The sequence below is a fragment of the Cryptomeria japonica genome, chromosome 7, assembly GCF_030272615.1.
Source record: "Cryptomeria japonica chromosome 7, Sugi_1.0, whole genome shotgun sequence".
NCBI lineage: Eukaryota > Viridiplantae > Streptophyta > Pinopsida > Cupressales > Cupressaceae > Cryptomeria > Cryptomeria japonica.
In genome coordinates this window covers 276,659,275-276,731,363 of record NC_081411.1, presented here as the reverse complement: position 1 = coordinate 276,731,363, position 72,089 = coordinate 276,659,275, and positions in this window count along the sequence as shown.

The window sequence follows — 72,089 nt, the reverse complement described above, 5'->3', positions numbered from 1 at the left end:
GGTAGTGGTAACTGACTAGTGTATATAGAATGACTTTGTATAAAAAACTATTGGCAATTTGATAAGTAGTAACAATCTCCCCTTTTGACATTAGTTGAGATGTTTGACAAAACTACCTTTAAAGTCATTACTCAAAAATCTGTATACTTTACAAAATTTGACTAAACATGAAGTATATACATTAGTCAATGAAATAGTATAAACAAATATACTCCCCTTATCAATATGCTGTACAAACTTTGTACTCATTTTTCTTTCCTCTCTTTATTCCTCAATTCACTGCTCTTGGATACTCTGCATATTCTACTCATTCTCTGCTCGATATACTCCCCCTGTGTACTTTGATGCTATATATACTCTGATGATATATGATGATATATGATATACTCCCCCTTTTTGACAAACATCAAAATTTAGTTACCATTGGGAGGTGGCAACTGATCAAAAATGGATTTGTACTTTGTCTTGGCTTCGGTGAGAGCGATAGAGAGTGCATCCTTTACACTGTCCATTAAATAATTTTGTGCATTAATATCAGCCAATAATGAAATTAAGCCATCTAAAGTGCTTCCCTCTTGTGTAGTAGAGAGATAAGTGGCTCGGTTTAGCTGTTCTTGAACGGATGAAAGATGAGGAAGGAATAATGTTTGAAGTGTCATTATGTCCATCCTGATCTTGTGTTCTTCATTCCTCAGTTCCAATTATTGAGCCATGAGCTATTGTAGCTTAGTATAAAAATTCTAAACTGAATTGGGCTCGGGGGTCAACTTATTTGAGAGATTGGTGATCTCTTTCTCAATTGCTTCTGTTTTATTCTTAATGTCCTTAAAAAATAAGGAAAATGTGCAAAGTTTCTAAAATAATGAAAGAATGTGCTTGAGTTGAGGGGACAACTCAACAATAAATTTGACAAGTTTTACCTTGCCAACAGCAATGGATTTCTATACTTCCTCTATCATTTTAGTAATTAGCTCCTTGTCTTTTAGGTTGCTCAAGTATTCAGATGCATCTACTCCAGATGTCTCAATCTGATTTAGGAGTTCATCCAATTGAATATGGATGGCTGCATTGGTTGATACTATAGCTGAAGGTAGCATATCTGATAGTAAGGTCTTTACCTTCTGAAGTACTTTATTCTTCTTTTGTATGGCCAGTAGCTTCTCCTGTTCAACCTTTGCTTTGCACAGTTCACTGAATTCAGTGAGTGCTTGCCCTTTCAATTTGGAGATGTCTACATTGGGCAACACTATCGGTTTTGATAAATCAATTTTGAAACTATGCTTTTTCAACTTCTTTTATTTACCTTTCACCGGGTGAACCACTACAATAGCTTGAGAGGCTTGAGGACCCTTGGTAGGTTGCTCAGTAGAGACAACACTTTGGTCGGTTACTTTAGCCTCAGTAGTGTCCTTTGGTGTCTTGGTACTTGGTGTCTCAGCTGTAACATTTTCTGTGCTAGAAGGTGCTTGAGAGGTTTGTTCTTGTGAAGTACCTTCTACTGTACAATTTTGACCTTTGGTGCCTTCACCTGTATCCTGAGGAGCTTCTGTTGTAGCAGGTTGATTGATCGGTGGGTAAGGCTGAACTTGTTCCAAAATAGATTCACTGGAGACAAGTTTTGCATATGCATTGCCTTCTATCATTTCTTGTTCAGGTGCCTTTGCATCCATGATATCTTCATCTATTTGAATGGTGTTAGCAGGGTCTTGCTCGGTGACATCAGGCTCTTGGTCGGTGACATCAACTATTTCCACTGTAGATTGTTCACCATCATTCTTTCTTCGAAAGATGGTCTTCCATTGCTCTTTTGTTTCCTTCTCCACTTCTATATACAGGCCATTCATCAATTTCAAGGCCTTTTGTTTTACTATAAATTGTGTTTGGTTGTTTGTCAGATGTTCTTTTATTTCATCAACCGACATATCAGGAAAGAGATGCACCAAACTTCTTTCTCTGATTTGTTTCTCCAAGTCTAGGGCATATTGCCATCTGGTTTCAATATGTGCATATAATTCCTTAGGAATAGAATTACATACTTCTAATGGGACCACTCGGAATTTGAGAAGTGTGCAAATGACAACTTCTTCAATTTGCCTCTTTTCATCAGTAGATTTGGATTCATATTTGACAAATCTGAATCCACCAAATCCACCATATTCCTTTAGATTATTACAAAAAAATTCCACACTATGTACATCTACCTTCTTGCTTTTCACAATCTAAAATTTATTTGCATCTTCAGATTCAGTATCACTCGACTCTTTTGGCAAAATGAGTCTCTAAGTAGATTTCTTGTAAGTTCTAGTTACCTTAGGAACGACAACAGTCTTTTGTTTCTTATTCGATGATGCAGCAGATGCCCTTGTGTTAGGTCTCTTTGTTGGAGGAGTCGGTAGGGCCATTGAAATGTCCTGTTTCTTTCTCTTCAACACTTTTCCCTTAGGCAATTCGGTGCTAAGTGTTATGGCTGCTTCTTGGGCTTCTCTCTCCTCTTCGATGATGGCTAGAACTCCTTTGACAACTGTGGAGGAAGACTCTTCTCCAAATTTCTCAGTTAATGCCTTAATCATCTTTGTAGCTTTTCTTGTAGCCTTAGGTACTACAATTCTCATTTTTACTTGTTCCTTCACCTCTTCATAGGCTCCATACCTCAGCTTGGTAGTATGCCTTGGTAATGATAGATAGGCATCAATTTGCTATTGTGTGATATCAAAATCAATCTCGTAACCCATAGGTGACAAAGATTGAGTCATCGGTTCCACATCATTCACATAACATTAATCGGTGTCAACCTCAAAACATATTTCATCTTTGTATTTTTCTACTAGCTATGGTGGAATCCAGTACCTATTATGCATTTTATCTTGGAACTTGTTGAAGTAATCATCCATTATATCATTAAAGTTATCACCTAACTTCTTGATGAAGTCATTGATCTAATGGGTGATTGGTCGGTGTAGTTCCCAAACAACTTTACCGACTATTGGAAAAAACTTCTCAAAGTAGAAAAACATACATACAAGTAGTGATCCAAATTTTAGAGTATTTGCCGAGTTGTTCTTCTTCGGCTTCCTGATTGTGTTCAGATTTTCAAACAAGTTCTTTAGCAATACTTCACACAAGTCAATTTTCATGCCTTTCTTAACAATTTTGTATGCTAAGTCCACTGCTACACAGGGTACACTATTTTCTCTTGCTGATTGGAAGAAACTTTAACCAATTACTCTAATGGAAAATTTGAGTTCAGGATCAGTGACATTGTTCAACTTCAGACCTCTGCAATCCGATTCAACTCCAGTTAGACTGATTAGCTCCTTTTGTGATATCATTTTCTATGCTCAGGCATGATCATAGATAGGATACCTGGTGATCACATTAATGATTTCCTTAGTGATCTTGAATGGTTTCTCTTGTAGCCACATGAAATCATCATGCACTGGGCTTAGTACAAACTTGACCCACTGGGGTTTGAACACACAGGGATAGGTTAGGGATTCAGTCAATCCCTTGATTTTGATATGCTCATACTTGCTATCCATTTTACCATTTGTGCACAATTCATCATATGCATCTTTGATCTCAACATGACCGAGTTCTTCAACACGAGATTTTGTGAAGAACCTCACATCCTCGACTAACAAGACTCGATTCAAGATGAGTGAAAAGGCAGTTTTGTCATCTGGTTCAGATGCAATTTTGGGAGTCAAAGATTATTTTAGTGAGGGCTTTTCTACATTTGTGAGAACAATGGGGTCTTGGATCTTGGGTGCCATTTTGATTTTAGATAAAAATTGACACAAGAACCTTAGGGTTTGAGAACTTAACAAATGGCAGACACTTCACACTCAGCAGATAATAACAACTTAATGAGTTCGGTAAACCAGCTTAACAATGCGATGAGATTTGATGTAAATACCTTAGATTTTTCTTTGAAGATAGTTTGATCACCTTGATTCACTCTGCTCTGCTTCTTGAAAACTTGGTGAATGAAAAATGACCATGAAAAACCTTTAAGTACTCAAAAATACCTTATCGGGCTCCGTGCAAGTTAGGTCAAAATATTAAATGCACTCGGTTCACCTTTTACCGATTTACTCCTTTTTGTTTTAAACCGAGTAACCAAATTTCCTTCATTAACCAACTTGACAGGTTTCCTGTATACACCGACTTGACAGGTTTCCTGTAAAGTACTTTTAATAGAATTTCAAATTGACTAATTGCATCTTAACTATGCATATTTTGAATTTTGTATATAATAGAATAGGAACTGTTATGATTTTAATCTTTAGAGAATGCAGTCCCTTCATACCTTTTTTTGATTAATTTGAAATAGGTGCACCTAACTCGATAGGTAAGGTGCTTTCTTCATCTAGCATGATTTCCTTCTTTTTCCAAATCATCTTGAATTTTTCTTTTATCTCTTCAGTGTCTTCTCTAGGTTGATCTCTGCAATCTCCAACCAAGTGTCCAACTTTGTGACAATGAAAACATGCCATACCGGGATTTCTCCATGATCTTCGGTTATTCATTCCAAACCTTATAAAGCAGTTGGCACTTATATGTCCATATCTTCCACAACAATCACACCATATCCTTGTATTGTAATCCCATGGTACTGCAGAATATTGTCGGTAAGGATCTGTGTGAGTTTGGTAACCTCTAGTATTTTCTCGGTGTACAAACCACATGTGGTTCTTTTGCTTAAACCAACAATTCTTGGTACTATGTCCATATCTATTGCAGTTTTTACAAAACCCTTTGAATTTTGCCTTCTGATAATTGTTAATAGACTTTGTCCTACATTGATTAGATGTGTGATCATATTTGTTGCAATTGTAACAATAACCATTGATTTTAGTGGTATTTGGTTGTTTACCTTTTCTAATTTGACACATGTTGGCAGTATGACCATGATTTCCATAGTAGTAGCAAATAGGCTTCTTCCTTTTGATGTTATTCCTTTTTCTAGCTTGTTTTGATGATTCTCCTCTCTCGGTAGTCCAGATTCCTTTCTCGGTAGAGTCTTTTCCTTTGTAACCGAGTCCTCCTTCTTTGTAGGGTCATCTTGTGTTCAGTTGCTCATCCAACATCTTTGATGCTTCATAACTCTTCTTCAGTGTTTCCTTGGATTTCTTCTCTGTTTCAAGTTCATTGCTCAATCTTGATACTTCAAGTTTCAATGCTTGATTCTCATCATCTTTCAGATTTGCTTCATGATATGTATAACCTAGTTGATCTGTCAAATTTTGTTGAATCTCAGTCAACCTTATGATTTCATCATCCTTATCAGATACTAAAGCTTCAAGTTGTTGTTTCTCTCTTTCTAGATCTCTTACTTTGTCCTCGATTGTCCTCAATGCATCAAGATTTTCAGTCATCTGTGTGCTAAAATGTTCATGTTCTCTTTTCATTGTTTTTAGTTGATCAACCAGTGCCTTGTTCTTTTCTTTCAATTGTCCAATCATTTCTTCATTCTCTTTAGACATATTTTTCTCAGATGATGTCTCAATTTGTTCCACTAACTCTTGAGAGTCCTATAAATCATCAGATAATCTTCTTCTCACTTTCAGAGATTTTTGCATTTGCCTTTGCATGTCTACAATCACTTGATTAGCATGATCCAATTCTTCTTGTAGATACACAATCCTCTAAGATTGTTTGTAGCCTTCCATTGATAAGATCTTTCTCTTTAGGCAGTTAAACCCTTTTCCAAGATTCAAACTCTGGTACCAATTGTTAGGCCCAATATGGAAAGCTAATGTACTGAGAGGGGAGGGGTGAATCAATACTTCAAAACCTTTCTTCAATAATAACCTTACTATTATGTATGAACAGAATAGTGCAGTTACATAAAATAAAGTTAAAACAAACAGATAACAATCATACATGATTCACTCCATAACACATATATTTTGGTCATGCGGAAACACTTGGTTAGAGAGAAAAATTGCAGTGGGGATGGCACCCACAACTTCACTACTACAATAATAAAGAGTGCTTAGTTAGAGCTACATATTTAGCTATTTCTGATAGCTTACCCTATTAGGAGTAACAAGATCTGTTAGATCTACCTTGCTAAAGTATTTTACAACATTAATCTGAATGTTGCACCTGGTTAAAGGCTTTACAATTTATAGACTTGATTAGAGTCTTTTACCCTGTTAAAGGTTTCTCTTACAACTTCAAAATATTACAATAAGACTTTACAAATATCTACAACTTTACATTTGAAATGTTGTAGCAGATTCTATGTGCTCAAAATAAGATTACCTTGCTTATAGCATACCTCGGTAACTCATAAAGTAACTCGTTAAACCCTTCTATTTACTTTGTTCCTCGACTGTTCTCTGATAACCTTCTCGGTGACCTCTATGTCTCTGTAATAGTCATAATACTCTGTGATTTCTCATATATCACATAAGTCTTGCTTCATACACATATGCACACACATTTCTCACATTCACATATATTTCTAACCCTAAATTCATGCTATATAAATAGACTTCTTATGTCGGTGATCTGATTCATTGCTTCGATCTTACAAACATGATTTCTCGAATAAATAACCATGCAAAATATTTCATTGGTTAGATGACCTCAAAATTATACAAAATCTGTATGTGCAGTTTCCAATGTGATAACGGTTCTGTGTGCCTCAATCCTATAACACATTTTCATATGTGTGCCTAGGTTCAATGAATCTAGTAACACATTTCACTCAGTGTATATCAACTCGGTGTATTATCTTTACTGCTCGGTAGACATAAAATAACACTCGGTAGACAACTCGGTGTATACTGGGCTTTGTGACTATTTTCTTTCTATAACTAACTAGACTGTTCATACTGACTAAATATTTCGATAGTGGTAACTGACTAGAGTATATAGAATGACTTTGTATATAAAACTAATGGCAATTTGATAAGTAGTAACAACATATGCATCACATCATACAACCCAGTTGCTACAATGCAATCAATCTCGACCTCTATCAGCCGATCCTGTAACCCCTGTGTCACTGGATGTCTCTCGTGTAACTGTAACACGCGTAGATCCTCCTGCACATGGGCATCAATCAATCATCATCAGTGGTTTTGTTTTCAAACTTTCTTAAGTTTAAACCTAGACTATCAATAGATACTTTGATCAAGTATCTTTAGGTTTCAACAGGTAAGCAATCATGGCACACCTAGACTTCAAACAGATATTTATCCTAATGACCTAAGTCTCATTAGGGCTGCTATAGTTCAAAATAACTCTCACATCACATCCCTATCCATCCATCATTGACATTGAGAGATTTTTGTTCACACACACTGGGGCATCTATTTTCCTCAACAAAAGTGCTACTTCATAAACAATAGCGCTAAACCCCTAACAGAAGCGCTTAATCAACTCTACAAAAGCGCTCAAATTGCAAAAGTGTTACAAGACCTATGCAATAGTGCTGCTTAAAGACAAAAGCGCTTAATTGACCCCTCAATAGTGCTAAACAAACAATAGCGCTTAAACATGCACACACTAGTGCTAATCTTTTCAATAGCACTCAAACAACATCACAATAGCACCATTGCAGCACAAAAGCGCTAGTTAATTGGACAAAAGCGCCAAAACATAGTTTCAGTGCTATTGTCCTGACTCAACTTGGACTTTGCAAAAAATATGACAAAAATGCGTAAAATTTCAAATTTTAAATTTGCGTACCGCTAGTCCATAGTCATCCGGCTACTAGAATCGACAGACTCGCTCGAAATGGTGCTCTGCAATAGGTACCGGCATCCTGACTGCTGCTCGCTCCTCTAAAAACGTCATTATCAATGCTTTGGTTTCACACTGGTCGCGGTAACAAATGATCCTGTTTTCACCCTTTCTCCCCATTTAAACCCTTCGCCGTCACCGTAACTTTCTCCTGCTCATCGTTGTGGTCCCCGTGAACTTCCCGAGCCTCCCATTTCTCCATTTTACCTCTAATTTGTTCTATTTTTCACCCGCCTTGCTAACTTCTTCTCTTCTATCACCTTACCAATTTTCACTATTTTTCGAGAGATCGCTCAATTTTTCAAAAATTTTCAGCCCATCTCTCGAGGGGGCATACCACCCATTAAATCTACATTTTATGGGGCATTTCTTCACACCTATTTTTCTTTCTTTGGAACGATGCGATAAACTGCACCATCTCAAAGAGGGGCAAATGTAGTCACATAAATCTGTCCAGTTTAATTAAATGAATATTTGCTATTTATTTGATTAAAAATCCACTAAGCCATCAGTTAATTAAATTAACATCTAATTAATTCATCTTCAAACATTCTTCTATTAATTAAATAAATTATTCAATTTATTTTAATTAATTCATTCAACCAAATTCACAATCAATTAAATGAATAAATCATAGTTATTTCATTTAACCCTTTTCCTCTTTTAAATAAATTAAATAAAACATTTATTTAAATCATTTTCCCCCCCCCACTTGCATTTTCCTACAAATGCAACTTGCACTTATTTATTGAAATGAATTAATTTTTTTTAAAATAAAAATCCTATTTTCCCTCACCCACCAAATCCACTTGCAATCCTAACCCCTTCTAGATTCTTCTAAACCCTTCCTAATTAGCCTAATCCATCCTCTAATTATTGTCACATTCCTAAGAAACTTAGAGTCACTTCTCAAAGACTTCAAAGTCTTTGAAAAACATTTAATGCTTTGTGTGTTCAACAATTTAACCTCCAAAGTCTTCCAAAACCACTAATGGCTCTTACATGACCATTAATGGCTCTTACATAACCATTTATGGTTATTTCAACTTGCACTCATGTGTCTCCTCAAGCATTTATTGCTTTGACCATGGTTATTTCTTTTGCCTTTGCACAAGAGTTTATCCATTAGATAAAAGTTTTATTCTTTGAATAAAAAATTTATCCATTCAACCTAACCTTGACCTTAATTTCCAAGTTAACCTTCAGGTCATGTCAAGCATTTAATGCTTATTCCCTCTCCTCTCAACCTATCTCACATTGACACTTGTCAACCAGGGATTGGGTTGAATGCCCTCACATGGATCTCAAATCATTCAATCTTGACCCTTGTTGAGATTGCTCAATCTCAACTATCCATTGCTCCATTTTTCCTATAAATAGAGCCCATTTCTTCATAATCCAGATCCTAAAAACTTGTATGCATTTAATCTATAGTAAATTTTAGAGAGCATTTTAGCATAATAAACTCATATAATTGTCATTTTGGTTTAAAACAAATCATCTTAGTATCTATAGCATCTAGTATTAGCTTTTCATTCATATTTAGAGAAAATACTTTAATCTTGAATCTCCATAAGCATCCATAGTGCAAAAAGCTACTGAGAGCTACACTATTTTGGAACTTGGAGAGGAGAGGAACAAGGAAGGAGAAACTACCAGCACGGTAGAGAGCATTTGGAGGAGCTTAGTTGCTTTTTGTAGATTCCTTAAGCTTTCTTTTTGCTTAGTAGTGTCTTTCTTGATATGCTTGCTTAGGATAGTTTTTAATTTATGATTTTCTAACATCTAACAATCAACTCTTGTTGTTTCTTATTCAAGTGTTTGTTTATCCTAACCTTGTCCTTTTTGCAGAGCATCATCAATTTTAACCTTATTAACAATGCAATTCAGTAACGGATAACCATAAAAGAATACAACAAATAGAAATGAACTAGCCATAAAAGAATACACCATAACACATAGATTTATACATGGAAAACCTCAAAGAGAAAAAACCACGATGGGATGGGTGACACGCAATATCTATCCACTAGCCAAAAGAATAAATATTACAATAGGGGTCTGCACATGCAGGAAGGCCAACAACCTAGAGGACACTGCTCATCACAAAAGGAGTCTCACTAACTACAAACACCAAATATGGAGTTACAAACAAAATTCTGAACTCTGAGAGTGCATCTACTATGCTAGATGAGTTCCGGTTAAAGCACAGTTTATACCGGTTTTCAGTGTGTTCTTCCTTACTAGTAACTTTCTTCGCTTCCCAAACCTCTAAACCAATATCCAAGACCTACTACAGAATATTACACTGGCATTCTGTCGATCAAGATTGCTCGCACAATATCACATCACTATAATTAATTACCTTGTCTATATCTTCAAAATAGCTTAATCGTATTGACTTAAATACCCTTCCCAAACACAAACATAAATGCCTTATGTCGACTTACAGTGATATTACAATTTATTTACATGTTAGCCTAAGCAAAAATAAATTCAATAAACTTCGAGACCAATGCCTTTGATCATTTCCATGTAGACCTATCAGATGAATCTCCTATGTTGACCTCATATACTGGTTCCTAGTTTTCCAGTTTCCTTTTCCCGTGGGTGTCGGTTCCTTGTGTGTCAGATGACTTGAATGTTAGTTGCCAAATAATGAATATTGGTATTTACCGATTAAGTGACCAACCCAAAATGATGTGTGTTTCCATCAATGACAATAACTATTAAACTAGATGAGTGTCAATTGCCAACAATCTCCCCCTTTGGTATTGATGGCAACACTCATGTGAAAAAATGGATCGCTGAAGTGTTGTTCCGGTTCCCTACCAAAACCTCCAAAACTGATCTCAAAAATTGTTGGAAGACTGCTCCCCTTGAGCTATACATTACTTCTTATGTATCAATCATTTTTCACATCAACTTCTCCCCCTTTGACAAAAATGCCAAAGAACAGGGCAAAAAGGAATAAGAAATGAAATTCTGTACAAATAAAAATGTGACTACCGGATCTAGATATACTTGAAACCATCCGGGTAAGCATTCTTCAAAAATCCTAAGTATGCATCCTAACTTGTCTTCAATGTGCTCAAAATGGATACAAAACCATTAAGAATATATGCATGAAGCTCTTCTTCTGATAGGTCTACCGGACTAGGATTATTCATTAACTCTATGCTTTCCCTCTTGTGAAGTAATAGATTGTTCAATCGAGGACTCACCAAACCTCTTAATTCCCTTGCACGCCAGATTAGCCTATCCATGTCTTTCTCTAATGCATAAATCTCAAACTCTGTTATCAAAATATGATCATCAATGGTACTAGTTAGTGTCTGAGTACCATCAAAACTATTAGCCAAATGTTCTAATCGGGCCTTTGTTGCCTTCAATTTTACCTTAAGGTTCGCAGTGAGTTTGTCGGTGTTAGCAAAGGACCTATATATAGTGCTACACTCATTTAGAGACACATCAATCTTTGTTATCTCATTTTTTAGCTTAGGCTTTTCAAATGAAATCATGTTGTAACAATTTGTTAGGATAACTGATGAACAACTGAGAGGAGAGGGGGGTGAATCAATTGTTAATAGATTATATCAATTAAACCACTTAATAACCTTTAACCGGAGCACTTAAACATTGAATACCAGAATAGTAGAAACATATACCGGTAAGCAATAAAACTTAAGAATAAAAAAGAGAATTAACACAATGCAACGATACCACATAACACCATGATCTATATGTGGAAAACTCTGAAAGGGAAAAACCACGGTGGGAAGCCTACCCACAGTCAGATGATACTTCTATAGAAAGTATGTTATATAATAAGGGGCCTGCACATGCAGGAAGGCACACTGCCTAGAGCGTATTGCTCATTATAAAAGAGTCTCACTGACTATAGAAAGGTTATAACCACCTCAAGATAAATGGACAACAATCCAGAACAATGAACTTCCAGAGATAGCATCTACCATGCCTGATTATAGTCTTGGTTAAGCTCAATACAAAAGGCCTTTGACGTCTTTCTTAAACCCAATTCGATCACCTATGATCGACCAAATCTCCTTTGCATATGATATTGCATTCCATGACCACGATACACTTATTCTATTTACATTCCATACTCGTGATCTACAATGAGATCTTACACCATTTATACAAACCCTAAGGCCTAATCCAATTAGGTCGGCCACCTAAAAGATATTACAATAAGATCATTACATACATCCACATTACAATGATATGCCATGCCATCTTAAGACCAAAACAACAATAACCAATCCATAAATCATCCCAGTAACATGTAGAGAACACATTAACATGATACCAGTCCATAAACTAGATAGGTACCCGGACCTAATCTAGGTCCACCATCCCAAATAAATGCCTTCAAATGGTTGAGGAATGATCAGGGATCACCTTCTGCATCCTAAATTCTATCTAGAAGCTGCACCAACACCACTTAGAATTCTGTCAAGATATCACAGTGAAAGCTCTACCGGTTAAACCTTAAACCCATGCCCGTAAGGGTTTACAAGAGTGTATGAGATCATCTGATTACCATGTTAATACCAACTAACCAAAACATGCTCCAGAAGTATGTAACACATAAAACCAAACATACTCCATTGATCCAAACATGTCGGAAGTGTCCAACAGATAGTCCCTTCTATCTATAACACTACATCTTCTACCGGTAACCAAATCCTATCTGTTGGTAACCAACCATAACAACTAGTGTTGACATCAATGACAAAACATCAATGCAACACAATAAATTCATCAATATTTTCAATAATCTCCCCCTTTGGAATTGATGGCAACAGTAGATATGAAAAACAACCAAGTACCAAGAAATGGCAAACAAGTCTCCCCTTGTGGAAGACAACCAACAATCTCCTAAATATCAATAACTCTCCCCCTGTGAATAATATCTCTGAATTTATTTTTCACATCACTATCTCTCCCCCTTTGACATATCAAAGATGACTACTCCCCCTGAACAGTATCACCACTCATCAGTGCCAGAATGAATAATATCTCTAATAATGCATTTCAGACTAATGACAAACTGCATCGATCAAGTTTCTTCTAGAGGGGCAGAAACCCCTAACCTGCTCTCAAATACTCAAAATGATTCCTTAGACAATGGTTTAGTGAATATATTTGCAATATGTTCTTTAGTGTTCACATAAAACAGTTTGACTTCTTTTTCTTCTACCTTGTCCTTTAGAAAGTTATATTTTATTGATATGTGCTTAGTCTTAGAGTGAAATACTGGATTCTTAGACGTGTCAATAGCTACAGAGTTATCACAATAGATAACTACCAGTTCACTACAATTTACCTTGATATCCTTCAATATTTTCTTCATCCACAAGACTTGAGTGCAATTAGTTGTTGATGCAACATATTTAGCTTCCACAGTAGATGAAGAAATGCTTGAATGTTTTTTGCTGATCCATGAAACCAATTTCTTTCCAAGAAGGAAAGCTCCACCAGAAGTGCTCTTCCTTTCATCAGTATCTCATGTCCAATCTGAATCTGTATATGCACATAAAGTGAATTCATCATCTCTAGAATACAATAAACCATTTTTTTTTGTTCCTTGCAAATATAAGAATATCCTCTTTACTGCACATTCATGATTTTCTTCAGGATTACTTTGATATCTTGAAACAATACTTACTGCATTCATCATATCCAGTCTAGTCTGAGTTAGATATAACAAGCCACCAATTATAGACTTATACCTTGTCGGATTTACCGGTGTAGATGTATCTTTGATAGATAATTTCTCACTTGTCACCATAGGAGTACATACAGGTTTGGAATTATCCATACCAAACTTCTTCAAGAATTCCCTCAGATACTTAGTTTGACAGATAAAAATGTCTTTGTCAGTTTGCGTAATCTACAAACCTAAGAAAAATTTCATCTCTCTAATCATAGACATTTCAAATTCATTCTTCATATTGTTAGAGAATTCCATGCACAATTTATCTTCTCTTCAAAAAATGATATCATCAACAAATACTTCAATAATCAGAATATCATCATTAGTGATCTTATTATATAAATTACTATCAATACTGCCTTTAGTAAAATCAAGCTTGAAAAGATATTTATCCAACCTTGCATACCAGGCTCTAGGAGCTTGTTTCAATCCATATAAAGCTTTTCTTAATCTGCAAACCATATCTTTATCATCCGTTAGTGAAAATACATTAGCATGTTCAATGTATACCTCTTCCTCAAGTTCACCATTCAAAAATGCACATGTAACATCCATTGGATAGACTTTATAGTTCTTATAAGGTGCACAGGCAAGAAATAGTCTAACAACTTCAATTCTAGTTACAGGTGCAAATGTCTCACCATAATCAATTCATTCCATTTGAGAATATCCTTTACAAATTAATCTAGCCTTGTTTCTTACAACTTGACCATCCTCATTCAGTTATTCCTAAAAACCCATTTATTTCCAATAACATTCTTATTTTTAGGTCGGGGAACTAAAGTCCAAGTCTCATTCTTTTCTATCTAATCTAATTCATCTTCCATAGAATTTAGCCAGTGTTTGTCTTTACAAGCTTCAATAACAGATGTCGATTCAATTTGAGAAATAAGACATACCTCTTCATTTCCTAGTCTTCTTCTTGTCATAACTCACTTGCTCCTACCTCCAATGATTTGATCTTCAGAATGATTTAACCTTACATACCTTGGTGTCTTTTGAACTTCAGCTTCACTACTCTAATCATCAGTCATAGTTGAATTTTATCATTGTGTCAGTGTAATTCTCTTAGTATCCTATACCGGTTAAGGCATTATCGACACATTTATGATCATTTCCACTGTCAGTTCCCTGTCATATGATATAGATTTATTTCTGTATTGTTCGTCCACTTTCACATTTGCGCTCTCCACAATTTTATGCAATCTTTTGTTATAAAATCTATATGCTTTGCTTTGAATTGAATAACCAAGAGATATCCCTTCATCACATCTAGGATCAAACTTCCCAATTGAATCAACCCTTTTGATATAACATTTACTTCCAAAAATTTGAAATATTTAATAGTAGGTGTATGTCCAAACCATAATTCATAAAGGGTCTTACCGGTTTCACCTTTTATGTGAACTGTGTTGAATGTGTAGACTTATGTACTCACTTCTTCTCTCTAGTAGATACGAGGTAGTTTATCTTCCATCATCATAGTTCTTGTTGCATCCAAAATGGTTTTGTTCTTTCTTTCCACTACTCCATTCTGTTGAGGAGTCCTAGGTGCAGATAATTGTCTCCTAATTCCATTTGTCTCACACTAACTGTTAAATTCATGAGAAGTGAACTCACTGCGTTGATCTGATCTTAGACATTTGATTCTCAATCTAGTTTTTGTTTCTACCTTTGCTTTAAAGATCTTGAATTTCTCAAAGGCTTCATACTTCTCCCTAAGAAAAGTCACCCACATCATCCTAGAATAATCATCAATAATGAGCATGAAATACCTATCACCTTGAAAGCTTCTAGTCCTTGCTAGACCACATAACTCAGTGTGAATCAAATCAAGTACATCATTAGATTTAGCATGTATGCTCTTAAAAGAAGTTCTAACTTGCTTTCCCAATTGTCATTCCTTACATACTAGATTATGAGGCTTCATAATCTTAGGTATATCTCTAACTACCTTTGTTGAACTAATCTTAACAATACAATCAAAATTAACTTGACACAACCTCTTATTCCATAGCCAACTCTCATCAATATGAGCAATCAAACATGTCTTATTACCAGTATTCAATGAAAGATATTACCTCCACTCTGAGTATTGGTTGCAATCTCCAAACAAGTTTTTTTAATGATTTTGCATTTTCTATCTTTAAACTAAGGTTGGAAAGCCTTGTCCACCAATTGACCAACACTTAAAAGATTAATCTTTAAACCTTCTACATAATAGACATTATCAGTATTATGCTTGCCATCCAAAGAAATAAAATCTCTACCTTTGATAATACATGCTTTGACTTGACCACCATTGTATTCTTGTAGGGACAAAAAATTTATTTTATCTCTAGTCATATGATGTGAGCATCCACTATCAATCACCCATTCATCCCTGTCTTCAACTTTTGCTGCCAGGGCCTTTTCTTCATTCATGATAGCTAGTTTGGGTTCATCTTCCTTTAAAGCATAGAACACCCATTCCTTTCCATTAATAGATCCACTAGCAAAGTCTGCTATCAGTTCATCCTTAGAGTCATCACTTACTCCTTCCTCATCCGCTATGTAGCATTGTTTGCTTTTCTTGAATCTATATCTGTTCTAATTTGGCTTAAATTATTTCTTAACTCTCTCTTCAAATCTTGCATTCCTTTCAGGACATCTAGATGCAAAATGACCAATCTTATTACATGCAAAACATTTAAAAGATGGTTTTCCTTCATACTTACTTCATGTTGGTTCTTTAGGTACTCTTCTAGAAAATAAGGCTTCAAGTTACTCAAATTATTCATCCTCTTTCCTCATATCTTCCAATTATTTTGCATATAAGGTGTTCCAATCACTTTTGCTGGTAGATGATGATGCATGAAAAGAAGGTTCAGACTTTGCAGCTCTAGAAGGTCCAAAATCTTCAATCTCAAAAGTAGACAATTTCCCAATCAGAATGGTTCTATTCACTGAAGTGTTTTCCATTGTTCTCAGCTCATTAATTGCAGTTGCCTTCATCTTGTAAGATGGTGGAAGGGCTCTCAAGACTTTGGAAACTATTTCATCTTCACTCAGAGATCATCCACAACATTGAATTCCCATAACAATCTCATTTACTCTTTCCATAAATACAACAATTCTTTGATTATCTTCCATCTTCAAGTTTTCATATCTTACCCAGTAACCATCAAGTTTAGCAATTTTGATAGTAGGATCACCTTCATTCAAAGTTTGCAATTTATCCCACATAACCTTTGTTGATGATTTATCAGTCAAACCCATGATTTGTTAATCAATAAGTGCGCACAAGAGGGCTTCTCTAGCTCTGCAATCATTTTCAATATTCTTGTCCAGGTCTACAGGAGTAGGATTGCTAGATGTTGGATCATAAGGTGTATATCATTTCTCAGTGATCTCCCAAATATCCTTGCTAAGATATCTAAGATGAGTCTTCATTCGGATTTTCCATATCCCATAATTTGTTCCATTAAGTAGGGAATTCTCTTCTGAAAATAGTTGCTGGTGGATTAGTTGCCATAGGATCTACCTCAAGCGGTTAAGCTTCTACAAAAGAGGACCAAAGCTTTGATACCAATTGTTAGGATAACTGGTGAACAACTGAGAGGGTGGGGTGAATAAGTTGTTAGCAGATTCTATCAATTAAACCACTTAATAACCTTTAACCGGAGCACATAAACATTGAATACCGAAATAGAAGAAACAATATCGGTAAGCAATAAAACTTAAGAATGAAACAAAGAATTAACACAATGCAACCATACCACACAACACCATGATTTGTACGTGGAAAACCCAGAAAGGGAAAAACCACGGTGGGAAGCCTACCCACAATCAGATGATACTTCTATAGAAAGTATGTGATACAATAAGGGGCATACACATGCAGGAAGGCACATTGCCTAGAGCATACTACTCATTACAAAAGAGTCTCACTGACTATAGATAGGTTATAACCACCTCAAGATAAATGGACAACAATCCATAATAATGAACTACCAGAGATAGCATCTACCATGCCTGATTACAATCCCAGTTAAGCTCAATACTAGAGGCCTTTGACCTCTTCCTTAAACCCAATTCGATCACATATGATCGACCAAATCTCCTTTGCATATGATATTGCATTCCATGACCACAATACACTTATTCAATTCCCATTCCATACCCATGATCTACAATGAGATCTTACATCATTTATACAAACCCTAAGGCCTAAACCAATTAGGTGGCCACCTAAAAGATATTACAATAAGATCATTACATACATCCATATTACAATGATATGCCATGTCGGCTTAAGACCAAAAAAACAATAACCAATCCATAAATCATCCCAGTAAGGTGTAGAGAACACATTAACATGATATCAATCCATAACCTAGATAGGTACCAGACCTCATCTGGGTCCACCACACCAAAGCATTGTCTTCAAACAATTGAGGCATGATCATGGATCACCTTCTGCATCCTGAATTCCATCTAGAAGCCGCACCAAGACCACTTAGCATTCTGTCAATATTTCTTAGTGAAAGCTATGTCGGTTAAACCTTAAACCCATGTCGGTAAGGGTTTACAAGAGTGTATGATAGCATCCGATTACAAAGTCAATACCAATTGACCAAAACATGCTCGAGAAATGCATGTAACACATAAAACCAAACATACTCCATTGATCCAAACATGTTGGAAGTTTCCAACAGATAGTCCCTTCTACCGGTAAAACTAGATCTTCTACCAGTAACACTAGATCTTCTACCGGTAACCAAATCCTATCTGTCGGTAACCAACCATAATAGCTAGTGTTGACATCAATGACAAAACATCAATGCAACACATAATCAATTCATCCATATTGCCAACACAAGTCACCTTCCGAGCTACATTATACCGCTCAATCAACTGTCGATTTGATACCTATTGAAGAGTTTTAAACTCTTTGGAAATATGCTTTGTCAAACCTTTCAGTTTGCCAGATGGGCTTCCAATATGATCTACCTTATATTCTAATGCAAGATACTACAAAACCGAAATGGCCTACTCAATAACATGCTTTTCTTCACTCCCTTCCTTCCTTAACTTCAAAGCTACAACATACATCAATGAGTATGTGCAGGATCATGGTGTGCCAAAATAGGCCCTTAAGTGGCAATAAAATTTCACAAAATCAGAGTTATGTAGCTTGAAATGAAAATTTGAATAAGTTATGAACATGATTTTTAAAATATGTAAGAAGAGAATCTATAGAAAATTGAATGTAGTTTCTAAGCTACTAGTTGTTTTTTGGAAAAAAAATCCTATTTGATGAAAATTTCAAATTTCAATGCAGTGATACTAAATTTTCAGGAAAAAGATAAGAAGTAGGCGTATGTCTGACCACCCTAATCATAATAAAATCATAATATTTATTAATAAGATTTATAATATAAGTATTAGACTCATGTCTCGATGTGACACATATTTTAAATAATTTTTTATAAAGTAAATAATTATTTATAAATTTTTTACTACAACTTTTCTGAAATTCAGAAACTTCTATGTCTGACCATCTTAACTTGGTCAAAACCTTATGAAATTCAATTTTTTTAATTTTCCCCTATAGTAGACAAATCATAGGATGTGACACATGTTTTGGATTCAAAAAATGTTATACCATTTGAAAGTTATGAGTGTTTTTCAATCAGTCTATCAATCAAGACTTTTGTCACAATTCAATTAGAAAATAAATAATAATTATTTATTAAATTTGAAATAAGACAAGCCTTATATTGTTGGAAAGCTGAGAACGTCCTTAAAAAATCATTTTCATTTTATAAAATTTGGCTATAAAAAAATTCGTCTGCCACCAGTTTAAAGTCTGGAAAATCAAGGAATATTGAAAAAGATGTTTTTTAAGTTGACTTTCTAGGCTTGTCACTTCCAAGCCAAATCCCAAAGAAAACCCAAGCCAATATTTCAAATTTGTAATTTGTACATCAAAAATTGGATATCCGATACAATTGGATATACGATTTTAATAAGTAAATTCAATAACTAAATTTGCACATAATTAATCTATTATTTATTAATATATTAATATACAATATATTAATTTATAAATATATTAGTATATGATATTAGGGAGAGAGAGGGAGAGAGAGAGAGAGAGATTAGGGGAGAGGGAGGGAGAGGGGGGAGAGAGAGAGAGAGAGAGAGAGAGAGAGAGAGAGGAAGGGAGAGAGAGAGATTAGGGGAGAGGGGGAGAGGGGGGAGGGGGAGAGAGGGAGGGAGAGAGAGAGATAGGGAGAGGGAGGGGGAAGGGGTCATATTTGTCCTAAGGGGTAATATTGTGTCCTATGACCCCTTAGGACACCATATGACCCTTAGGTGTCAAATTATTTTAAGTAGTATTGGCACTATTTTTTATATTCTAATAATGGTTCATCTTGCCATCTTATGACACACTATGACCCATTAGGATACCATATGGTGTCGTTATGTGTCATATGGTGTCCTAAGGGGTCATGGGAAACCATATGACTGCTAAGGACAACATATGACCCATTATGACACCATATTGGATTGTTGTGGGTCCTATGGTGTCCTATGGGGTCATATTGTGTCCTATGACCCCTTAGGACACCATATGACCCCTTACAACACCAAATTGTGTCGTTGCGGGTCATATTGTATCGTAACACCATATGACCCCTTAGGACACAATATGACCCTTTATGACACTATATGGTGTTGTTATGGGTCTTATGACCCCTTATGACCCCTTATGAAACCATATGGTGTCGTTAGGGGTCATATAGTGTCCTAAGGGGTCATGGGATACCATATGATTCCTAAGGACAACATATGACCCTTTATGATACCATACTGGGTCTCTATGGGTCCTATGGTGTCCTAAGGGGTCATATTGTGTCCTATGACCCCTTAGGACACCATATGACCCCTTATGACACCAAATTGTGTCATTATGGGTCATATTGTGTCCTAAGGGGTCATATTATGTCATATGACCCCTTAAGACACCATATGACCCCTTAGGACACAATATGACCCTTTATGATACTATACAGTGTCTTTATGGGTTATATGACCCCTTATGACACCATATGGTGTCGTTAGGGGTTATATGGTGTTCTAAGGGGTCATGGGATACCACATGACCCATAGGGACAACATATGACCCCTCATGACACCATATTGGGTTGTTATGGGTCCTATGGTGTCCTAAGGGGTCATATTGTGTCCTATAACCCCTTAGGACACCATATGACCCCTTACAACACCATATTGGGTCGTTATGGGTTGTAAGGGGTCATATGACCCCTCTCCCTCTCCCTCTCCCCTAGTCTCTCTCTCTCTCTCTCTCTCTCTCTCTCTCTCTCTCTCTCTCTCTCTCTCTCTCCCTCTCCCCTAATCTCTCTCTCACTCCTCCTCTCCCCTAATATTTCTCTCTCTCTCTCTCCCTTTCTCCTAATCTCTCTCTCTCTCTCTCCCTCTCCCCCCTCCCCCATCTCTCCCCTAATATCTCTCTCTCCCCCTCTCCCAATCTCTCTCTCCCCCCCTCTCCCAATCTCTCTCTCCCTCTCCCCTAGTCTTTCTCTCTCTCCCCCCTCTCCCCTAATCTCTCTCTCTCTCTCTCTCCCCCCTAATCTTTCTCTCTCCCTCTCCCCTAATCTCTCTCCCCCTTCCCCTCCCCCTCTCTCCCCTAATCTCTCCCTCTCTCTCCCTTTCCCATAATCTTGTTCTCTCTACCCCCCCTCTCTCTCTCTCTCTCCCCTAATCTCTCTCTCTATACCCTAATCTCTCTCTCCCCCTACCCCCTCCCCTCTCTCTCCCCTAATCTATCTCTCTCCCCCTCCCCTAATCTCTCTCTCTCTAAAATATGAGTACTCAAATTGGATATCTAATATAATCAGATATCCGAATTCTGCCACTACCATTAATGCGGCAACAGTAAAAAAATAGACGGCAATGGGAATTATTTTTGTGAGACCAAATTTATGTATTAAAATTGGATATCCGATATGATTGGTTATGCGATTTCTATAAATAAAAAAGAGCCTTCTGGGCCATTTTGTGGATTCCAATGACTCACATTCTTCACATTCTAGTTTCTATCGATAATCATGGGTTTTCAAATAGGTTGAGACAAATTTGTGCTTTTGAGAGATTCTTTAAGTCAAATCTTACATTGTCAATCATTTAGGAGCATCTTTGTGGAGGTAAATGGGGAGTAGTAGTCGTTGGAAGTCTAAATGTGAAAGAAAGCTTTAAAATGACCAAATTGAAGTGTATAGAGAAAGAGATAGATAAAGTCATAGGAGGAGAAGATAAGGTATGCTAAATATTTCTAATGTTACTTCAAGTGAAGAGGAAATTGAATTTGAAAATGTTGAACAAGTTATTGAAAATGAAAAATGTATATTTTTAAAGTGAAAATGTTGAACATGCTGAAAATGTTGAAAGTGATAATGAAAATTCTCAACATGATGTGAGAATGGAAAGTGAAATTTTGGGAGTTGACAATGAAGGTGTCCATAATATTGGTGTAAATATGAAATTCTTTGACAATGGAGGTGAAAATATAGACAATTTTGGCATAGGAGGTGAACATGTGGAAAATTTTGACATTGGAGGTGAAAATGTGGAAAACCTTGACATTGAAGGTGGAATTTCTCAACCAGGTGAACAATATGTAACACCTAATTACTTCATAAATGAAGACCCTCTCATGGATGAAAGACAAATTCCAAATCCAAGACCTTCAAGAACCCCAAAATGGTTACTTGAAATTGGTGAGAACATTATTGCGAATCTTGAAGGCAAGAGGTCAACAAGAGCCATTTGATTGTGGGATACACAACTTTTTGACCAAAATTTTAGCAATAAGACATTGACTGAGCAATGCAAACTTTTTGTTGAATTTCTAAAGATGATAAAGATGAGACCATTTCTAAACAAATTGAAGATTCGTATGAACAAGAAGATGGAGAGAAATTCTATTATTGCCAAAAATCTATTTGATGCTCTCAATTATATTGGAAAGAATACCAAGGAAAGAGATAAGAGAGCCACTCGAAGAGTGATTACAACCTCCTTAGTAAGCCATCAATTGAGGAAGGCTCATCAAATGAGACAAACTTGTGTTGATTTGAACATAAACCATAAAATTTTGAATAGTGCACTTGCACGAAGACAAAGACTTGTCGATCCAATTCAACATGATACATGGGATTTTGGTGGGAGCCTTCCACGTGTTGATTGAAAGTTGACTAACAATGTGAAGGAAGAGATTCAGCAATTTTGGCACTCTAATTCTAGAGTATCACCCAATGTAAAGGATGTTTTGAAATTAAGAATCAGCAACCGAGACCGCACACCGCATCCCAAACATTTCTTGGAATCAAGCCAAACAATGTTGTACAATTTTTTTTTGTGAATTACATCCAAATTTGCAAATATCACAAAGGGCCTTTGAATCTTTGAAGCCATTTTATTGTGTATCGCTTAAGATTTGTAATACTTGTTGTTGCAAGTACCATGTGGAGTTTTCAATGTACCATGAACTTTATGCCATATTTGTTCTACGATGCATACTAATGAGATGTTGTAGGAGTGTGGTGCAATGCTATTTACGAGATCATCCAGAGACTTGCAAGATCTATTTTTATGCCCTAGAGATGATGGCTACTATTTATATAGAAATGATTGTTTGAATGAGAAGTTCTCACAATGTGGTGAGTTGTCAAAGTTTGTTTAATGTTTTCATGAGGGCAGTGAACATGAGCTTGGAAAGAATTCTATTGAAAATAAAAGATATGGGACAATGAAATATACTTTGAAGAGTGGAGGTGAAGGTTCTAGATGCGGATTAGTCTCAAGAGAAGTGAGTTGCTGATTTTATTTTGGATTTTAAGGAAAATATTTTCTACAAGTATGCAAGGCACACCCATAGGTCTTAGTGGTTGGATCAATAGTTTAGGACTCTTTCTCGATTGGCACTATTGTATCGGTGGTTGATTTTGCAGAGAACTATACATTGCAACCATAGAATGAGATACAGTCTCAGTACTACAATTCAATCCAGATTGTTATTTTTATTCACATTACATATAGACATGCTACTAATAGTATAGAAGAGGATAAGAAGATAATCAAGGAGTATCATTGTAAAGTAGAAAAATCGAACCCTAGTTGTTCTCCCCTCCCCAACTCCAAGGAGAGAGAAGGGAGAGTCACTAGGGTTGATGGTTTTCACTTAGGAGAGACTTTACATTCAAAAGAGGGGTTGAAACCCACAAGATCCAATCCCACACAATGCAAGATTGGATTCTAAATGAGTTTCAAGGGTTGTGACATCAAGGATACCCTCTTTTGTAAAGAATATAGATAGAACGATTGAACTAGGAATGTATGTAGAAGCAAGAAAGATTCACTTGTAAATAGCGATAGGGATATGGGATGAAGCTGCGGACCTGGAATTAGCAGTAAAATGTTGAGACGGTGCTATTTTGCAAATTTGAGCGAAAGTTGACGGGACGATGGCGCCCGGCGTGCACACGGTCCTCCGAAAAATCCGCGAAACGAAGGTGGATCTGTTCGTCTCTGCACAAGGATTCCAGATCTTCAATTACAGCTGCATAATTGCAACCTACACACAGAAAAGAGAGGACGATTGGGGGGTTAGGGATTAGGGGTTTGCCTTTAGGTCAAACCCCAGTTTTGGAATTAACCAAGAAATGAGAATGCTGTAAATGTAAATGTTTGTAATGCAAACAAGTACTGATACCTTGTTGTAAGAATGTTTGTATTCTTACATGCAAAGGTGTAATGTATGTAGTATGTTGTATGTTGTATGTGATCTCCTCTTCAATGGTTGAATCCTTGTCTTGAATGCAACACTTAGCCTTGAATGGAGACTTAGAATGCTCAATTGCTTGAAGGAATACTTGAATGCTTGAATGTTTGAATGTTTGAATATTGCTTCCGCGTCTTGCTCTTGCTTATTCCCTTCCTCCCTTTCTAGGAGAGGAAAAGTAATTTATATACTTGTCAATTAGGGTTGATAGATTGATTTTTCTGACCTTAGGACGACCAAGAAACATTATTTCCCGAATTGCAAACTTAAAGACCCGATGCCCAAAAGGAGACCGGGCCCAAAATAGGGCCAGGGACCAGGGCGCTGGGCGCCATGGTCCCACCTCCCGGGACAACAGGGTGCCAGGAGGGATCAGGCCAGGGTGCAGAAAAATGCAGTTTTTGGTGTTGTAAACAGGTTTCAGGGTCTCCATTCAGGTTCAACGTTGCGTCGCCATCGTGAAGACCCAAATGCAGTCAAAATTGCAAGTGTCGCAATTTTAGGATGCTACAATCATTTTTATATGAGTTATGATAGATCACAGTCCTCCGAGTATGTGCAACATTCTTTTGAGAATTTTTTTGAGTTCTTGCATGAGAAAGATATTGCAATTGATCAACATCTCATATGGTTAGATAACTGTATGGGTCAATTCAAGAAAGTCTGTATGTTTTATTGGTTGATTAGAATGCATGTAGAGAGGTGTATACCTCATATTTGGTGTTTTTTTAGGCAGGGCGTGGGAAGGGGGAGCATGATGGAGTAGGTGAATGTTTGAAGAGAGTTATAGTTAATGCGAAATTAAGGATTTCAAGTGAAAATTTATTTGATGCACATTCTATTGTTGATTGGTGTAGATCAACATTGCCACATGGAGGTACTCTTGATTTAGCAGTGACTAGATTCTTTTGGTTGGTTGAGGAGGACACAGTGGGAGATAGATTGGATTGTCAAACAATTAAAGATTCTTCAAAGATGCATTAATTTCGTAGCTCAGATGCAAGTACATGGACCATTTGGACACAAGTGTTGCCTTGTCTTTGTTAGAGTTGTGTTCGGTGTGATTGGGATCAGTGTGAGTCAAGTGAGTGGGTTGATACGTGAGTTCCACAATATCTAACTCCTTTATCTCAAACAATATCCTTGTCAAACGATGACATGGAAAGTTCACTTGAGTATGACCGTCTATCAAATCTTGTACAATCGTGACGTGTTTTTGCAGTTGTTGCACCACAAGGGAATGAAGAGAGATCAGAATATTGGTTGGCATCATGTGTATAGGGAAAACAAAAGCTAACACAACCAGTGACAAATGATGATGGGTTCACATATCCTATAGGTTCAGTTGTTGTTGTGGGAACTTGGTTGCAAACATACATGATTAGAAAGAATGGCATACTTGTATTTGAATACTATGAGAGACACAAAACCATTCTCATGTATTCACACCTTATTATAGCTACAAATGTCAAGTTGTTGAAGAATCAAGCAAAACCGAAGACCAAAGAACTATGGACAGTGACTACTATTGATCATGAAGAAATATTGGATACTCTTAAGCAAAGAGATGACCCTTCAGGCACACTTGGGTAGTAGGTATTTAATTGTGTCTTACTTTTTTTAGCATGAATTTAATTTCAAACAATTATCATAAAACCTTAATGTTCAAATTTGTTACGTGTATATTAGGGATGTGTTCAAAATGCAGGTCTATTGATGAATGGTTTTTTTACAACACAGTTTTTGCATGTACATAGTGGGTACACTTGATATAATTCAAAGGGACGTATTTTGCAACATGGCTTATTATCATGCATTTGATGAGCATTACAATTTTTGATGATATAATTATTGCAAAACCTTTATGCTCATGCAGGTCTTTTTGATGATATACAACACTATCGCATTATGATTTTTGCGTCAACATAGTGGTTTCACTTGATATAATTCAAAGGGATGTATTTTTTATGGTATATAATCCCACCTTTTCATTTATTATCATGCATTTCAGTTGAAGTTATTATCATAAAGCCTTTATTTTCATGCATGCATTTTATGTGTAGACTAACAATTCTTAAAAATACAGGTTCATGCTCTGATCATTCATTGTTGACTAGTTTACTCTTGGTGATGGTACATATTCCTTGGGGTTATAAATATTTAGCTACTTTTTAAGTTTTATTTTCAAGAACTGTAAAAATTTATAGCTAAACACAACACCGTATGCTCTGTGTGCATTAATGAGATTAAATTTTGTGTGTAAACACTAAGTCCTTCACTTTGTCAATGTGATTAAATTTTGTAAACTTTCACACACTATGTCAACTTAATGCATTTCCATTTACAAATGACAATATCTACCATCTTCTTCAACCATGCAAAGAAATGTTGTGAGAAGGGCTTTAATCAACATGCGTCTTTCTTCACAGTTATGCTTGTAGACTTTGCAGAGAAACTGGTAAGTTTCATAATTATACAATCTTGTACGTCTTAAAAATGTTTCAAATGATCTATTTATAATTTTACAAAATAATTTGTATTAAGTGCTATAATTTGTTTCTTGTAGCACATTCATTTTGCATAAAAAGGTTGCTTATTTTGGTCTTCATTTATATGCAGGCATTTCTCTACGTAAGCTTTTCTCTTAGGACATGAGGATGTCCAATGCAGATGAAGTGGGATGTTGTATTTGTATATGGATGTGAATTGATGTAATGTTGTTATGATGATATACAATGTCCATGACGAAACTGGTTTAGTTATATTGATGATATACAATGTATCTGTACATGAGTACATTGGTGTAGTTGTATTGATAATGATAAAAAGTCATGTTTGCATATTCGTTCATGGATGTCACATGTAAGTGTAATTGTAATTATGTGTATACAATACATGTAAATATTGATGATCATTATGTGTCTACAATGTAATGCTTGTTTATCTATATTTCTTCATTGAATGAGTTTGACAATATTTTCATCTACTAAAAAAATGTTGCCCTAATAAAACCATAGGGAATCTTGAAAAAATGAGATAGGTTTTTGTAGGGACCCCTCTCATGGCCTTGTAGGTTCAAATGGATTGTTCGTAGGTGCCACGGATTCTGAGTTAGGGCCCGTCAAAGTTTGACAATTTTTAGCACTTAGGACGCTCAAGGGACGATGTCGGTAGGGTATGACCCTGAGCGTTTGACTGAGTGGAGGGTGAATAGGAGCATGCATAGGGTAAGAATGCCTAATTGGACATGTTGGAACCAACAGTTCATGATCACAATGAGAAGAACAAGAAATTGGCCACGCGACAACATTTGATTGAATGAGACTGACAATTTTTTTGCCAACTGAAAAAATGATGCCCTAATAAAATTGTAGGGAATATTGAAAAATTGAGGTAGGGTTTTGTAGAGACCTCTCTCGTGGCCCCATAGGTTCAAATAGATCATTCATAGGTGCCACGGATTCCGAGTTAAGGCTCATCAAAGTTTGATAATTTTTAGCACTTTGGGCACCCAAGGGACGACGCCGGTAGGGTATGACCCCGAGCGTTCAACTAAGTGGGGGGAGAAAATAGGGGCATGAATAGGTTAAGAATTCCTAACTAGACATGTTGGAACTGGTGGTTTGTGCTCACGATGAGAAGAATGAGAAATTGGCCACGCGACAACATTTGATTGAATGAGACTGACGATTTTTTCGCCAACTAAAAAAAATGTTGCCTTAATAAAACCGTAGGGAATCTTGAAAAAACTAAGATAGGATATTGTAGGGACCCCTCTCATGGCCCTATAGGTTTAAATGGATCATTTGTAGGTGCCATGGATTTTGAGTTAGGGACCGTCAAAGTTTGATAATTTTTAGCACTTAGGGCGCTCAAGGGACGATGTTGGTAGGGTATGACCCTAAGTGTTTGACCCAGAGGGGGGGGAGTGGAAATAGGAGCATGCATAGGGTAAGAATGCCTAACTAGACATTTCCTAATCGATGATTCATGATCACGATGAGAAGAACGAGAAATTGGCCACATGACAACATTTGATTGAATGAGACTGACGATTTTTTTGCCAACTGAAAAAATGTTTCCCTTATAAAATCGTAGGGAATCTTGAAAAACCAAGATAGGATTTTGTAGGAACCCCTCTCATGGCCCTCTAGGTTCAAACAAATCATTCGTAGGTGCCACAAATTCTGAGTTAGGGCCCATCAAAGTTTGATAATTTTTAGCAGTTAGGGTGCTCAAGGGACGATGCCGGTAGGGTATGACCCTGAGCATTCGACTGAGTGGGGGGGGGGGGGAATAGGAGCATGCAGAGGGTAATAATTACTAACTGGACATGTCAGAACTGACGGTTCATGATCACGATGAGCATAACAAGAAATTGGCCACGCGACAACATTTGATTGAATGACTGACGATTTTTTTGCCAATTGAAAAAATGTTGCCCTAATAAAACCATAGGGAATCTTGAAAAACTGAGATAGGCTTTTTTAGGGACCCCTCTTGTGGCCCCATAGGTTCAAACAGATCATTCCTAGGTGCCACATACTCTGAGTTAGGTCACGTCAAAGTTTGACAATTTTTAGCACTTAGGGCACTGAAGGGATGACCCTGAGCGTTTGACCGAGTGGGGGGGGGGGGGGGTAAAATAGGAGTATGCATAGTGTAAGAATGCCTAACTGGACATGTCAAAATTGATGGTTCATGATCACGATGAGAAAAATGATAAATTGGCCACATGACAACATTTGATTAAATGAGACTGACGATTTTTTCGCCAACTGAAAAAATGCTTCCCTCATAAAACCATAGGGAATCTTAAGAAACCGAGATGGGCTTTTGTAGGGACCCCTCTTGTGGCCTTGTAGGTTTGAATGGATCATTTGTAAGTGCCATGGATTCCGAGAAAAGTTTGACAATTTTTAGCACTCAGGGCACTCAAGGGACGACGTTGGTAGGGTATGACCCTGAGCATTTGACTGAGTGGGGGGGGAAGTAAAATAGGAGCATGCATAGGGTAAGAATGCCTAACTAGACATGTCAGAACCGACGGTTTGTGATCACGATGAGTAGAACGAGAAATTGGCCGCGTGACAACATTTGATTGAATAAGACTGATGATCTTTTCACCAACTAAAAAGATGTTGCCCTTATAAAACCATAGGGAATCTTGAAAATCGAGATAGGATTTTGTAGGGACCCCTCTTGTGGCCTCGTAGGTTCAAACAGATCATTCACAAGTGTCATGGATTCTAAGTTACAATCTGTCAAAGTTTGATAGTTTTTAGCACTTAGGGTGCTCAAGGGACCACACAGGCAGGGTATGACCTCGAGAGTTTGATCGAGTGGGGGGGGGGGGGGGGGGGGGGTGGGTTAAAATAGGAGCATGCATAGTGTAAGAATGCCTAACTGGACATGTGAGAACTGATGGTTCATGATCATGATGAGAAAATCGAGAAATTGGCCATGCGACAACATTTGATTGAGTGAGACTGACAATTTTTTCGCAACTAAAATAATGTTGCCCTAATAAAACCGTAGGGAATCTTGAAGAACCAAGATAGCATTTGAAGGGACCCCTCTTGTGGCCCTGTAGGTTCAAATTGATCATTTGTAGGTACCACGAATTCCAAGTTAGGGCTCATCAAAGTTTGACAATTTTTAGCACTTAGGGCGCTTAAGGGACAATGCTAGTAGGGTATGACCCCGAGCATTCGACCGAGTGGGGGGGGGGGGGGGGAATAGGAGCATGCATAGGGTAATAATTCCTAAATGGACATGTCGGAACTGACGGTTCACGATCACGATGAACAAAATGAGAAATTGGCCACATGACAACATTTGATTGAATGAGACTGACAATTTTTTTGCCAACTAAAAAAATGCTTCCCTAATAAAACTGTAGGGAATCTTCAAAAATCGAGATGAATCATTTTGACACATGAATCCCTCATTGAGAACTTTTTACAACTTTCGAGCAATCTTGAGCAATTTTGCCAATATGAGTAACCTATGACTATACATAACAAATATTGGTCTAGATGACCTTATTACATTAAAAAGATTATATTTCACCTTATTTACATTGAGAATCCATCAAAACACTTGTCTTCCAAATTTGACCTTGTGGAGGCTTGATGAGCAAGGAGGTCATTAAATTTGGTGAAGTTCCCAAAGGCAACCAAATTTAACACTTACGATTTAGATGAAATGAATTATATATAATTTGAAGATTATACAAACTTATGATGAAATGAATTGTATTGCTCATTAAATAACCATTATTAACCATTGTTAATTATTGGATTGAAGATTAAAGTTTAAAATGATAACACCATACACACATCAGAAACAATTTATATGATCAAATATCAACTTTTGTATATATGAAAATGTCAAATGGTTACAAGTTTATGTCCATACACAAATATGGCATAAACGCCAGCTCAAACAAAATGTATTTCTATATACATGAATGTATGTTCATATACAATATATACATGGCAACTAGACATGTAAGCATCCCAAAACTATCTATAACATCCTAACCTACTTATGGATCATCAAAATCGATCCTCTTCGCCGCACTACTCGGCTCTGAAGGATCCTGCACAAGAAAAAACAAACCACGATTAAGATTAGTTATATTATATAACTCACATTCAAAAAGTTAATATAAAAATGAACTATAATTGAACTATTCTTGTTTACCTCATCTACCTACATATGTTCACAAACATGACATTGATACAAGTTAGCATATAATTGTCACTGATAATAACGAACTATATCTACTAAACACAAAATAAAATAAACACATATACCTAAGGCATCTCTACTTCTTCTTCTTCTTTGAGTATAGTGGGTGTAGTCAACAAGGATGTGAAGCCAAGAATTTTATGTACATATACACAACGAGTATATGAAACTATCACTATATGTCTAGATGTGTATAATCATTATAAGTTATTTAAACTATTCATTGAATCATATTTGCATTCAATTACCTTTCCCTTGTCTCCAGCTGCACTACCAGATCCCAAATTGCTCAACCCCACACTCGCGCTACTTGTGATCTACAAGAGTAAAATAAGATATACATGCAAGTTACTACATAATCTAATTAATTCCAATATAAATGATGAGCATGTATGTACAATAAAATACAAACGGCTAGGTACAATAATATATGTACCATAAAGCTATCAAGGCCAAATGAAATGGCTGTCAAGGTACCCTCCTGGATCTATGTCAACTCCTCCTCTGTCATCAACTATTAAATAGACCATGTAAATAAAAATTAGTAATTAATATTATCTAGATTATAAATATTCATTTAAAATATATAATGAACTATGAAAATACAAATCTTACTACTACTTCATCAACATATGATGAAGGTGCCTCCTTGCCCCTAGCATGCGAGGACTCTCTAGGGTATCTTCCAGTCCCTATCATAATATCTAGTGAATCTCATGCACCTCATAATCTGCAGTGTGCGCAAGAGGATCAACAGGTTGTCCAACTGGACCCAAGCATAGGTGCCCACACATGACACAACTATGGGGCACACAAATGTGTGGAGCCAAGGAGGATGTGTCAACACCACTGGATGCACTACTACCATCAAAAGAAGGTTGAGCTACTGCCCCAACCTGAGAAACCAAATGTCTACTTAAAGAGTGAATATCCGATATGGTCCGTGACACCGCCTCACACATGATATCTAGATGTTGCACTGGAGGTGGAGGATCAACAGGAGGAGGGGGAGATATGGACCTTGGACTACTCTGACTACCCAAGGTCATTTTGGGGCATACCTAAGCTCACACCCTGGAAAGGTTGGATGTCAAAGTAGTTCACATGTTTTCCTAAAACAAACTCAGCATACAATTTTTTGATGAAGTAGAAGGGGACATCAAGATTTTTGTTGGGTGGTTTATCGAAAACCATCCACCAAAAATCCCAAAAAAATTTCACAATATCATCATTTGTGCACCATTTAATAGAATTTTTTTTGGGGGGGTTCTACGGGTTGACTAGTGTGGGGATTCACAAACAATGCAGCAATATCGGCTTTGGATATCTTGAGATCCTTGATCTCCTTATAGGAAAAGCCATCCACATATTGTTCCCTCATAGAATCTTGCCACAAAAGAATGGCATTGTGCTCCTTAGTGACGGTTTCTATACTCTTTATGATGGACGTTAGGAGATCAAACATTGGGTTTAGGTGAGGGATCCTACGATAGACATCTACAATCCCCCTCAATTCGTTTAGATTTTGTGCAATTAAATCCTAAATTAAGGGGGGGTTTGGCAAAGGAGGGTTTTGTGTAGGAGGGTTTGGTTGTTGCAGTTGTGGTTGATCAATGTTTTCACTCTTATCCCCCATTTTTAACCTAATTGAATGTAAACAATTGAATTTAGTTAACAAATTTGATCAATTTTGTATTTGATTTTTAAAAACCTAGTTTTCATGAAAAAAACATATTTTGAATGAAAAATCAAATAAACTTTAAAAAAAATACAAAAATGTGAATGAAAATGATGAAAAACAATAAAAATCCTACCTTTTATTGGATTTTTTTGCAAATTTGGGTCACAAAATTAGATATCGGGTCCAACCGGATATCGGATTTGCTTGAATTTGCACAACCCATGGGTAAAAAATAACCCACGGGCTGTCACAGTCCTCTTTTATTGTCTCAAAGAAATCGGATATCCGATTTTTATAGTTAAATTATTTTAAAATAACAATATATTATATAATATATTATTATATTATATAATATGATTATATATTATATATTATATTATATAATATGATTATATATTATATGTTATATATTATGTATTATATAATATATCATATAATATAATAATATATTATATATTATATATTATATAATTGTTACCAGATTTTCACTTTCAGGCTCAATCAGGTAGACCCATCATGTTCTCAAGCAAAAGGTGCATTTTAAAACTTATTACATTGTATTCATCTATAAAATACAAATAGCTTTAAAGATTATAGAGTTCAATAAAATCATTTCATTTCATGAAAATGAACATAACATTGAAAGGTTTGTGCAATCTTTTATGAAAAATAATGTAATCTTTATTCATTGAATATAAAAATGTACATGTAGTCTCACACAAGTCATGAGACTGGTCTTTACTTATTTGAAACAAAAGAAGAAGAACAAATACATGAAATAAGTAAATTAAATGCATAAACATGTAGAGAGGGTAACTAGTCATTGCCTGTATGACTGGTTAGGCGTCCTGAATGGTTGTCTGAAGCTGATTGTCCCTATATGTCCTGAGTCCTTCCAAGTTCTTGGTTTCCTACATTAGTCATAACAATGATGTTATATCTTGAAGGATCTAAGCAATGATTGGTTATGCACTACATGATCATGTGCTTATACATATATCTATTGATCTCAATGTACATAAAAAAAGTAAAGACATATCAGCAATATAAGAAGGAATCTTTTGCTAACTAGTTTGTTCCATGTGTAGTAACAAGTCTAATTTTTTTTAGTTTCAGCATGTGGGGTAAAATGTGGCTTCCACAAGGGTTGAACCCAACATGCAAATGAAAGGTACAATAACTACATTTTTTCCTAAGACTATTTAAGTCCAGAGTCTTGCCAAAGGAATAGCCAGATTTGAAAGGAAACTTTATGTTTGTCATCCAAGGATTCTTTTGGCAGAAACTCTGCATTTAAATGGTCTCAGAGTATTCATGCCTTTCATACCTTTCATGGAATAACATACACAATGATTATCATCTAAGATAATGCAAATAATAGATGAGCAAAGTGTTGATTTATGTGAACTATAATAGTGATATAAATAAAATACAGTCACAATCCGATCATGGTACAGTTCATATAAGAAAAAAAAAGGAAAAAGGGTCTTATGCAACATCAAAGGCAACACTTAGTAGACAACTTTTCAACCCCAAGAAGAAATCACATATATGTAGCCTAAAATTAAACTGACAACCATATGGAATGAGCCTACAATATTAATATTAATGCAGTCATGAGCATTGAATACAATATAGCCAAGGATCATAAACATCGAACAATATCTCTACAATCTAAGTTGCAGTCAGAGTTACAAGAGCTGATCTACTTCATCAAAGCACAAATATCAAAAGACACATAGTTATCTATTTCATCAAAACTCAAACAACCAAAGCATTCATTTGGATATTCGGGATAATGTCAAATGAGCAAGAGAATCCATGAAGAGATTGGTGGAACATAACAAGCATTCATGCCAATAAAAGTGAAAAAGAGTGGTCTGAGTATAGCACAGAGCAATAATGATAGAGTGGGTAAAAGATGTGAGTCAAGAGGATTGCAGTCATGAACAGAGAAAAGGAATCACATGATTTCAGATTGGAAACTTAGTTATATGGGCAGTTGATTGTGTCCAATGATGAAGCAAAAAATAAAATGTCAAAGTACTATAAAGCATCCATCTAGACAATTAATGACATTGTATTGTTTTAGGGTACACAAACAATCACAGATTCCACAGAAGAAATAAAAGAATTCTAGTGATAATAATTGAAGCAAGTCTTATTACTATTTCAATGTACAAGGTTTCATGCTAACAAAGTGTTCAAGAAGATGAAATCATTTATATCATTACATAGAGGATCACATAGAGTACATAATAAGCCTATATCAGTCATGGGTTTGTTTACACAACTCAATGGAGACAAAGTATAAGGAGTTAACTCTATGTCAAAGGTTGAAAAGATACATAGACATTATTAACAAAAGCTAAGTTACAGGCATGTATGTGTGACAATGTGGCTAATTTTTTTTAGCTAGGAGACTCGTGTACCCATCTTAGAGAAAGGAGGACATGAAAACTATTAGTATATAAGTGTACCCAGAAACCCTAAAATATTTCATTATATGAACCCCAGTAAAAGGTTCTAAGGGATTTGAGCATGACCATGGCCTGTGGATATAGTACAAGGGTTTTTTCATTATGTAGAAAATACTATATCAAAAGCCACAACATGTGCTCATAAAAGATATTTTAAGAGTAGCCATATAATTTTAAAAATTCTTTTTCTACAAAAGCTATGGGTTCTATGATAAACCTATGTGTTTCTGCAAAAATACATTAAAAAAACATGGCTCTGTTATCACCTTCAACCAAAGCATTTTGGTTCCAACAAAGAATGCAGCTAAATAATTCAAAAGCTCAACGATGTGGTGACTTCCCACCATGTTTTGTATAGAGCAACGACGTCCATGGAGTAAAAACAAAAAAGATTTGCAGGTTAGGATCTTGTTGTAGACCCTCACACAGTCACCAAATAGTATCATGCCCTAGCTAATTCGAAGAACCCATCAAGAGCTACAGTAAGTCGAATTTAAAAAATAGATATGCAAATATATCGAGTGTCATAGAAACCTTTGTGGGGGATTTACATGGCGATGCTATAGGAGGAAGGTGTTGGTATTTTGGTATGGTTTTGTCATTGATGTCAACACCCACTGAAAACAAGCACTTTGGAGATCCAGCAACATTCACCGGCAAGCAAGTAACTATTGCACAGTTACTGGTATAGGGTTCACCGATAGGATATAATGTTCACCGGTACCTGGAATGATATGGAAGACACTTGGTAATGTCGAAGACATCATGTGGACACTTTGATTTGAAGAATTGATCATTGGTATATTCATATTTGCATATTTGCTTTTACCAGCAAATAGGTCCAGGGTTATCTAGGGTTACACCGACAGGTTTATCTTTTCCAGATCAACATGGCATGCTATGGAGATGATTTATTATTGATGTAAATGCATTAGGCCAACATGTTTAATCAATTAATTGCATCGGATATTATATTGTATGTAAAATGATTTTATTGTAATATCTTGTAGAGCCGACCTACTAAAATTGGTCTTAGGGTATGGTATAAATGTAAGATCTTATTTGTAAGATCAATTGTGGAATGCGAAAAGAATTGAGTGAAGGTACATGTGAGATTAAGCAAAGGAATACACGAAGACATCATTTGAAGGTGAAGCTAGGTTTTTGTATAAGCATATCAGCATTACACCGGTACTAAATCCAACATATGAAGATGCTATTTTGTGCAGTACATTCTTATTGGATTTAACCATCCAACTGTAGTCAGTGTGACTCCCATTTTGTGATTGAGTAGTGAGCTCTAGGCTATTGGCCTTTCTGCATGCACAGAACCCATTTATGTACACTTACTATCTGCAGTAGTATCATCTGATTGTGGGTAAGGTTTCCCACCGTGGTTTTTCCCCTTACAGTGTTTCCACATACAAATATTGGTGTTATGTGTTGTGGATGACTTTATGTTTATGTTTCATGCATTAATCTTTATTGGTATAGCAATTTACTGTTAACACTGTCTACCGACATACTTAACTGGTTTACCGGTATTAAGAATCAAGTTGGTTATTTGGTTTTTGGTTTGAATTTATTTGACAACTGATTCACCCCCCCTCTCAGTTGTCTCTAGGACCTAACAATTGGTATCAGAACCTAGTCCTCTTTTTGCAAAAGTTTAACAACTTGATAAGATCCAATGTCTACTAATTACTTCAGGAAGGACAGTCCTAAACTTGATGGAACCAACTATGGGATATGGAAGATCAGGATGGAGACACATCTTAATTGCATTGGTAAAGACATCTAGGAAGTTACTAAGAATGGTTATACTACTGTTGTAGCTGGTCAGACTACTCCAACTACTTTAGCTAAAGATGAAGAGAATGATTGCAAAGCAAGAGAAGCACTTTTGAGCGCATTATCAGATCAACAAATCATGGGATTATCAGATAGGTCTACTGCTAAAGCTATTTGGGATCATTTGGAAACACTGAATGAAGGAGATTCCACAGTCAAGATTGCAAAACTTGAAAGCTTCCGAGTCAGGTATGAACATCTGAAAATGGAAGAAGATAAAAGGATTTCTGCTTTTATGGAAAGTGTAAATGAAATTGTTTTGGGTATTAAATGTTATGGAGGAACCTTGAGTGAGGATGAAATTGTTTCAAAAATCTTAAGAGGATTGCCACCAACATACAAAATGAAGCTTACTACTATAAATGAGTTAAGAACAATGCCTAATACATCAATAACTAGGGATACATTGATTGGTAAACTTTCAGCCTTTGAAATTGAGGAATTTGGTCATGTTGCTACTATAAAAACTGATTTGGCCTTTAAAGCATCAACATCATCTGCTCCATCATTTGACAAATCAGTCTGGAGAACCTTTTATGCAAGAAAACTTGAAGAAACCAAGAAAGAGAATGAAGAGCTTGAAGAACTTGAAGCACTATTTGCAAGAAAAATGCCAAAAGGTCCAATTGGAAGTAAGTATGAAGGTAAAGCATCGTTTAAATGTTTTAATTGCAATAAGATTGGTCATATGGCTTCAAGATGCCCTGATAGACATGATAGACTAAGAGAAGAAGCTAGAAGAACATACAAGCCTAATCCTGAATATCAGAGATATAGATTTAAGAAGAACAAAGACAAATCTTGTTACATTGCTGATGAAGGTGTGACTGATGATTCTGATGAGGATCCAATAGACAATGAATGGGTTTTTGTTGCTATAACAAAGGATCAACCGACACCTACTACTCAACTGATAGAACAAGCCCTAGCAGCTAAAGTTGAAACAAAGGATGAATGGATCATTGATTCAGGATGCTCACATCACATAATTGGAGACAAAGGTAAATTCTTGAACTTTCAAGAATACAATGGAGGTTTAGTAAGATTTGAAGATGACAAAGCCTGTTCAATCAAAGGTAAAGGTTCAATATCTCTTGATGGTAAGCATAACACTAACAATGTCTACTATGTTGAAGGATTAAAGAATAATCTTTTAAGTGTTGGTCAATTAGTTGAGAAAGGATTTCAGTTACAATTTAAAAATGGAAAATGCAAAATCATGAATAGAACTAGTTTGGAAATTGCAACCGATAATCAAACTAGAGGTAATATCTTTCATTTGAATAACAGTGAAAAGGCATGCTTAATTGCACATATAGGTGAAAGTTGGTTATGGCATAAGAGACTGTGTCATGTAAACTTTGATGCATGGTAAAATCAGTACTTCTAAGGCAGTTAGAGATCTACCTAAAATTGTGAAACCTCAGAATACAATTTGTAAGGAATGTCAATTTGGAAAACAAGCTAGAGCTGGTTTCAAAAGTATTCCAGAAAAATCCAATAATGCTCTTGATTTAATTCACAATGATTTATGTGGTCCAACTAGAACTAAAAGCTTACAAGGTGATAGATATTTCATGCTAATTATTGATGATTATTCTAGAATGTGTTGGGTTACTTTTCTCAGAGAAAAATTAGAAGCACTTGGGAAGTTCAAACTGTTCAAAGCAATGGTTGAGAATGAAACCGGTAAGAAAATCAAATGTTTAAGATCAGATCAAGGAGGAGAATTCACATCTAAGGACTTTAATACATTCTATGAAGTGAATGGAATCAGAAGACAGTTATTAGCACCCAGACACCACAGCAGAACATAGTTGTTGAAAGGAAAAACAGAACTATCTTGGATGTAGCAAGAAGTATGTTATCAGAAGAAAATATACCACGTGTATTGGAGAGAGGTAGTTAGCACTGTTGTCTATAAATTCAACAAAGTTCACATCAAAGGTGAAACCGGTAAGACCCCTCATGAACTATGGTTTGGTAATACTCCTACTCTTAAGTATTTTAGAATTTTAGAATTTTTGGAAGTAAATGTTATATTAGAAAAGATGAGTATATTGGCAAATTTGATCCTAGAAGTGATGAAGGAATATTTCTTGGTTATTCATCTAAGAGTAAGGCATATAGATGTTTTAATAAGAGATTGCAAAAAATTGTTGAGAGTACAAATGTAAAGATTGATGAACAATTCAGAGGAACTTCAAGGTATATAGACTTTGAACCGGAAATAGAAATTATAACAAATGAATCTACACTGAATCCACTGGTATAGAATGAAGATCCAGTTACCCCGGTATCATCAGAGGATTTCATAGTAATTGAAGAACAACAGCAAACTAAGACACCCTAGTATGTAAGATTGAATCATTCTGAAGATCAGATAATTGGAAACAAATTTAAAGGAGTTATGACAAGAGGAAGATTGGAAAATGAAGAGGTATGTCTTATTTCTCAAATTGAACCATCATCTATCAATGAGGCATGTGAAGATAAATTTTGGATTAAAGCTATGGAAGAAGAATTAGGACAAATTGAGAAAAATAATACTTGGACATTAGTTCCCCGGCCTAAAGATAAAAATGTAATTGGAACCAAATGGGTATTTAGAAACAAACTTAATGAAGATGGTAAGGTTGTCAGAAATTAAGCAAGACTAGTGTGTAAGGGATATTCTCATAAAGAAGGAGTTGATTACAATGAAACCTTTGCATCGGTAGCCAGAATTGAGGCAATTAGATTATTCTTGGCTTTTGCAGCTCACAAGGACTACAAAGTTTATCAAATGGATATTAAATGTGCATTTTTTAATGGAGATCTTGAAGAGGAAGTATATATTGAACAACCTGATGGATTTTCTTTGACAGATGACAATGATATGGTTTGCAGGTTAAGAAAAGCTTTGTATGGATTAAAACAAGCCCCAAGAGCTTGGTATGCAAGGTTGGATAAATATCTTTTAAAGATTGGTTTTACTGAAGGAAATGCAGATAGCAATTTATATTACAAAATAACTAATGATGACATCTTGATTATTGAAGTATTTGTCGATGATATAATCTTTGGAGGAGAAGATGGATTATGTAAGGAATTTTCTATTAAAATGCAGCAAGAATTTGAAATGTCTATGATTGGAGTGATAAAATTCTTTTTAGGATTGCAGATTTCACAGACTGATAAAGGTATATTTTTTAGTCAATCTAAGTACTTGAAAGAATTACTAAAGAAATTTGGGATGGATAACTCTAAACTGGTAAGCACACCTATGACTACAAATGAGAAATTATTTCAAAGGGATGAATCTACACCTGTTAATCCAACTAGATACAAATCTATGATAGGAGGTTTACTATATTTGACACAAACGAGACCTGATATTATGAATGTAGTATGTATTGTTTCTAGATTTCAGAGTAATCCTAAGGAAAATCATGAATCAGCAGTAAAAAGGATTTTCCGGTACTTACAAGGCACATCAAATCTTGGATTATGGTATCCAAGAGATGAAAATTTTGATCTATGTGCATACACAGATGCAAATTGGACAGGAGATGTGGATGATAGAAAAAACACCACTGGAGGAGCATTCTTTCTTGGAAAGAGATTAGTTTCTTGGTTGAGTAAGAAACAGAGTTGTACATCTTTATCAACAGTAGAATCAAAATATGTTGCAGCAGCAACTAACTGTACATAGGTACTATGGCTTAAACAAATATTGAAAGACATAAAGGTAAAATGCAAGGAACCTATTACTATATATTGTGATAACACTGCAGCAATAGATATATCTAAGAATCCAATATTACATTCTAAAACAAAACATGTTTCTATCAAACTGAATTTTCTAAGCGAAAAAGTTGAAGAAAAAGAGATAAAACTGGTTTATGTGAATACTAAAGAACAACTTGCAGATATTTTCACAAAACCTTTGCCTAAGGAGACTTTTGAATATCTCAGAGATCAGCTTGGAGTCTTACCACCACTGGTAGAGACTTAGACAATTGATGATTATCATCAACTGACAGAATTGAAAGAACAAATCTTTATTCCAGTCTTTGATGAGGAAGCTACTTCTCAGGGGGAGTAGTTGGTATTTTGCATGAACTTGATTTTTGTAACTTTCGCATTTGATGTCAAAGGGGGAGAGATATCTATGGAAAAACACATTATCTTTTTGAGGAGAGATTGGTATTGAGGATAAACTCATGTTCCTCCCAGGGGGAGAAATTGAGATTGTTGGTTTTTGGTATTTGGCATTTCTGTTTTGGCACTTTGATGGTTTTTCCATCTTGTGTTGCCATCAATGCCAAAGGGGGAGATTGTGGGTATTTTGGTATGGTTTTTTCATTGATGTCAACACCCACTGAAAACAAGCACTTTGGAGATCCAGCAACATTCACCGGCAAGCAAGTAACTATTGCATAGTTACTGGTATATGGTTCACCAGCAGGATATAATGTTCACCGGTACCTGGAATGATATGGAAGACACTTGGTAATGTCGAAGACATCATGTGGACACTTTGATTTGAAGAATTGATCATTGGTATATTCATATTTGCATATTTGCTTTTACTAGCAAATAGGTCCAGGGTTATCTAGGGTTACACCGACAGGTTTATCTTTTCCAGATCAGCATGGCATGCTATGGAGATGATTTATTATTGATGTAAATGCATTAAGCCGACATGTTTAATCGGTTAATTGCATCAGATATTATATTGTATGTAAAATGATTTTATTGTAATATCTTGTAGAGCCGACCTACTAAAATTGGTCTTAGGGTATGGTATAAATGTAAGATCTTATTTGTAAGATCAATTGTGGAATGCAAAAAGAATTGATTGAAGGTATATGTGAGATTAAGCAAAGGAATACACAAAGACATCATTTGAAGGTGAAGCTAGGTTTTTGTATAAGCATATCAGCATTACACCGGTACTAAATCCAGCATATGAAGATGCTATTTTGTGTAGTACATTCTTATTGGATTTAACCATCCAACTGTAGTCAGTGTGACTCCCATTTTGTGATTGAGCAGTGAGCTCTAGGCTGTTGGCCTTTCTGCATATACAGACCCCATTTATGTACACTTACTATCTACAGTAGTATCGTCTAATTGTGAGTGAGGTTTCCCACCGTGGTTTTTCCCCTTACAGGGTTTCCATGTACAAATATTGGTGTTATGTGTTGTGGATGACTTTATGTTTATGTTTCATGCATTAATCTTTACCGGTATAGCAATTTACTGTTAACACTGTCTACCGACATACTTAACTGGTTTTCCAGTATTAAGCATCAAGTTGGTTATTTGGTTTTTGGTTTGAATTTATTTGACAACTGATTCACCCCCCCCTCTCAGTTGTCTCTAAGACCTAATAGAAGGAATTCGTGAGCTAAACAGTGCACATTTTTAGAATGATACACAATCTGTCATCATTGTTTAGATTAACATTTAAAAGTAATAGTATGGAGCCAAAGAAAAATGAAACGATTATGCTACTAAATGAATTTAAACTAAATATAGAGAAGGGGTTCCTAATTATGTAGTTTTGGAGGTTTAGTGACTTCTAGCAGTCCTTTGTCCTCTCTTCTTGCCATATTTTTGTAACATACAAATTTGATATTGAAAAATCTACCTTGGAGGCTTATGATAGTTTGATCTCTTCTTATTCTTGTAGAGTTTGTGTACTTTTTGATTGATCAAGTTATCAATAAAGAGTTTTTCTCTTCCTTATGATTTTGTCTCACTATATTTCATACCTTTTCTGCAATAACATCATGTGCAGGTGTCAAGTTTTGTCTAAGTTATTGAGCAAGCTCATTCAGATCTTCTTGCGAAATATTATGTATTTTCATGTCTTGAATAAGTTTTATTATCTTATTGTTGTTAGCATAGTTTTCATATGTGTTACAATTTTCTGATTATCATAAAATTAGTAGTTTTGGTGAATCACTTAGTATTTCCTTTTAGTTTGCAGAAGTAGGATTTGCATTTTAAGTTATCTTCTTTCCCTTCTCCTTAAAAAATAGTAGTTTGAAAGTGATAACCAGCTAGGAGCCGACCTTATCAAGAGGTTCAGTTCAGTCATAGGTGACCCGCAACCTTGAATTGATCCCACGTTTCTCTAGAAAGCTTAGTTTGTCAAACTTTGCTGAGGGTTCATTTCTAAGAAATAATAGTTTTTGGCATGCTCGGTGAGATTGTCGTCAAGACAATTGAAGGATCTTCAACATGTTGTTGGTTTTGATGTGCACCCAACAAATTTCAAGCCTTTCAGAAGGTGATTTTAAGCACATTTGGCGACTTTGACTTTTTATTGGAAGAATTAGTGCATATTTACAACTTATGAGAATAGTCCAAATGAGGAGCAGCTCTTTGTCTTTTGATTACTTGTAGCTTTATCCTCCTAGAAGAAGAGGGAGGGTTACAAAGAGAACTTCTGAGCAGTCCAAAAGAGTGCAGTCAACACCACCCAATTTTAGGCCAGCAAGTCCTATTGTTTTATCAATTGTCTTATCTATCTTTCCAGCTTAGGTTAACCCACCTCCAATTGTCCCTATGGCTAGACAATTTCCTTTTATGCCATTCAATGGAGGTAGCCCTCTGAATCTCACAGTACACGATGATATTCGAGTGGCTGCATTTAAAAGTCTACTATTCTATACTGGAGAAGATCAAACCATTCCCATAGAGCATGTTAGAGATATTGCCTTTCTTTGTGGAGTACATCATATCACTCAAGAAAATGTAGCCCTAAGATTACTTGTTGCTTCTTTTAAGGGTAAGGCTTTACAATGGTTTAGAGGCCTGGCAGTTGGATCAGTTGCAACATGGGATGATTTAGGGGAAAAGTTGTATAATCAATTTAAGGACAAGTTTGATCATCTGTCCCTTGTTGAGCAACTTACAACCGTTAAGAGGGCCCATCAAGAACAAATGTCTGACTTTAATTTTTGATTTCAAAGGACTTGGGACATAATTCCTGCCACTATTAATCCATCTACTGAATATGCTTTTCTCTACTACCTAAGATCTCTAAATAATGATATAGCAATAATGAGACAATCAATGGGAGGAGTTTCACTACCTAATGCATATGAGATATCCATTAAAGCAGAGAATAGTTTAATTCAGGTCAGGAAAATTGCTCCCAGACCTCCTATGCCCATATTTCTAGATATTCAACCCAATATGCCTATGCAAATTCCATCATTCACACACTTTTTAACTATTAGCAATTTAAACTTTAATACCAGAACCCAAAACATTAATACTGGAATAATAGATAAACCAATTAAGCATAGACAATAATCATAGAGTAAACACCATCCACGTGACACCAAGATTTGTATGTGTAAAACCTGGTAAATGGAAAAACCACAGTGGGAAGCCTACACACAGTCAGATAAAACTTCTGCAGTAAGTATGTGAATTACAATTGAGGGGCTTGTACTTGCAGAAAGGCCAATAGCCTAAAGTGCATTGCTCATCACAAAAGGAGCCTCACTGACTACATATAAATCTAGACTACAATCCAGATAAGTGTTGAACTGCAAAAGATAAAATCTACTATGCCTGAGTACAGTTCTGATTAAGCTCAGTATTGGAGGATTAAATCCTCTTACATAAACCCAATTTGATCTCCAGTGATCGACCAACTCCTCTCCTTGAATGAGATTACATTATTCGCACATTTCATTCCCTGACCATGACCTATAACAATAACCATGATGATCTACAATGAGATCTTACATCTATATATACAAACCCTCAACCATAAACAATTAGGTTGGGCACCAGATAATAAACCAATTACATAAATACAAACCATGTTGGCCTTAGACCAAACAAATAATATCTAACACATAAGACATCCTAGAAATACATCAATGGGTCCAATCCACACGTTACATTAAAGCCACTCCATAACTTAGATCAACTGGGACCCAATATAGGTCCAGGCGCTTCAACAATGATCTCCAATTGTGAAGTCTTGAACATGATCACCAATAGCATCCTAAAACTCCACCAGAAGTTGCACCAACACCACTTATGCAACTCATCAAAGATCTCCACCAAAAGCTCCATTGGTGAAACCCTCGCCGGAACTAGAAACCATGCTTCTAAGTAAGCAAAATAGCATCCGATCACCAAACCAAAACCAACTCACCAAATATGAGCATTAGTAACATGAACAAGCCAATTCAATCACCAAACTATACTAGAGCCTACCGGATCATGTTGGATTCAAGTTAACTAGAAACTACTCAACCTACTGGGACCAGAAGGGTGTCAGTAAAGTATCTAGACAACTAGTGTTGGCATCAATGACAAAACATCAATGTAACACATAATCAATTCCACCAAATGGCCAACAATTTCCCCCTTTGGCATTGATGGCAAGACTAGATGTGAAAAACATCTAAGTACCAAAAGAATGCAAAACAAGTCTCGCCCAATGGAAGACAACCAATGATCTCTCACATACAGCTCTGAATGACAATATCTCTCCCTTTTTTACTTTTTCTTTTTCTTTCTTCTTCTTTTTCACATCAATATCTCTCCCCGTTTAACATCAATGCCAAAAATCTAACAAAAATATCAAAGCAAAAGCATAAACCACTGAATCACAAAGCTGACTACTCCCCTTGAGCAGTAGCATCCCACATTAGTGCCATAATAAATAGTATCTCTGATAATGCATGCCAGACTGATGCCAAACCGCATCAATCAAGTCTCTACCAAAGGGGCAGAAACTCCCAATCTATCTCTCAGGTACTCAAATGATTCCTTGGGCAAAGGTTTAGTGAAAATATCTACAATCTGCTCTTTTGTGTTCACATAAACTAGTCTAACTTTATTTGCTTCCACCTTTTCCTTCAAAAAGTTATACTTGATAGAAATGTGCTTAGTTTTTGAATGAAATACTAGATTCTTTGATATATCAATAGCAACAGATTTATCATAGTGAATAACTACCGATGCATCACAATCCACCTTTATATCCTTCAACATTTACTTCATCCATAAAACTTGTGCATGGTTAGTAGCAACAACAACATACTCAGCTTCAATAATAGATAAAGAAGTACATGATTGTTTCTTGTTGATCCATGAAACCAACTTCTTTCCAAGAAAGAAAGCTCCATCAAAGGTACTTTTCTATTCATCAACATTTGTATATGCACATAAAGTAAAGTTGTCATCCTTAGGGTACCACAAGCCATATCCTGATGTACCTTGCAAGTATCTAAAAATCCGTTTCACCGCCATCTCATGATTCTGTCTAGGATCACTCTGAAATCTTGAAAATACACAAACAACATTCATAGTGTTAGGCCTAGTATGAGTCAAATAAAGCAGACCACCAATCATAGATTTTTATCTTGTAGGATTTACCAGTGCAAAAACATCTTTTCTTGGCAATTTATCACTTGTAACCATAGAGTACTTACCAGTTTAGAATCTCCCATACCAAATTTCTTCAACAATTCCTTAGCATATTTAGTTTGATAAATTCAAATACCCTTGTCAGTCTGAGTAATCTACAAACCTAAGAAAAATGTCATCTCACCAATCATAGACATCTCAAACTCTTTCTCCATATTCTTAAAAAATTCTATGCATAACTTATCTTCACCTCCAAAAATAATGTCATCAACAAATACTTCAATAATCAGTATATCATCATCAGTGATTTTATAATATAAATTACTGTCAGCACTGCCCTTAGTAAAACCAAGCTTTAAAATATATTTATCCAACCTTGCATACCAAACTCTAGGTGCTTGTTTTAATCCATATAAAGCTTTCCTTAACTTGCAAACCATATTTGTATCATTTGATAGTGAAAAACCATCAGGTTGCTTAATATAAAGTTCCTCATCAAGATCCCCATTCAGAAATGCACATTTAACATCCATTTGATAAGCCTTGTAGTTTTTATAAGTAGCATAGGAAAGAAATAATCTTATAGCTTCAATCCTAGCTACAGGTGCAAAATTCTCTCCATAATCAATTTCTTCCTTCAAAGAATATCCTTTACAAACCAATCTAGCCTTACTACTTATAAATTGACCATCCTCATTCAATTTAATCCTAAAAACCCATTTAGTTCCAATAACATTTTTATTTTTAGGACAGGGAACTAAGGTCCATGTGTTATTTTTCTCAATCTGATCTAAATCTTCTTCCATATCTTTTAACCAATATTCATCTTTACATGCCTCAATTACTGATATCAGTTCAACTTGTGAAATTAAACATACCTCATTAGTTGCCAATATTCTTCTTTTCATCACTCCATTGCTCTTATCCCCAATGATCTGATCTTCTGAATGATTCAATCTCACATACCTAGGAGTCTTTTGACTTTCTGTTTCTCTTCCTCATTCTTCAGTTACTATAGAATTCTCTAATACTGTCGGAGTAACTGGTTCAACACTCTGTTCTGGTAAAGGTGCTACCAATTCAAATATAATCATTTCCATTGCTAGTTCCTTCTCATAAACTCTGATTTGAATTTTATTTAGCTCATCTACTTTGACATTATCACTCTCCACAATTCTCTGCAATCTCTTGTTATAACATCTATATGCTTTTCATTCATTAGAATAACCAAGAAATATGCCTTCATCACATCTAGGATCAAATTTACCAATAATATCATCTCTCCTGATATAACATTTACTACCAAAAATTCTGAAATACTTAACTATAGATGTAATAATAAACAATAATTCATAAGGTGTCTTACTGGCTTCTCCTTTTGTATGTACTCTGTTGAATGTATAAATCGTTGTTCTCACTGCTTCTCTCTAGTAGATATGAGGTAGACTAGCTTCCATCATCATTGTTCTAGAAACATCCAAGATAGTTTTGTTCTTCCTTTCCACAACTCCATTCTGCTGAGGTGTTTGGGGAGCAGAAAATTGTCTTCTTATACCATGCTTCTCACAAAAGTTATTAAACTCACCGGATGTGAATTCTCCACCATGATCTGATCTCATATTCCACTTTAGCCTTAAAGATCTTAAAATTCTCAAATGCTTCGAATTTTTCTTTTAGAAAAGTAACCCACATCATTCTAAAATAATCATTAATGATTAGTATGAAATATCTATCACCTTGAAATTTTTTAACTCTAGCAGGGCCACACAAATCAGTATGAATAAGATCAAGAACATCATTTGATTTATCTTGTATACTCCTAAAAGAGGTTCTAACCTATTTACCCATTTGACATTATATACATACCAAATTATATGTTGGCATTTTTGATGATTATGTTGTGATTGTCATTGATGGACACACACTTGCATTGAGATCATTTCTGTATGTATGAGTTATGCTCAACTGACAATTGTTCCAATTGGTATGATGCATTATACTCTTTAGACTATTGGTGTTTTGCAGATAGTGACTACCGATTTGAAGCGATATATTGACCCCAAGTGGTTCGAGGATCTCAAATGGTACAAAGGATCAAAGAGATAGAACACATATTTTCTAGTCTTCATTTTGTCAAACCGGCAACCAGCATTTTGCTTGAACCGGTATTTTGTATGAACCGGTAATACTCTATGATGAGTTACCAACTGGCATTTTGTGATGAGTTACCATCCACCAATTGTTTGATGGTGCCGACACTTTAACGGTGCTTTTTGTGTCATGTTACCAGATATGTCTAGATGCATTGAACCTAGGAAATTCTATTGTAATCCTATTAGACCGACATGAAATCAGATTCCTTTATAAAGGACATCATGTCTGGGGTTTTAGGTTGTTGTTGTTGTTGTTGTTGTGGTTAATGTTGTTGTTAGGGTTTAAGGTGGTTGAGGAGTCAAAGAGAGTATGAATGTATAGAAGACTGAAGTAATGTTGGAATGCATTAGGAATGAGCTATCAAGGATCTAACCAAGCAATCTGTGCTATTTGCTAGATCACTCACTTGTTGATTACTAACATCTTCGACAAGGCTGTAGCCCTTAACTTGGTAGGCCCAAAAGCCTTTTGTAAATCCTCCAACAAGGTGGTTCACATCTATGGATCTAAAATCCTCTAGCAAGGTAGTCTTTAATCAGACTTATCTCCTAATAGAGATTGAGATTCTGAACAGGATCTATTCTGGTAAAGAACATTGTAAGACCTTAACCGGTCTAGTTCCTATTTTGCAGATAGTTACTTGTGTGTTCCATCTCGCCATGGTTTTTCCCATATGGGTTTCTACATCAAAATATCTTGTGTTATGGTGTTTGTGCTTTTGTGGGTGAATGCATTATTTGCTATTTGGTTTGCATGTGTGCTAACCGGTTTGTCTGCTAAACTATTTTACTGGTTTACTGTTAGTCTTGCAAAGTGTTTAAGTGAAAAGATTTTTGGCATACTAATTCACCCCCCCTCTTAGTATTCATCAATTGGTATCAAAGTCTACCTTTCTATAAGTTTAACCACTTGGAAAGAGATATGGGGGAATACACATGAAGGGAACTTACTCATTGGCTCACTCAGTCTGAGCAAGCCTATGTTGATCTTATGGTCAAATACAAGGCATCTCAAGAAAAGAGGAGAGAAAATGCTGAAAAGTTGATGCAGCTATCTGAAAATGGTTCCTCTGATGAAGCGAACATGGAAGCCCTGATTCAAGAAGTAGAAAAGCTGAGTGAATCCAATTCCAACCTAAGAAAAGAATTGGAAGGACTAACTATTCGAATGTGCCAAGAACTTGAGAACCGAAGGAAAGCTGAAGATCTGGTCAAAGACAAAGATCATGAAAACTCCAAGCTGAAGCAAGAGATCAGTGCCCTAACTGCTCAACTCCATGCAAGAAAAGTGGAAAAGGAAGACATGCAAGGAGAACTGAACATTGCCATCTCTGAGAATAAAAACTTGATGGAAATAAATGTGGCTATTTCCAATAAACTCTCTGAGTCAAAGGAAATACTTGCTAAGTTCAACAAGAGTACTATCAAGCTAGAGCAAAAGCTTGAATCTGCCAAACCTGTCAAGAATACCAATGGACTTGGTTATTCTAGTCATGAGGAAGGTGAGACCTTTGGTACAAATGCTGGAACATCAAAGAATCAACCAACATCAAAGGATAAAGGTAAGCAAAAGTTTAAACCTGTTTGCTTTAACTGTTTGAAAGAAGGACATACTGCCAATGTGTGTAGAAGTAAGACTTATAATAATTTTCCTTATTTTCCAAATGATAAGCCTAGATCCTATAAATTCAATGGTAACTGTTATGCATGCAACAAGTTTGGGCATAGAGCATCTGAATGCAGGTCTATTATGAATAACACTAGAAGATATCCTCAGAGGACCCAAGGAGTGGTCCTGAACCTTTTGTGAACCGGAATCACAACCTGTTTAATGCCTTCAATCATCAGCCAAGAAGTGGTGGCTATCAAGCAGCAACCAGATGGAGAGAAAACTATTGGATTTGTCATGGTCATGGTCACACTGCTGCAACATGTAGAAGGAAGAATGGAAACATGAACAATGGACCTTGGAGAGCACCTAGATTGGTCTGCTATCACTGCAACAAACCGGGTCACATTGCCAGATTCTGCAGAAGTAGAAAGAGTATATCAGATGATATACTAGTCACTCTGGAAGGAAAGATTGATGTTGACACTATTCAAGTGGATATGAACAAAACCTGGAAGAAGAAACCAACGGTGTTGCAAGAGGAACCGGTTTCTGCACCTAGTGTGGAAATCACAGAACTGGAAAACTAAGCTTCAGAAAAGCTTAAGGGGAGCAAATAGAGAAATGTTTCGAACCCCTGGTTTACACCGATAAAAGACCTTAACCGGTATGTGATACATGTCATTTGGTGTAAGACCGAAAATGGTAAAAAAGCAAATTAGGGTTTACGCCCTAATGGTGGATCATTAATTGTAGTAGGTGAGGAATATGTTGCAAAGGAATTTTTCAAATCATTTCTCTCTACTAGTTTTCAAGCAAAGAAGGCTTTCAAGTGTAGAGAAAAGAAAAGTGATTTGTGCTGCGATTATGAGAAATTACGGAACCTTGAAGGAGATTCAAATTCAAATTACAAATGGTCAAGTGAAGAATGCAAAGCGATGATTCTGCAACCGACGGAGTGTGAGGTGGAGAAGAATCTGAAAGCCCTAAATTCACGATTTCTAAAAGGTATTTTTCAAGTTTTCAGTTTCTATCATGGCTTCTACATCCCATACTAGCTCTAGTACATCTGTAGATTTAGCAAGCTTTATTCAATGCAAGTCTAGATATAATGCCCTATCACAAGTTCTAGCTGGTGTGATAGTAGAAGAGGGAATCTTAGATTATATAGATTGTAAAATCAAAGACCTAGGGTCTCTGGCAATTCACTTGTAGCTAGGTTAATTTTGTGGACAAGATAAAAAGATCAAACTAGAGTATAGTATTTTGGAGAAGAAGAAGCTCCATAATGTTGTTTATTTCCTAGAAAATTTCATAGATGATCATATTAGGATCATTCTAAGTAGAGTTCATGGTGAGAAGATGTACCTGGAAAGAACGCATGATATTACACCACAAGCAATTCATGTCGTCACTAGTTTCTGCAATACAGGGGAAGTGCCAGCCCTAAGGATGGTATGCAAGACAAAAATGTCCAAGCTCACTAGTTTAGTGAACAACTCACAAGGAATGACTATTAATTCTATCAAGGTTGACCTCGTGAAATATGCATGTATGGTGATTGGATACCGGACGTTCTTAGCTAGCAAAATTAACTCTGTATCTCTTGCAGTGGTAAATGCCACTTATCAGATGATCAAGGAAGATGCATCATTCGACCTCTACACTGGTATGTAAAGGCAACTCAGGTTGAATCTTAAATCGATCAAATAGGATAATGCATTGAGTTTCAAGTTTGGACAACTACTGGTTGAGTTGTTCTTTTACTTCTAAGGCTACTTTCCAGGAGTAGGTGATGTCCAGTGCTCTGCTGACCAACCGGTAAACAAGAAAATCAAGGAAAGCCTTCAAGCAGTTGGAACTGGTTACCTTGAAGTTCTGAACAGGTACTTTGATGAGTTCAGATGCAAAATGAGTCAGAGGATGAGAATATCAGGTGATATTGTCAAGACATATGAAGATGATATCTGTTTCACCATTAAAGTGGATCAACGCATAATGGAGGTTGTTGAGCCCAGACAGGAGGAAGTGGAGCCTATGGGCTATAAGGTAATGAATTATATGCTGGAAGGATATGCCTCTACCCTTATTGCCTCACTGCTTGATCCAAAGGCAAGGAGAGCCAGCACCTACCTAGAAAGGATAACACCGGTTGAGGAACCCTCAGCAAAGAAAGGAAAAGAACCTTCAGTGAAGAAGGCAAAAGCAGTGTCGTTAGCATTGACACTGTCTACTACAGCCAGTCCTACAGTGACCAAGCGGTCACCGGCTAAAAAGAAACTGGAAGTGGCACCCACTAAAGTCTTCGAGAGAAAGAGGAAGACAAGGAATGCCTCACTAGACTCAGAAGAAACTGTGTCTAAGGAAAAACCTAAGAAGACACGACAAGCAAAGAAAAAGACAAAGAATGAAATGGCATCATCGGCACCGGTAAATATTGACATCTCCTCCTACAAACCTTTGACACATTGTCAAAGAACTATCAAAAACATTAGGAGAAAAGTGTTGAATGATTTGATTGATTGTTTTGATGACTTTAATGATGATGAAAAGGAAGTGGTTGAAAAATAAATAATTCAGTATTTATGTGTTAATGACCAGTCACCTTTAGAAATTAGATCTGAGACACCAGATTCTTTGTATAAGTCCTTAGACAATAAATGGCGCATTGCCATAGAGCAGGAACAAGAAATGAGAGAAAAAGTTTTTGCTGAACATTTTCCTGATGTATCAAATTCAGAATTGTTTGAAATAATGAATAAATACAAAGGTCTCTTCTTCATGAGAAGAAGAAGACTCTTGTTACTTGAAGGGAAGGGTCAAGAAGTGCTCAAGAATACACACACCCTTGCTCTAGAATCCCTGAAGATGCATCGAGTGGCTGAAGCTAACAGGAAGGCTGAACAAGAAATGACAATAACAAAACTAGATGACGTGTTTGATGATGAAGGAAATCTGGTTGTTGAACCCATAGACACTATTGATGTCGATGCTCTAGATGGAGAAGATATTGCTCAGGGTACACCATCGGAAGCTATAGGACAAGAGAAGTAGGGAGAACATGAAATAAAGAAAAAGGAAACTGAAGATAAAAAGGAGGAAGTAAAGAAGCAAGCAGAGAAGAAGAAAGCAAAAGAGGAGAAGAAGAAGGAGGATGAAGAGGAGAAGAAGAAGAAGGATGAAGAGGAGAAGAAGAAGAAGGGTGAAGAGGAGAAGAAGGAGAAGGATGAAGAGGAGTAGAAGAAGAAGCATGAAGAGAAGAAGAAGAAGGATGAAGAGGAGAAGAAGAAAAAGGAAGAGGACAAGAAGAAGAAGGAAGAAGATGAGGAAAAAAAGAAACAAGAAGATGCAAAGAAGAAGAAGGAAGAAGAAGATAAGGAAGAGGAGAAGTGGAAGGAAACAGAGAAAAGGAAGAAGGAAGAGGAAGAGAAGGAAGAGGAAAAGAGAAGAGAAGTGGCAAAGAGGAAAACAAAGGAGGACAAGGAAGGAGAAGCGGCAAAGAGCACGTAGATGGAGACACCTAAGGCAACTGGTAGTCAAGCCAAAACAACTGACCTCACCGGTCCCATTGACCTCCAGTTTGCAAGTGAAATGGAGCTACTATAGAGCATCAAGGTTGCTCAAGAATGCCTTGAAGTGATATGGAGGAAAAAGGAGGAAGATGTGATCCAAGCGGCGGTGGACACTCTTACCGATTTGTTACCCAGTACAAACCTCCCCAGTACCGACTCATCATTGGCCCAATTGAACCTCCTATGCATAGTAGTGGATGATCAAGTGTAGAGCTTAGAGGAGGTAGTAGAGGAAAATGCCAAGAAAGAGCATCAAAAGGCTCTCAACATTGCCCTAGTGAAGAAGCTTAATGAGCTCCGGTCTGAATTGCCAAAAGCACAGAAGGATATAAGGAATGCTCTAGATGAGGGGAATCTTCTACTCAACAAGATTTGCCGACCCCATCTATTTTGTGATGATGTGCTTGCACAAAAGTGAAAGCTTCAAATTGACTTGCAGTTGTATACAAGTACCTTCAAGCTACCATATGACTCTCTTACAACTTATGGGCAAACCATTCACCGGTTTCACATCCAATCTGCCAAATAAGAGTTGGAAATAAGAAACTGGACTCGAGATTTGTAGGAACTACAACTGGTTCTACTCCCACATCTGCAAATACTTCAGAACTGCTATCTTAATCTGGATGCCTTAATGGTGACATAGGAGATGAACACACTAGATGCCATGGAAGAACATGTCTCCCAGATGCAAATAGAGAAAGAAGTGGCAACCTCCCTACTTGAGTCCTAGTCTCTATCTATGAAACAATTTTTGCAAGACTTCAAATCTGTTTTTGACAAGTTTTATTCCTTATTGTCATAAACTCTTATTCTTTAATCCTAATGACATAGGTGTCAATCTGTAATATTTTGTTGTCATTGTTGGCAAAGGGGGAGAAGTATAAATTTTGAATGTTTTGATGTATACTTTCATGTTATTTATGTTAAGAAGTAGTATACATTGTATTTTCTGCAAAAGGGATAGCGTATATGCTTGGGAGGAGTAATTTTGATTATGGCATATTTTTGTTGTAAAACACTTAGAGGTCAAAATTTCCTAAGTGTTGCCATCAATGCCAAAGGGGGAGGTTTTTGGTATTTTTGATGATTATGTTGTGATTATTATTGATGGACACACACTTGCATTGAGATCATTTTTGTATGTATGAGTTATGCTCAACCGGCAATTGTTCCAACCGGTATGATGCATTATAGTCTTTAGACTATTGGTATTTTACAGAAAGTGACTACCGATCTGAAGCAGTATGTTGACCCCAAGCGGTTCGAGGATCTCAAGTGGTACGAAGGATCAAAGTGGCAGAACACATATTTTCTAGTCTTCATTTTGTCAAATCGGCAACCGACATTTTGCTTGAACTGGTATTTTGTATGAACCGGTAATACTCTATGATGAGTTACCAACCGACATTTTATGATGAGTTGCCATCCACTGATTGTTTGATGGTGCCAACACTTTCACAATGCTTTTTGTGTCATGTTACCAGATATTTCTAGATGCATTGAACCTAGGAAATTGTATTGTAATCCTATTGGACCGACATGAAATCAGATTCCTTTATAAGGACATCATGTCTAGGGTTTTAGGTTGTTGTTGTTGTTGTTGTTGCAGTTAATGTTGTTGTTAGGGTTTAAGGTGGTTGAGGAGTCAGAGAGAGTATGAATGCATAGAAGACTAAAGTAATGTTGGAATGCATTAGGAACGAGCTATCAAGGATCTAACCAAGCAATCTATGCTATTTGCTAGATCACTCACTTGTTGATTACTCACATCTTCGACAAGGCTATAACCCTTAATCGGGTAGGCCCAAAAGCCTTTTGTAAATCCTCTAACAACGTGGTTCACATCTATGGATCTAAAATCCTCTAGCAAGGTAGTCTTTAATTGGACTTATCTCCTAATAGAGATTGAGATTCCTAACATGATCTATTCTGGTAAAGAACATTGTAAAACCTTAACCAGTCTGACCTTAACCGACCTGGTTCCTATTCTGCAGATAGTTACTTGTGAGTTCCATCTCACCGTGGTTTTTCCCATTAGGGTTTCCATGTCAAAATCTCTTGTGTTATGGTGTTTGTGCTTCTATGGGTGAATGCATTATTTGCAATTTGGTTTGCATGTGTGCTAACTGGTTTGTCTGCTAAACTGTTTTACTAGTTTACTGTTAGTCTTGCAAAGTGTTTAAGTGCAAATATTTTTGGCATACTAATTCACCCCCCCTCTTAGTATTCATCATTATAGGGCTTCATAATCTTAGGTATATCCCTAACTATCTTAGTTGAACTGATCTTCACAATGCAATCAAAATTGACATGACACAACCTTTTATACCATAGCCAACTCATATCAATCTTTGTAATCAAACATGTCTTCTCACCAGAGTTCAAATGAAATATATTACCTTTTGTTAGTGTACCGATTGCAATCTCCAAACCAGATCTGTTAATGATTTTGCATTTTCCATCCTTGAACTGTAATTTAAATCCCTTATCTACCAATTGTCCTACACTTAGAATATCATGCCTTAAACCTTCAACATAATAAACATTATCAATATTGTTCTTACCATCCAATGATATAGTTCCTTTTCCTTTGATCATACATGCTTTGTAATCTCCAAATCTAACTAGACCGCCATCAAATTATTGCAAAGATAGAAACTTCCCTTTATCTCCAGTCATATGATGTGAACAACTGCTATCAATTACCCATTCATCCTTGTCTTCAATTTTAGTAGCAAGTGCCTTCTCTTTAGGTACATTCTCTTCCAATGTCGGATCATCTTCCTTGATAGCTAGGAACACCCATTCCTTCCCATTGTTGGAACCACTAGCAGAGTCTTCTGTCAGTTCATCATCTGAATCAGTAATGCCCTCCTCATCCGCTATGTAGCATGATTTGTCTATGTTTTTCTTGTACTTATACTTGTCCTAATATCTATGGTTAGGCTTAAATGATCTTCTAACTCTTTCTTCAAATATTGAATTACTTTTAGGACATCTAGATGCAAAATGACCAATCTTATTACATACAAAACATTTAAAAGGTGCTTTTCATTCATTCTTAGTTCCTACTAGTCCTATAGGTACTCTTCTATCAAATAGTGCTTCAAGTTTCTCAAACTCATCATCTTCTCTCTTCATATCTTCCAATTCCTTTGCATACAAAGATTTCTAGTCTTTCTTACTGGTTGTAGATGTAGATGCATGAAAAGTAGGTTCAGTTTTCACAGCTCCAAAATGTCCAAATTCTTCAAGCTCAAAAGTAGATAGTTTCCCAACTGAAGTATTAGCCATTGTTCTCAACTCATTAATAGCAGTAGCCTTCATTTTGTAAGTCAGTTGCAGGAGTCTCAAGACTTTAGAAATAATTTCATCTTTGCTCAAAGTTCCACCACAACATTGAATTCCCCTAACAATCTCATTTACCCTTTCCATGAATGCAATAATCCTTTCATCTTCTTCCATCTTTAGGTTTTCATATTTCACCCAATAACCATCAAGTTTAGCAATCTTCACTATAGGGTCACCTTCATTAAGAGTCTCCAATGTATCCCATATAGCCTTTCCAGATGATTTGTCAGTTAATTCCATTATTTATTGATCAGAAAGTGCACACAAGAGGGCTTCTCTTGCTCTACAATCACTCTTTGTTGGAGGAGGATTGCCAAAACCTGTATTATAGGGTGTGACACTATTCTGTGTGAACTCCCAAATTTCCTTGCCAAGACATCTTAGATGAGTTTCCATTTGAATCTTCCATACTGTGTAATTTGTTCCATCAAGCCTTGGAATATCCCTTCAAAAGATAGCTCCAAAAGAGCTCGATGAACTTGAATGTTAGTTGTCATAGGATCTTCCTCAAGTGGTTAAGTTATCTGCAGAGAGGACCTAAGCTTTGATACCAATTGTTAGATAGTTTAAATATCCACAAGACAATTGAGAGGGGGGCTGAATCAGTTGTCATAGATTACCAAAACTATTAGCAATTTAAACTTTAATACAGGCACCCAAAACATTAATACCGAAATAACAAATAAACCAATTAAGCATAGACAATAATCACAGAATAAACACCATCCATATGACAGAAAGATTTATATGTGGAAAACCTGGTAAAGGGAAAAACCATGGTGGGAAGACTACCCACAGTGAAATAATACTTTTGCAGTAAGTATGTGAATTATAATTGAGGGGCCTACACTTGCAGGAAGGCCAACAACCTAGAGCACACTGATCATCACAAAAGGAGCCTCACTGACTACATATATATCCAGACTAGAATCCAGAGAAGTGTTGAACTACAAAAGATAACATCTCCTATGACTAAGTATAGTTCTGGTTAAGCTCAGTATCAGAGGATTAAATCCTCTTACATAAACCCAATTCGATCTCCAATGATCAACCAACCCCTCTGCCTGAATGATATTACTTTACTTGCACATTAGATTTCCTGACCATGACCTCTAACAATAACCATGATGATCTACAATGAGATCTTACATCTATATATATAAACCCTCGACCATAAACAATTAGGTTGGCCACCAGATAATAAACCAATTACATAAATACAAACCATGTTGGGCTTAGACCAAAAAATTAATATCTAACACATAAGATATCCCAGAAATACATCGATAGATCCAATCCACACGTTACATTAAGCTAGTTCATAACCTAGATCAACTAGGACCCAATATAGGTCCACACGCTTCAATAATGATCTCCAATTGCCAGGTCTCGAACATGATCACCAAAAAATATTGAAACTCCACCAGAAGTTGCACCAACACCACTTATGCAATTCATCAAAGATCACCAAAAGCTCTGCTAGTGAAACCCTCGCTAGAACCAGAAACCAAGCTTCTAAGTAAGCAGGATATCATTCAATCACTAGACCAAAACCAACTGACCAAATATAAGCATGAGTATCATGAACAAGCCAATTCCATCACCAAACTATACCAGAGCCTATCGGATCATGCCAGATTCAAGTTAACTAGAAACCACTCAACCTATCGAAACCAGAAGGGTGCCGGTAAAGCATCCAAAGAGCCAGTGCTGGCATCAATGACAAAACATCAATGCAACACATAATCAATTCCACCAAATGGCCAACAAATACAACTCAAGAAGTTGTTGTTTGAGGCTCATCTCAAGAGCTAAGAGATTAAAATCCTACTTCATACTTTTGACAACAAGCTGGTCAACTTGGAAAAGTAGCAATCTCATAAGAGACCCCCTCATCAGCAATAAAATCAGGTTTCAAATCAGCCTTTTGAAGGACAACAACAACAGTACCAAGGCAATAGGCCTTTCTATCAAGGAAACTATCAAGGTCCAAGACAAAATGTAAATTAGAGGCCTTTTCAAACATATAATCCAGCACCTATCAGTACAGTGAAAGACCTTGTACCTATTCAAAATAATCTTGTTGTTGATTATGAATGGTGTTTTCATTGTGGTCAACCTCATGACCAAGCTACATGTGCAAATGGTGTCATGAATCAAGCTTTAATGGTGCAAAGTGCTACAAAAAGTTCAAGTGCTACATGTCCAAAGCTTAACTCACCTAATGACAGAGTTTCACAACAGCAAGAGCAACATACACATGACACTACTCTACTAAATTGGTAGGGAGAGGAGTTATGTATAATGAATGCACATGATACTCAAGTTGCTTCTAACAAAAGATCAAAGAAAAGATCTTTTGAGCTTGAGAAAGCATCTGGTAAAGTGAAAGAAGAAGTTGCATAATCATCTACATCACAAATAACTCGCATCCTATAGAGAAACACTCAACCAACTACCAAGGAGCAGCCCCATTTGCAAGTTGACCATGTTGGTGTGAAAACCCATCAAAAAGTGAGTCCAACTTTACCTATTTAACATTGTTGAAAATATGAAGAAAATGAACATACTAGGACTCCTTAGCTATTCCTGGTCAACAAATTATACTACAGTTAGCATTAAAAGATTTGAAGGAATCAAAAGAATCCCTAGTAGGTCAAGATAGGGTTGTGTTGACTAACAATCTTTAGAAAAATAAGCTAGCAAATAAAGAGGAGGAAAAAAATGTGAAGCCTCCTCATTTTTATTTGTCTTTAATCATTGGAGATAAGTTAGTCCACAATTGTATAGTTGATAGTCAAGCAAGAAGTTCTGTCATGCCAAGATAGATTGCTGATATTTTAGGATTAACTCACCAACCTTTACATAAAGGAGTGTTGTAGTTAGATGGGACAATAATAAAGAACATAGGGGTAATTAAATATTTGGGTTTAACATTGCATGGTTGCCTAAATTTGTTCATTCCCCAAGAAGTGTTTATCATTGATCTTCCCCCTTATTTTGCCTTGTGCTTATCAAGAGATTTCGCCTCCAAGATTGGAGGATATTTATCATCAGATTGGTCACACATGCTTTTTAGGACTAGATATGGTACTAAGGTAACCATTAGATCCGAGTCCCTTGCCAAAGACCATATTAAGCCATATACACCATCTGCAGTAAATATCAACACAGTTATTCCCAAGAAGATGAGCTTGTTGTAGCTAAGGAGTTGTAGTCAGAGGGTGTTCTCGAGTTACTCTTGAATGAGTGGGTAGCAAAAAATGTGATTGATAACTCAAACAAGTACATTCAAAATATAAGTCTAGGTAATTATTTTTTGCATGAGTTTGAATTAGAGATGCCTAACATTGAGAAGAAGGGAGAAAGTATGTCAGAACAACAAGATGAACTATGACACATGTAGTTTGATGGTTCTCAGAGTAAGCATGGAGCTAGTGGAGGTGCAATGGTTGTGTCTCCACAGAGTGAGCAATATTTTTTAGCTTTTCAATTTTCTTTCTCTTGTACTAATAATACTACTAAATATGAAGGCCTGATTCAAGGACTGGAATGGGAAACGAAGAAGGTTAGCTTTTTGAAAGTGCATGGTGATAGCAAGCTCATTGTTAATCAAGTAAGAAATTATAATGTTCCAAATAATGATACTCCTAAGTCTTATAAGAATCGAGTTTGGGATACTATAGAATAATTTGAAGCATTTAACATAGTGTCCATTCCTAGAAGTGAAAATAAGAATGTTGATAGAGTAGATAAAATTGGTGCTCGGTTTGATATCCCTAATATGATTAGCAAGGAGAAGGTTTCACAGTACATTAAGATAGTTGTCAGACCTTCTATTCCTGATAATAATGTCAACTGGAAAGTTTTTGAGAATGATGATCAAATCCTTAGTTTTATGCTTCAAGAAGATCAGTTCTCTATCACTAACCAAGAAAAGATGAAGCACAATTATGATGAACAAATTATTCAGTTGAAGAGCAACAAATTGCCCAAAGGTCTTGTGACCTTAGAGTCTATTTTTAGCATTGATGATCCGCTTAAAAAGAGTAAAGTTGGTATGTAGATCAAACAAGAGCATTATGAAGAGCTGGAGATATTTAAGGGTAAGTTGTTGAAACTTGGTAAGCTTTGTTCCCTTGAAGAGAAACAAGCTTTTATTGTTTTATGCCAGGAATTTCATGATGTGTTTGCTTGGGAGTTTTCAAATTTAAAGGGTTTTGACCCTTATATAGCCCAACATACAATAGAGTTAGAACTAGGGGATAAGCCTATCAATCAGAAACAAAGGCCTTTAAACCCAAAACTTGAGCCTTTGATGATTAAAGAGTTAACCAAATTGATTGAGGGAAACATCGTTTACCCTATCAAACACATATCTTGGGTCTCCAACCTCGTTCCCATGAGGAAGAAAAATGGAGAGATAAGGTTGTGTGTTGATTTTAGAGACTTGAATAGAGAATCCCTAAAAGATCATTACCCGCTACCTTCTATGGAGCGGATGTTGCAAGTGGTTGCACAATCTGAAAGATTTTCTCTCCTTGATGGTTACTTTGGGTATAACCAAGTTCAGGTCAAGGATGAGGACCACCATAAAATTGCTTTTACAACAAAACGGGGTACCATGCCTTATAAGAGAATGCATTTTGGTCTTTCTAATGTTGGATCAAATTTCCAAAAATTAATGGATATGGCCTTTAAAGGTCTGATGTATAAGTTGGTACTGGTTTATCTAGATGACATAACTGTGTTTTCAAAGAACTCTGATGAACATTTGTCTCATTTGAAGCACGTCTTTGAAAGGTGCAACCCGACTACAACATTTCCCTCAATTGAAAGAAATGTATTTTTGTTGTACAAGAAGGTAAGTTATTGGAGCATATTGTGTCCAAGAAGGGTATTTCAATTGACCATGAAAGAGTGAAAGCTATTTTAGATCTGCCTCTACCCAATCACAAAAAGGGACTATAAAGTGTTATAGGTAGAATTAATTTCTTTGGAAGGTTTATACCAGATATTGCTAATTTATTGAAACCTCTAACTGCAATGTTAAAGAAAAGTGCAGCTTTTAGCTAGACTAGAGAGGCAAAATATGGTTTTCAGGCCATCAAAGAAGCATTGTCCATGTCACCTACCTTGATAAATCCATATTTCTCCAAGGACTTCATCCTTTATGCTTATGGAGGTATGGACACTATTTCTACCATGCTGGTGCAACAGAATGGTGAAGGTTTTGAGTAGCCTATTACTTTCTTTAACTAGGTTTTAGAGGATTATGAATAGAGGTATAGCTTTGTTGAAAAGCATTTTCTTTCAGTCATTAGAATTTTAAAGAAATTCAGATATATGATCTCTAACAATAAGGTCCACTTAATGGTCGCTCACCCAAGTGTAAAGGAATTTTTATTAACCGAATATTTGAATGAGAAGAGAGCAAGGTGGGTGACTAAAGTCATGGAATATTATGTGGATATTAAGATAACAACATTGGTTAGTGGAAAGGGATTGGTATGCATGAGTTATGCTCAACCGGTATTATGTATTATAGTCTTTAGACTATCGGTGTTTTGCAGAAAGTGTTTACCAATCTCTGGTGCTATGAAGACTTCAAATGGTTCGAGGATCTCAAGTGGTACAAAGGAACTGAAGCGGAAATTATCATTTTCCCAGTCTTCATTTTTGTTAACCGGTAATCGGTAATAGATGTGAACCGGTAATAGGTAAATGTATGAACCGATAATACTCTATGATGAGTTACCAACCGGTATTATTTTTGTGATGAGTTACCATCCATCGACACTTTGATGGTGATTTTGTGTCATGTTACCAAATGTGTCTAGATGCACTGAACCTAGGAACTTGCAATGTAATCCTATTGGACCGACATGAAATCAGATTCCTTTATAAAGACATCATGTCTAGGGTTTTAGGAGAAGTACATGTTAGGGTTTTTGTGTGGTTGATGAGCTTTTGTATGTGCGATCTCAGAAGAGAAGATCGAGTCTGTGTGCTGTAATAGAGTGTGGATTTACTGAAGACTAAAGTAATGCTAAAATGCATTAGCAATGAGCTATCATGGATCTAACCAAGAAGATTGTGCTATTTGCTAGATCATTCACTTGTTGATTACTCACATCTTTGACAAGTCTGAAACCCTTAACCGGGTAGGCCCAGAAAATCCTTTGCAAATCCTCTAACAAGGTGGTTCACAATAGTGGATTTGAAATCCTCTCACAAGGTAGTCTTTAATTGGACTTATCTCTTGACAGAGATTAAGATTCCTAACAGGATCTATTCTGGTGAAGAATATTGTATGACCTTAACCGATCTAACCTTAACTGGTCTGGTTACTATTCTGCAGATAGTTACTTGTGAGTTTCATCTCACCATGGTTTTTCCCATTTGTGTTTCCATGTCAAAATCTATTGTGTTATGGTGATTGTGCTTCTGTGGGTGAATGCCTCATTTGCTGCTTGATTTGCATTTGTGTTAATCAGTTTGTTAGTAAAATTGTTATACCAGTTTACTGCTAAACTATTTAAGTGTTTAAATTTAGTATTTTTATGTATACTAATTCACCCCTCCTCTCAATATTCATCAATTGGTAACAGAGCCAACCTTTCAATAAGTTTAACCACTTTGAAAGAGATATGGGGGAATACACTATGAGGAAACTTATTCATCGGCTCACTCAGACTGAGAAAGTCTACGATGAACTCAAAGTCAAATATAAAGCCTCTCTAGCAAAGAGAAGAGAGCATGCTGAGAAAATGATGGAACTAACTGAAAAACTGTTCCTCTGATGAAGTGGACATGGAAGCCCTAGTTGAAGAAGTTGAAAAACTAAATGAGTCTAATGCCAACCTAAGAAGGGAACTTGAAGGACTAACTATCAGGATGTGTCAAGAGCTTGAGAACTAGAGAAAAGCTAAAGATCTGGTAAAAGACAAAGATCATGACATCTCCAAGCTGAAGCAAGAAATCAATGCACTTACGACTCATCTCCAAGAGAGTAAAGTGGAAAAAGAAGAAATGCAAGGTGAACTTAACATGGCTATTTCTAAGAATGCAACCTTGAAGGAATCCAATGCTGCTATTTCCAAAGAACTCACTGAGTCAAAGGAAATACTTGCCAAATTCAATAAGAGCATTGTTAAGCTAGAACAAAAGCTTGAATCAACAAAGCTGGTGAAGATTACCATTGGACTTGGTTTTTCTGGTTATGAGGAAGGTGAGACCTCTGGAACAAAAGATGGAGCATCAAAGAAGCAACCGACACCAAAGGATAAAGGTAAGCAAAAGTTCAAACCTGTTTGCTTTAGTTGTCTCAAGGAAGGACATATTGCTAATGTATGTAGAAGTAAGACTTACATTAATTTTCCCTACTTTCTAAACAATAAGCCTAGATCCAATAGATTTAATGGAAATTGTTATGCATGCAACAAGTTTGGGAATAGAGCATTTGAATGCAGGTCTATCATGCACAACACCAAAAGGTATCCTCAAAGGAGTCAAGGAGTTTTTCTTGAACCCTCTGGGAACCAGAATCCAAACTAGTTTAATACCTATAATCATCAGTCAGGTAGCGATGGCTATCAAGCGGAAACTGGATGGAGAGCAACTTGTTTGATCTGTCATGGTAATGGTCACACTATTGTAACATGCAGAAGGAAGATTGGAAACATGAATTATGGACCTTGGAGAGCACCTTGAATGGCTTGCTATCATTGCAACAAACTGGGTCATACAACAAGATTCTATGGAAAGAGAAAGAATATATCAGATGATATACCGGTCACTCCAGAATGACAGATTGATGTTGAAACTGTTCAAGTGGATATGAAGAAAACATGGAAAAAGAAGCTAGAAGAAGTGTCTCAAGAAGAACCGGTTTCTGCACCTAGTGTGGAAATCTCTGAACCGACAAACTAAGCTACAGAAAAGCTTAGGGGGAAACAAATCGGTGAAATGTTTCGAACCCCCATTTTACGTCGGTAAAAGACCTTAACCGGTATATGATACCTATCAATTGGTAGAAGACTGGAAATGGTAAAAGGAAAATTAAGGTTTACGCCCTAATGGTGGAGCATTTATTACAGTAGGTGAAGAATTCATTTAAAAGGGATTTTCAAGTCATTTTCACTTATCAATTTATGAGTGAAGAAGTTTTCAAGTGTAGAGCGACAAAAGGCGATTTGTCTTGATTCAGAGAGATTTCAAAACTTTGAAGAAGAATCAGAAGATAACATCAATCGGTCAAGTGTAGAACTCAAAGCAGTAATCTAGCAAATGAAGTAGTGTGTGGCAAAGCAGAATTTGCAATCCCTAAAACTCGACTTGTGAAGGTATTTTTTGAGTTTCTCTATTTATCATGGCTTTTGCATCGCACTCTAGTTCTAGTGCACCCGTTGATTCAGCAGATTTCATCCAATGGAAGGCAAAATATAATGCCCTATCCCAAATACCCGTTGGTGTTATTATTGAGGAAGGTATTTTAGATTATATTGACTATAAAATTGAAGACCTAGGATCTCTAGTGATCCATTCTCAGTTGAGCCTATTCTGTAGGAAGGACAAGAAGATCAAACTAGAATACAACATCTTGGAAAAGAAGAAGCTTCACAATGTGGTCTTTTTCCTTGAAGAATTTACAGATGATCACATCTGCATCATTCTAAGCAGAGTGCATGGTGACAAAATGTATTTAGAGTGGACACATGACATCACACCGAAAGCAATTCTTGTCGTCACTGGTTTCTATAACATTGGAGATGTGCTAGCCCTAAGGAAGGTCATCAAGACTGAAATGACCAAGCTCACCAGTTCTGTAAGCAACCAATGAGGAACGATTGTCAATACCATCAAGGACGATCTAGTCAAATATGCCTGCATGGTGATAGGTTACCGGACATTCCATGCTAGCAGAATTAACTCTATCTCTACTACAGTGGTAAATGCCGCCTATAGGATGATCATGGAAGATGCCTCATTTGATTTATGTACCTATATGCAAAGGCAACTTCTAGTGAACCTGAAGTCAATTAAACAGGACAATGCCTTGAAATTTAAATTTGGACAACTATTGGTTGGATTGTTCTTCTACTTCCAAGGCTATTTCCCAGGAGTTGGTGATATTCAATGGTCTGCTAACCAACCGGTTACCAAGTAAATTAGAGAAAGTCTTCAAGTGGTTGGAACTAGTTATCTTGAAGTCCTGAACAAATACTTTGATGAGTTCAGATGAAAGATGAGCCAAAGGGTGAGAATATCTGGTGATATTGTCAAGAATTATGAAGAGGACATATGTTTCACCATTAGAGTAGATGAGTGTATAATGGAGGCGGTTGACCCTAGAAAAGAAAAGGTGGAACATATGGGATATGAGGTAATGTATGATATGCTAGACAAGTATTATTCTACCCTACTTGCCTCACCGCTTGATCCTAAGAAGAAGAGGAACCGACACCTATCTGGAAAGGGTTACACCGGTTGAAGAGCCTTTAGTAAAGAAGGGAAAGGAAGTGCCATCTGTATTGACATCGGTTACTTCAGCAAGTCCTAAAGTGACCAAGTGGTCACCGGCAAAGAAGAAACTGGAAGTTGCACCCACCAAGGTATTTGAGAGGAAGTGGAAGTCAAAAGGAAACACACCAGACTCAGAGGACACATAATCTAAAGAACAACCTAAGAAGACTAGGCAAACAAGGAAGAAGACAAAGACAACCAGCAATGAACCGACATCATCAACACTAGTAAATATTGATATTTCCTCTTACAAACCTTTGACACAATATCAAAGAACTATCAAGAATATTAGGAGAAAAGTGTTGAGTGATTTAGTAGATTATGTTGATGATTTCAATGACAATGAGAAAGAGGAAGTAGAACAGAAAGTCATTCAATATTTATGTATTAATGACTTGTCACCATCAGAAATTAAACCTATGACACCAGATTCTTTATATAATTCTTTGGATAACAAATGGCACATTGCCATAGAAAAGGAACAGGAAATAAGAGAGGAAATATTTGCACAATATTTTCCTGATGTGTCTAATTTAGAACTTTATGAAGTTATGGAAAAATATAAAGGACTCTTCTTCATGAGAAGAAGGAGACTATTGTTGCTAGAAGGGAAAGTCCCTAAAGTGGTAAAAGATACCCACTCTCATGCCAAAGCCACTCTGAGGTTGCACCAAAGTGTCCGAAGCCAACAAGGAGGCTAAACAAGAACCAAAAAGTGAAAAACCAGATGAGGTGTATGACAGTGTAGGAGAACTAGTCACTGAACAAATGGACCCTATTGACTTTGATGCTTTGGATGGTGAAAATGTCACCCCAGATACAACAAAGGACAAGGCTGACAAAGAGAAAGTGGACAAGGAGAAACAGGCCAAAGAAAAGGCTGATAGAGAGCAAGCGGAGAATGAGAAAAAGAAGCAAGAGGAGGAAAAGAGAAAACAAGAAGAGAAGAGGAAACAAGAAGAAGAGGAGAAAAAGAGCAAAGAGGAAGAGGAGAAGAGAAAAGAAGAAGAAAAGAAACAGGAAGAGAAGAGGAAACAAACAGAAGAAGAGAAAAATAGCAAAGAGGAAGAGGAGAAGAGAAAAGAAGAAGAAAAGAAATAGGAAGGAGAGAAGAGAAAAGAAGAGGAGAAGAGGAAGAAGGAAGAGGAGAAGAAGAAACAGGAAGAGGAGAAGAAGAAGAAGGAAGAAGAAAAGAAACAGGGAGAGGAGAAGAATAAGAAAGAAGAGGAGAAGAAAGAAGAAGAGAAGCGAGAAGCAGAAGAAAGGAAGAAGGAAGAAGAGAAAAGAAAGAAAGAAGTAGAGGAGCAAAAGAAGGAAGAGGAAGAAAAGAAAAAAGCCAAGCACAAGGAGGAAGCAGAAAAGAGCGTACAAGTGGAGACCCCAAAGGAAATCGGTAGTCAAGCCAAATGAGCTGATATTACCAGTCCCACTAACCTCCAATCTGCAAATGAAATGAAGCTACTACAAAGCATTAAGCTTGACCAAGAGCGACTGGAAGCGCTAAGGAGGAAAATGGAGGAAGGTGTTATTCAAACTACGGTGGAAACTCTTACCAATTTGATTCCCGGTACCAATCTCCCAAGTACCGAATCCTCTCTGGCCCAACTAAAACTCTTATGCATAGTTGTAGAGGACCAGGTACAATGCTTGGAAGATGTTGCTGAAGCCAATGCACAAAAGAAGCATGAAAAGGCTCTGAACACTGCCTTAGTGAAGAAGTTAAATGAGCTTCGATCTGAACTTCAGAAGGCACAGAAGGACATAAAAGATGCTATGGATGAGGGGAATCTATTGCTCAGTAAGATTAGTCAACCCCATCTATTTTGTGATGATGTGCTTGCATAGAAGGAGAAGCTACAATTTGACCTACAAGCATACATAAGAACCTTCAAGACGCCCTATGATTCCTTCACAACTCATGGGCAAACCGCTCACCGGTTTCAACTCCAGACTGCAAGAATAGAGTTAGAGATCAGCAATCGGAAACAAGATTTGCATGGACTTCAACTGGTTCTACTACCAAGACTGCAAATACTTCAGAAATGCTATCTCAATTTGGATGCCTTAATGGTCACTCAAGAGATGAGTACCTTGGATGCCATGGAGGAACTAGTTTTCCATATGCAAATGGAAAGTGATTTTGCTACCTCATTACTTGAGTCATGGTCCTTATCCATGAAGACATTTATGCAGGACTTTAAATCAATTTTTGACAAGTTTCACTCTTTATTGTCATAAACACTTATTATTTTAATGATAATGGAAATAGGGGTTATTCAGGTGTACTTTTTCATTGTTGGCAAAGGGGCAGTAGTATTCTATATTTAAAATTTTGATGCATGTTATGTATACTTTCATGTTTATCTCTATAAGGGAGTAGTATACATTGTATTGTCTACAAAAGGGGTAGTGTATATGCTTAGGGGGAGTAATTTGATTATGGCATATTTTTGTTGTAAAACACTTAGATGTCAAAATTGTTCCTAAGTGTTGCCATCAATGCCAAAGGGGTAAATTGTTGGCATTTTTGATGATGTTGTTCTGATTGTCATTGATGGACACACACTTGCTTTGAGATCACTTTTTGTATGTATGAGTTATGGTCAACCGGTATTATGTATTATAGTCTTTAGGCTATCAGTGTTTTACAGAACGTGTTTACCAATCTCTAGCAGTATGAAGACCTCAAACGGTTCGAGGATCTCAAGCAGTACAAAGGAACTAAAGTGGTAGTTATCATTTTCCTAGTCTTCATTTTTGTTAACCGGTAATCGGTAATAGATGTGAACTGGTAATAGGTAAATGTATGAACCGGTATTACTCTGTGATGAGTTACCAACTGGTATTATTTTTTTGATGAGTTACCATCCACTAACACTTTGATGGTGATTTTGTGTCATGTTACCAAATGTGTCTAGATGCATTGAACCTAGAAAGTTGCAATGTAATCCTATTGGACCGACATGAAATCAGATTCCTTTATAAGGACATCATGTCTAGGGTTTTAGGAGAAGTAGTTGTTAGGGTTTTTGTGTGGTTGATGAATTTTTGTATGTGTGATCTTAGAAGAGAAGATCGAGTCTGTGTGCTATAACAGAGTGTGCATTTACTGAAGACTAAAGTAATGCTGAAATGCATTAGCAATGAGCTAGCATGGATCTAACCAAGCAAACTGTGCTATTTGCTAGATCATTCACTTGTTGATTACTCACATCTTTGACAAGTCTAAAACCCTTAACTAGGTAGGCCCAGAAAAGCCTTTGGAAATCCTCTAACAAGGTGGTTCACAATAGTGGATCTAAAATCCTCTCGCAAGGTAGTCTTTAATTAGACTTATCTCCTAATAGAGATTGAGATTCCTAACAGGATCTATTCTAGTGAAGAACATTGTATGACCTTAACCAGTCTGGTTACTATTCTGCAGATAGTTACTTGTGAGTTTCAGCTCACCGTGGTCTTTCCCATTTGGGTTTCTATGTCAAAATATATTGTGTTATGATAATTCTGCTTCTATGGGTGAATGCCTTATTTGTTGTTTGGTTTGCATTTGTGTTAACCGGTTTGTTAGTAAAACTGTTATACTAGTTTACTGCTAAACTGTTTAAGTGTTTAAATTCAGTATTTTTCTGTATACTAATTCACCCCCCCCCCCCCCCACCCTCTTAGTATTCATCATGTTGTAGTAGCTCAGAATGACTCATAACATGAAGAAAAGAAGGTTTTGCTCCTAAATGATGAATGTCAAAACACTAAGTTAAATTGGGTCAAAGACATGACTCGTTTTCTACAAAATGGTGAGTGCCCACTAGGCTTGGACAAAGCAAAAAGAAGGTACTTTAGGTTGCAGTCCATTCCTTATATCCATATTGATAATGTTTTATTTAAAAAAGATTCAAATGGGGTCCTACTAAGATGTATTGATTATGAACAAATTGATAAACTGTTGCATGAGTTCCATGATGGAACTTTAGGGGGTCATTTTGCCCCTAAAACAACTGCTTGGAAAATAATAAGGATCAGTTATTACTGTCCAAGCTTATTCAATGATTCCCATGCTTGGGCAAGAAAGAGCACAAAGTGTGCCATGTTCACAGGTAAAGAGAGGTTGTCAGCTTTTCCATTGCAACCTATCCAAGTAGATCATCTTGTTATGAAATGGGGAATTGATTTTATTGGCCCCATAAACCCACCTTCAAGTGCCTAGCATAGGTGGGTTATTACTGCTACGAACCATTTTACAAGAAGGACTAAAGAAGTGGCTTTAAAAGAGTCTAATGAGTCAGTTGTTTTGAATTTCTATGATGATTTTATAAATAGATTTGGGGTTCCTGAATCTATCATATCTGATAATGTTATGGATTTTGTTGGTTTGAGGGTGAGTGATTGGGAAGTTAAAAATTACATCTATTTGAACACATCCTCCAATTACTACCCATAGGGTAATGGTTTGGAAGAGTCAACTAATAAGAACCTAATAAGGATTATCAAGAGGACTTTGCAAGATAATCAAAGGGATTGGCACAATAAGTTGAAATCTACCTTGTGGGTAGATAGAATTACTCCTAAAATATCCATTGGTAACTCACACTACAAGCTAGTATATGGTAAAGAGGCAAGGCTGCCCATTTCTATGGATCTTCCTGCACTTGATCTTGCAAATTGTCTTGCCAATTTTGAAGAAAATGATCCTATGGAGGTGAGGTATTTTGAGTTATTAGAGTTATAGGAATCCAGAGATAAAGCAATGAAGACTATGGAGTAGCAACAACTCCAAATGAAAAGGGTTTTTGATAAGAAAAAAACTCCTAAAATATTTAGAGAAGGGGATATTGTATTAAAATGTGATGAGTTGAAGAGTAGGCTGGGAAGAACACCAAGTTTGACAATTTCTAGACTGGTCCCTTCATCATTTTTGAATGCAAGGAGTGTTGTTCTCAAATCCTGATTCCCCTTAAAAACCCTTATAATAAAATGATAAACTATGTCTGTAGAAGAGAGATCAAAGAGAAGGAAACTTTAGAGCAACATATGACAAGGTTTTGAAACCTTCTACACTTCAAACTTATCCAAAGTTCAGGCGGGTATACCTTATGTGAATTGACTTCACACTTTTAAAAGACAGATCCACAGTAAACGAGTTTGAAAACCAATGAATCTTATCGCCTCAAAACTAACTGAAACAAAGAAAGAAAGCTTATACTCATGTTCAGTATTGACCTACAAGATATGTAAAAGATAACCACAATTGATACCAGTGCCTTATCTAGGCCACAAAGTCATCTAAGTTTAAACAATGCTCCCATAATCAAATATCTCCACACATCCCATCACCTCTACCAATGCATTGCAGTCAACTTTCTATCCATCA